We start from the raw sequence: 63,488 nt of genomic DNA, 5'->3' as shown, positions 1-63,488 counted from the left end.
CACAATACTCTAACTAAAACACATGAAATTTATCAAATAAAATGTCAGACCCTATGTTTTCTTTGTAATTTGCATAAAGTTAGTAATAACTTTGGTATGATGTCAATGGCTTGGGTTGTGTGTACATTGGAAGAGGAGGAAAGATTAAATAAAGACTTGCTCTCTATGTTAACCATGTCAGACAAGTCAAGGAAATGGGATGTTACTGGAAAAATACATTTTATTTTTACCCTCTAGTCAAATTTCCAGAATTCTTAGAATGGTGTCACGATTCGAAACAGATTCCTCTGTTGTTAATATGTTTATTTTTGTTTGAGCTGTTCATTTTGGGGAGGGAATATTATTTTGTTCTTTGAGGACTGCGGTTGGGGGAGTGACAGTCAACATTGCCTCTTTTTGCCTTGCCTTTCAGGAGGGAATAGACTGGGGGATCATGGGTAATGTGTTCTGTTCAGTCTTTTTTATTTTATTTATTGTGTTTTTGTTTTGAATGGGATTGGATATTCAACAAAGTGGATTACAATGTACCAGAGGAAACCAATTTAAAACTAGAAGTACATAAAAAAACAATTGTAGTGTAAATCTCTTATTATATTGATGAACATCATGGAAATATATATATATATATATATATATATATATATATATATATATATATATATATATATATATATATATTGGAAAACCAATCATTCTGATGACGTGTGTTTATTGTTCCGAGTTAGAAATTCCCAGCGTGGGTGTGCGTGTGTTTGAAACTAATGATGAAATTAAATAAAATCTATGATAAAATGGGTCCAAATAGATTTGATTTATGTACAACTGTGTTGCAAACCAGATATATTTGTCATATGTCACCAAGACAGGATGGCATATCTCACTTGAATTTGAGGAAGAAAGAGATTAATCACACACCAAAAACATGAACCTAAAATAACTATAAATTGTCTTCACAAAATATTTTAGCAGACAGCCATCGCGTGCGTAGCTTTCATGGAATGTATGAATCATACACATAATCTCTCACCTATTTAGGGTTTCCTCATCCTGGAGAGAAGATGTGGATTATACAATTATATTTAGGCTAGCTAGGGTTACTATGGGAAGGTATCCATCCATGTTAGTCAAGACAACATTTGTTGAGTGTTCAGATCACCAACATTGTGAATCCACTCCAAAAAGCAGGAACCAAAGGCCAAGTCAGAAAGAAGAACACTGTGTGTGAACTGTACACTCAGATGAAGTTGTACGTACAGTTGAAGTCGGAGGTTTACATACACCTTAACCAAATACATTTAAACTCAGCTTTACACAATTCCTGACATTTAATCCTAGTAAAAATTCCCTGTCTTAGGTCAGTTAGGATCCCCACTTTATTTTAAGAATGTGAAATGTCAGAATAATAGTAGAGAGAATGATTTATTTCAGCTTTTATTTCTTTCATCACATCTCAATTAGTATTTGGTAGCATTGCCTTTAAATTGTTTAACTTGGGTCAAACGCTTCGGGTGGCCTTCCACAAGCTTCCCACAATAAGTTGGGTGAATTTTGGCCCATTCCTCCTGACAGAGCTGGTGTAACTGAGTCAGGTTTGTAGGCCTCCTTGCTCGCACATGCTTTTTCAGTTCTGCCCACTAGGCTTGAGGTCAGGGCTTTGTGATGGCCACTTCAATACCTTGACTTTGTTGTCCTTAAGCCATTTTGCCACAACTTTGGAAGTATGCTTGGGGTCATTGTCCTTTTGGAAGACCCATTTGCGACCAAGCTTTAACTTCCTGACTGATGTCTTGAGATGTTGCTTCAATATATCCACATCATTTTCCTACCTCATGATGCCATCTATTTTGTGAAGGGCACCAGTCCCTCCTGCAGCAAAGCACCCCCACAACATGATGCTGCCACCCCCGTGCTTCATGGATGGGATGGTGTTCTTCGGCTTGCCAGCCTCCCCCTTTTTCCTCTGAACATAATGATGGTCATTATGGCCAAACAGTTATATTTTTGTTTCATAAGACCAGAGAACATTTCTCCAAAAAGTACGATCTTTGTCCCCATGTGCAGTTGCAATCCGTAGTCTGGCTTTTTTATGGCAGTTTTGGAGCAGTGGCTTCTTCCTTGCTGAGCGGCCTTTCAGGTTATGTCGATATAGGACTCATTTTACTGTGGATATAGATACTTTTGTACCTGTTTCCTCCAGTATCTTCACAAGGTCCTTTGCTGTTGTTCTGGGATTGATTTGCACTTTTCGCACCAAAGTACGTTCATCTCTAGGAGATAGAAAGCGTCTCCTTCCTGAGCGGTATGACGGCTGCGTGGTCCCATGGTGTTTATACTTGCGTACTATTCTTTGTACAGATGAACGCGGTACCTTCAGGCGTTTGGAAATTGCTCCCAAGGATGAACCAGGCTTGTGTCTACTATATTTTTTCTCAGCTCTTGGCTGATTTCTTTTGATTTTCCCATGATGTCAAGCAAAGAGGCACTGAGTTTGAATGTAGGCCTTGAAATACATCCACAGGTACACCTCCAATTTACTCAAATGATGTCAATGAGCCTATCAGAAGCTTCTAAAGCCATGACATAATTTTCTGGAATTTTCCAAGCTGTTTAAAGGCACAGTCAACTTTGTGTATGTAAACTTCTGACCCACTGGTATTGTGATACAGTGATAAGTGAAATAATCTGTCTGTGTAATGGCTTCCGTCGGTAGAAGGAGAGGAGGACCAAAGCGCAGCGTGGTATGTATCCATATTTATTAGAATACTTTTTCAATAATGAACAAAAGAATAACAGACGAAAACCCAACGAAGCTACAGTCCCGAACTAGAGAACACAAAAACAGATGAACGCAAGAACAGGAACAATCACCCACAAACCAACAGTGAAAACAGGCTACCTTAATATGGTTCTCAATCAGAGACAACGTAAAACCCCTGCCTCTGATTGAGAACCATATCAGGCCAATAAGACAAACCTAAACAAAGAAACACATAACATAGACTACACCCACCCAGCTCACGTCCTGACCAACTAAACAAAGACTAAACAAAGGAAATAAGGTCAGGAACGTGACAGTCTAAACTATTGTTGGAAAAATGACTTGTGTCATGCACAAAGTAGATGTCTTGCCAAAACTATATTTTGTTAACAAGAAATTTGTGGAGTGGTTGAAAAACAAGTTTTAATGACTCCAACCTAAGACTATGTAAACTTCCGACTTCAACTGTAATTGAAATGGGCACAGCACATTCATAGAATTATTATTACACAGATTTCTACACTTTTGCCATAGGAAATATAGGTTTGAGTCAACATTTCATTGGTTTGACATTAGTGTTTATAGGTATATCCCCTCACAATGCCTAGAGATTGCAAATGCAGTCTTGTCAGGAGAAGGCCTCAGCAGGGGTGTATTCATTACGGAAACAGTTTACTGTTCAAGAACCAAATGGAAGCAAACAGAGCAAACAACAGTTTCTATTGGACAAATTCAGGTAGGTCTATCCCTGTTTCATTTCTGTTTGCTTCTGTTCAAAGGTGCAATATGCAGAAATCAGTACACCATTTCCTGTTTGCTAAAATTCAAAAAGTTCGCTTAATTTCAGTTTACGTGACAAAACAAGCAAATGTAGAGAATCAATGTACCATCTAAACCACTGTTTTTTTTCTGCATTTTGTGTAACTTATTTTTTTACTTATTGTGTACATAATGCTGCTGCTACTGTCTCTTATGACCGAAAGAACTTCTGGACATCAGAAAAGCGATTACTCACCGCGAACTGGAAGAAACTTTTTCCTTTAACGAGTCCGATGAGAAGAATATCCTGCTTTCACTGCAACAGGCCCAGATCCACGCCTTTTGCGTAAAAAAAGATGCCAGAAAAGGGGACGCCAATCGGGGATCCTTCTGAGAATCCGGAGGCAAGCGAGCAAACTCCCAATGCCTTCCATTCTTTGTGCTAACGTGCAATCTTTAGAAAATAAAATTGATGACCTATTATTAAGATTATCCTACCAACGGGACATTAAAAACTGTAACATCTGTAACATCATCATATGTTTCACGAGACGTGACTGAATGAAGCAACGGACAATATAGAGCTGGCGGGATTTTCCCATGCACTGGCAGAACAGAGACACTACCCCTGGTAAGACGAGGGGTGGGGGTGTGTGTCTTTTTGTCAATAACAGCTGGTGTGCGATGTCTAATATTAAAGAAGTCTCGAGGTATTGCTCGCCTGAGGTAGAGTACCTAATGATAAGCTGTAGACCACACTATCTACCAAGAGAGTTCTCATCTGCATTACTCGTAGCCGTCTATTTACCACCACAGAGCGAAGTTGGCACTAAGACCATTCTCAACCAACTCTATAAGGTCATAAGCAAAGAAGAATATGCAGAAGCGGTGCTCCTAGTGGCAGGGGACTTTAATGCAGGCAAACTTAAATCAGTTTTACCAAATTTTGTGCAACCAATGAAAAACCAGGGGGGGAAAAAATCCTAGACCACCTTTACTCCACACACAGAGATGCGTACAAAGCTCTCCCCCGCCCTCCATTTGGCAAATCTGAAATCCTCCTGATTCCTGCTTACAAGCAAAAACTAAAGCAGGAAGTACCAGTGACTCGCTCAATACGGAAGTGGTCAGATGACGAGGATGCTACACTACAGGACTGTTTTGCTAGCACAGACTGGAATATGTTCTGGGATTCATCCAGTGGCGTGCCGTGGGCCTGGGGCCTGGGCCTTCAGTGAGGTACTACACAGTCCCACCCGAATTAATCCACCTCATTATGATGCCGTGGCTCTAGAAACTATACATTTAGACAGAAACGCAGTATAACCAGGCGTTGCGTCACCTTGAAATTGACAAATTGACATTTTTGGGTAAACAGTGTTTACCCAAAAACATGACACAATCAATGAGTCTTTTCAATATTTCCCTTCACCTTTTCATTGTGCAGCTCCGTTGCCCTGCGCGTTTGTTCTTTGAGCTGTAGATCCACTCCGGTGTCCCCAAAAGTTTTCAAAAGCACCATTGCTTGTTAGTGCCCAGCCGTACTTTGGTGTCTCGTTGCTGCCTTGGTTAGACAACTCAAGTTTGCAAAGCCAGTGTGGCTCCAAACACCAAATCGATCACTTGCAAATAATAGGCATTCCCAGCAGTACAGTTTGCAGTGCTTCTCGGAGCCAAGGAGCCTGTGAGCCATTGACAGCGCTCGTAGTTGAAACTTTGAAAGTGGCGAGCGAACGAAGCACTTTCCCGCCTGTGACAGGCTTTGTGGCGTCGGGCGACCTCTCCTTACAATGTCTAACTTTTCTTGAAAAGTTCGTCTTGAGAATGGCGTTATAATTATATCCTCGACCAAAACGATATCTTCTCCTCCTTCCGCCATTGTGGGTTGAAAAAACAGCTTAGTAGTACGCGAATTAATTCGTTTATCAAATTCAGTTTCCTAGATCTCCATAGGACCTGCCTCTCAATATTGGTAATCCAATCAAAAGACGTGCACGCACTACGCCTGCTAGCTGGCTCCTGTGTAACACTGGAGCCAGCCAGAAGGCGTACAATAGCCAACTCTAAAGCTGATTGGTTGACACTAAATTTTCATTTCCATTCACTATAAGCTACAAGCGCCCGCACTGTTGATTCTGAAGGCCTGAGGGCAGATTTTAGACCCCTGGCAACACATGATGGCTGAATATGATTGGATAAAAGATCTAACATAAAGACCAGCCCTCAAAATCTCAACCTGGGGCTGGAAGCAGTGCAACCAAGAGGAAAGCTATGAAATGAAGAGTATAACTCTTACTCTGGGGAATAATTTAATACATATTTGTGGGAAAATATATTTAAAAAAAAATTATATTCTGATGATGTTTAGGCCAGCAGAGAAGGCCTTGCAGGCCCTGACGGCCCACCACTGGATTCATCCAATGGCATTGAGGAATACACCACCTCAGTCATCGGTTTCATCAATTAGTGCATCGATGACGTCGTCCCCACAGTGACTGTACGTACATAGCCCAACCAGATGCCATGGATTACAGGCAACATCCGCATCGAGCTAAAGGCTAGAGCTGCTGCTTTCAAGGAGAGGGAGACTAATCCGGAATCTTATAAGAAATCCTGCTATGCCCTCAGACGAACCATCAAACAAGCAAAGCGTCAATACAGGATTAAGATTGAATCCTACTACACTGGCTCTGACGCTCGTCGGATGTGGCAGGGTTTGAAAACTATTACGGACTACAAAGGGAAACCCAGACGCGAGCCTACCAGACGAGCTAAATGCCTTTTATGCTCGCTTCGAGGCAAGCAACACTGAAGCATGCGTGAGAGCACCAGCTGTTCCGGATGACTGTGTGATAACGCTCTCGGTAGCCGATGTGAACAAAACCTTTAAACAGGTCAACATTCACAAACCCGCTGGGCCAGACGGATTACCAGGACGTGTACTCAAAGCATGCGCAGACCAACTGTCAAGTGTCTTCACTGACATTTTCAACCTCTCCCTGACCGAGTCTGTAATACCTACATGTTTCAAGCAGAACACCATAGTCCCTGTGCCCAAGGAAGCGAAGGTAACCTGCCGAAATGATTACCGACCCGTGGCACTCACGTCGGTAGCCATGAAGTGCTTTGAAAGGCTGGTCATGGATCACATCAACAGCATCCTCCCGGACACCCTAGACCCACTCCGATTCGCATACCGCCCCAACAAATCCACAGATGACGCAATCTCAATCTCACTCCACACTGCCCTTTCTCGCCTGGACAAAAGGAACACCTATGTGAGAATGCTGTTCATTGACTACAGCTCAGCGTTCAACACCAGAGTGCCCACGAAGCTCATCACTAAGCTAAGGACTCTGGGACTAAACACCTCTCTCTGCAACTGGATCCTGGACTTCCTGACGGGCCACCCCCAGGTGGTAAGAGACAGCAACAATACGTCTGCCATGCTGATCCTTAACACTGGGGCCCCTCAGGGGTGTGCACTTAGTCCCCTCCTGTATTCCCTGTTCACCCACGACTATGTGACCAAACACGACTCCAACACCATCATTAAGTATGCTGACGACACAACAGTGGTAGGCCTGATCACCGACAACAATGAGATGGCCTATAGGGAGGAGGTTGGAGAACTGGCAGTGTGGTGCCAGGACAACAACCTCTCCCTCAATGTGAGCAAGACAAAGGAGCTGATCGTGGACTACAGGAAAAGGCGGGCCGAACAGGCCCCTATTAACATTGACTGGGCTGTAGTGGAACGGGTCGAGAGTTTCAAGTTCCTTGGTATCCACATCACCAATGAACTATCATGGTCCAAACATACCAAGACAGTCGTGAAGAGGGCACAACAAAACCTTTTCCCCCTCAGGAGACTGAAAAGATTTGGCATGGGTCTCCAGATCCTCAAAAGGTTCTACAGCTGCACCATCGAGAGCATCCTGACCGGTTGCATCACCGCCTGGTATGGCAACTACTCGGCATCTGACCGTAAGGCGCTACAGAGGGTAGTGTGAATGGCTCAGTACATCAGTGGGGCCAAGCTTCCTGCCATCCAGGACATATATAATAGGCAGTGTCAGAGGAAAGCCCATAAAATTGTCAGAGACTCCAGTAACCCAAGTCTTAGACTGTTTCCCTGCTACCACACGGCAAGCGGTACCGGAGTGCTAATTCTAGGACCAAAAGGCTCCTCAACAGCTTCTACCCCCAAGCCATTAGACTGCTGTACAATTCATAAAAATCGCCACCGGACAATTTACATTGACCCCCCTTGTACACTGTTGCTACTCGCTGTTTGTTTGTTACCTCGTCATAGTCACTTCGCCCCAACCTACATGTACAGATTACCTCAACTAGCCTGTACCCCTGAACACTGACTCGGTACCGGTGCCCCCTGTATATAGCCTCGTTATTGTTATTCTTATTCTTATTGTGTTACTTTTTATTGTTACTTTTTATTTGAGCCTACTTGGTAAATATTTTCGTCTTCTTGAACTGCACTGTTGGTTAAGGGCTTGTAAGTCAGCATTTCACGGTAAAGTCTACACGTATTCAGCGCATGTGGCAAATAAAGTTTGATTTGATTTGTTTTGATTTGAAATATATGTCCAATAACCATAAATATTGCATTCAGCTGTTTGAAGCTGGTGTACAAAACCCAAAGGAAAAGATGCAAAAATTAAACTTAAGAATGGGAAGCATAGAAATAGCACACATAGTACATAGTGGGCTCACAAGTGGCGCAGCGGTCTAAGGCACTGCATCTCAGTGCTAAGAGGCATCACTACAGTTGCTGGTTCAAATCCAGGCTGTATCACATCCAGCCAAGATAGGGAGCCCCATAGGGCAGCACACAATTGGCCCAGTGTCATCTGGGTTTGGCTGGGGTAGGCTGTCATTGTAAATAAGAATTTGTTAGTAACTGACTAGTTAAATGAAGGTAAAAAATTAAAAGAACAGATCAACTGTTTCCTAGATGTTGTTTCAATGAGAATGACAGATCTATAACTCAATGCCCCAAAAGTTACATATTGCAGCTTTAAGATTTTTTTTTGCAACAGAATCGGCTGAATGAATACACCCCAGGTAGGCAGGTCCAAACAGTCAGTAGCACCACCCAGTGGATGTTTACCATAACAATTACTTCATTGAATTGTGAATGCATGTCACCCCATGTGTCACCCCCCATAGCTGCACCACATGACACATGTTGTTGGTGTTACTGCCTGAGATTAAATGATATTTCATTGTAATGCCCAAAGGGATATGTAAACAATATAAATAATTAAAATATCATAAGGATCTAGAAACAATTAGAATCTGAAAACAATTAAAGGGGATGGGACTGAATGAATTATGTCTTTTAAAGCTAGAATCTTTATTTGCTACATCAATTTTTGGATTTATAAATGAATGATACCCATTGATTCTTGAAGAATATAAAGTATAAATGCGTCATGAGCTTAGTTCAACTGTCATACCCCATCAGAACCAAATATATGAGCTTGTTTTACTCCAATGTTTATAAACAATGTACATGTAAACAAACACTGTATAACCTCAAAACATGGTTAAAACTATTTTTTGGATTTAATGGATGGTCAGTCCTTGCCTCCATGGCTCTGTCTATGAATTTGAGAGGGGTTATATTTCTCCAGGCCCATCCCACAGCTTTTTACCAAAACAGAGGCAGGGTTTAATACCGTGCTAACGGTTCAATTAAGGACATAACTTTAATAGTAGGCTAGTGTTATCAGTGGGGTGGGGGTTCCTCCTCTGTAGACTTTTGGTGAGGAAATTATTCATGTCTGTGCAAAGGCTTGTCATACTGCTGCAGTAGAATTTGTATGCTCATTTAGTCGGCCTATGGATAACGTCTGGAATTTAGTTAAAATGTGTCCTACCAATTTCCATGCATTGTTTCCTTTATTATTACCTGGTTAGTATGGGGAAACAATTTGATATAAAGAAACCCCTACAATGGTTAACATGCATGTGTTAAGTAAAGTACACAAGGAAAGGATGGGGTGAGGAAATGTCGACAATTCAGAGTATTGACCGAGGCACGTTGCCAACAAACGTTCGAGCATGCTTTTGGAACCGACAGGGCACCGCTGGGACAACGTGATAGAAAAGCATAGCAGAGCCCCGTGCAGTCAGGACACCGCCCTACTCAACCAATGAATGCATTCGCCAGGCCTGGGACACTGCACTAGGGCGGAGTCAGTGTTAGTTGAGGGCCAATCACTGCAACACGTGGGAGCAAACACGTGTTATTTTCCGTGTTCCCTCCCAGTCATATAAAGCGAATGTGCAGTTCGCTACACATTCTGTGTAGTAGTTATAGGCGATTCACATTGAGTTGTTTCGCTAAAGATGTCATTCTAGGTTTCTGCAATTTCAATCATTTTAAGCCTAACTTTACAGAATACATTGTTGAAGACATTAAAACAAAAAATACCACGGAGCGTACTTTTTCTTCATGGAAAAAGGTGAGAATGTCAACTTTGATCAAAACCTTGCTACCTAGCTAGCTAACTGGTAAAAGTAACGCTACTTTGCTAGCTAGATTATTATTAGTACAATAAATAGTTGCTACATAGCTAACTTAGCTAGCAATTATTTTTTATTTTTTTATGATCAAGCTATCTGCAACAGCATTGACATTGGCTAGTGTAGCTAGCATTGTTGTGGCATGCTGGCAAGAGTATTGACACTTTAAAGGATTTATGTTGTATATCAATACACATTTCAATATACGGTCAGATATCGAGGTACAATTTAATGTTGTTTTGGTCATTTCGTGTTCCCTACAAGTGAGACCCATCTTTTGCCAGACTTGTGTCAGGTAGAATAAATGCATGAGCGCCTGCGGGTTGTGCCATAGACAGTCTAGCTGAGGCACGTTGCCTTCGCTGTCGTCAACACAAACATCCCCCACCGGGGTCATCCTGCCCACGTTGTCTTCTGTCGTCAACAATAATATCTCCCAACGGTGTCTTCCTGCTACTTACAGTAAACCCTCAAGACATGCCAGATAATGAAATGGGCTGTAAAGTTAGTTTATTTACCCTATGTCACCTGACATCGGTTAACTGTTCTTCGAAGTGATGTAATGATTTATTATGGTCAATGGAATATATGGAGAGCAAGTTTTTTGAGCCCACCAAAAATGAATGTGAGGTTGTTGGGAAAAGGATAGTTCCCCTAGCTAGCTATATTATTTGAATGTCTTAATAGATTGACATTGGGCTATGTACAACTTTTTGAGTATGTTTGGAGCCTAACATGAATATTTTTGCAATTAGTTAAATCCTTACTTAGAAAGTCCTTACTTGGATGCTCATATGACCTTAGATTATTTAAAATCAAGCCAATTAGTTATGTACATTTGTAGTTTGGGTGAACACTAACTTTTACAGCAGTGTCATTTTATTGATGTTTAATTGCAGATGAGATGTAACACTGTCTTTACACAGATGTATGACTCATGATGTCATGTTACTCACCACTCATAAATTGGGAATTGTTTCTTCCATCAGGTATTCTGTCAAAACCATTTCACACACTGACTGTGCCCATGAGGAAGAGCAAACTGATAAAGGTTTCACCCATCTTCTCTTCAATTGGCTTATCAGATTCATAAGCTTAGTATTTACAAAAAAAATACAATCTCAAGATCAATGAGACATGGTAGTTTATCTTCTGGCTCATTTTTACTTGACCAAACCATGACTCTATCTAAGTCTAGTAGACCCACCTAGTAGCAGTATTAGTGTCACAGTTCTTTGTTTTGACATATAATTTTTGTCAAACAGCAATAGTAAATCACTCATACTGGTTATTATGAGTGATGAGAATGCATACACCACTTCTGGAAATGACACTAGTGGAGTAGGTGTAGAAGAAAATGTGGTGGGACTGAAGGTGGGCTGCCAGTCCCCTGAGTCTGGACTAAGTCAGACTGGCAGCTCTGGTAGCTCCAATGGAAAGAGAACTCGGTCTGGGGGCAAGTCCTCCCCCAAGTCCTCAAACTCCGATGACACAGATGCCCACTCGAGTGGGAACGACTCAGCCGAGAGAGAGGTGGAAGGTCACATGGGACGTGAGACATCAACCTGCAGCAGCTCCCATAACGGGAAGGACTCTGCCATGGAGACAACAGAGAGCAAAAGGTAACACATTTAACAATTCATATTTGAAACACCACAACCATTTTCAGATGGTAGGCGATAGACACCGCTTATAGAACTATGAAAGTGTCTGCTCAGCAGTGGTAATAACGTCATGTTATTTTGCCCCTGTCAGTGCCAACTCCCACAGCCCTTCCCCTCCCAACAGCTCTATGGTCTACAGCCTGCTGAGTGGCAGCTCGGCGCAGGACCACCCGTCCACCAGCGGATGCAGCAGTGACCAGCCAGCCTGGCTACAGACCCAGAGAGAGCTGCTCAAGGCTCTGAAGGAGCTAAAGATCCGCATGCCTGCAGACCACCGGGCGAAAGGCCGCTCCAGCACCCTGGCCTCCCTGCAGTATGCACTCAACTGTGTCAAACAAGTCCGAGGTAAGATGCTGCTTTTTGAGCCTGCCTTTTTCTAGATGTACTGTATACTGTGTGGCTTTAGCATGAAATAGCAAGCTTACTATCTATATACTATTTATACGTGTGTGTTTAGCGAATCAGGAGTATTATCACCAGTGGAGTGTGGAGGAGAGCCACGGTTGCAGTCTGGACCTCTCTGCCTTCACCACAGAGGAACTGGACAACATCACCTCTGAATACACACTCCAGAACACGGTAAGAACTAGAGAACAATCTTCATCTACTAGAACCAGACCAACAGCTCTCAAACAGACTAAAAGCTTTTAAACCCAACAAACCATTGTTCTAACCTCCCTTGTTTATTCTCTCTCCTTTACAGGACACGTTCTCAGTGGGAGTGTCCTTCCTCTCTGGGAAGTTGGTGTACATCTCCCCCCAGGCCTCTCCCATGCTGCGCACTAAGCCCAATCGACTCCAGGGGACACTCTTCTCTGAGCTGTTGGCCCCCCAGGACGTTAGCACTTTCTACAGCAGCACTGCTCCCTGCCGCCTGCCTCCCTGGGCCTCCTGTACTGGCTCCAGTAAGTCTCCTACAGAAGTCCTTTAATTTAGCTCTGAATTCAAATGGAAATGGATGATCACATTTTTGTATGTGATGTTAATGTACCCCCCCCCCCGATCTCGCACAGTGACCTCCCCTGTGGACTGCACCCAGGAGAAATCCATGTTCTGCCGTATCAGTAGTGGGAGGGACAGTGAGGGGGAAGTGCGGTACTACCCCTTCCGTATGACCCCCTACCAGCTAACCCTACGGGACTCCGACATGTCCCAACCACAGCCCTGCTGCCTGCTCATCGCTGAGAAGGTGCACTCAGGATACGAAGCTCCCCGCATCCCAGCGGACAAGAGGATTTTTAACACTAGCCACACCCCCGGCTGTCTCTTTCAGGAAGTAGATGAAAGAGCTGTGCCGTTGCTAGGCTACCTGCCCCAGGACCTGGTTGGGACTCCTGTCCTCATGTACCTCCACCCTGATGACAGGCCTGTCATGGTGGCCATACACAAGAAGAGTGAGTACCCCTGTCCAACAGTCATGCCTTATACATTCTGTAAGGATTTAGAAACCAGCAAATAGATGAATGGTTATGTAGTTATACTCTATCATAGTTTTAACATATTTGGTTCTCCCCTCAGTTCTCCAGTCAGCAGGGCAGCCCTTTGAACACTCGCCCCTGCGTATGTGTGCTCGGAACGGGGAGTATCTCACCATAGATACCAGCTGGTCCTCCTTCGTCAACCCCTGGAGCCGCAAAGTTGCCTTCATCGTGGGTCGACACAAAGTCAGAACGTGAGTAGTCACCCTCTGCTACGTCAATGACCTTCACAAGCTTGCAATAGCCACATTTTAACTGAACTGTAACCTATTTGTGTAGCTATCAAGCAGTACATATTGCATTGTTCTAAACCCCATTCCCTTGTCCTTCTCGCCTCATCTGCAGGAGTCCCCTGAACGAAGATGTGTTCACCCCTAGTATGGAGGTGGAGGTGCGGGCCATGTCTCCAGAGATCCCCAGGCTCAGTGAGCAGATCCACCGTGTGCTGGTGCAGCCCGTCCACAGTGGTGCCTCCCAGGGCTACTGCAGCTCCCACGGATCCCAGTCACACAGGCCCAGCCCGGGCTCCTCAGGCAGCAGCAGCCCCTCCACCAAGGGGATCATCCAGATGAATATCCAGAGACCAGTGAGTACTAATACAATCACAGATGTTTTATGCAGATTTTAGCAAGGTACTTTATAACTTGTAGTTTGTTACTATTTTGTAACCACATTATTTTAATTAATAGAATTGACTCAGAAGAAAGTTGAGGTGTCATCGTCTAACTCTTTACCCTCTTATCTGTCCTACAGCAGCAGATGACATTCCAGCAGATGTGTAAGGACGTCCACATGGTGAAGACCAATGGTCAGCAGGTCTTCATCGAGTCCCGCAACCGCCCACCGCTCCGCAAACACGCCAGCGCTGGTAAACACTTGACTTTGTAGTCATATTTGTAGTAAAATGTCTTATCATGAGGTGCTCTAAAATGTCTGGAACGTTTTCATTACAAAAGTATAACCACAAGGGTCGAGATGAAAAGGAAATTCTAACAGTATTTCCTTTTCCTCTTCTCAGGAGACCTGGTGATGCCAGAGAATTTAAACAAAGACTTGGGACCTATTGGAGCTCTGGGGCCAACTAAAACCCTGGCCTCCGTGCAGTCAAGGAAAGATCCGTCAGCCAACTACTCCTACCAGCAGATCAACTGTCTGGACAGCATCGTACGCTACTTGGAGAGCTGTAACATCCCCAACACAGTGAAGAGGAAATGTGGCTCCTCTTCCTGCACCACATCATCAACGTCAGACGATGACAAGCAGAGGGAGTTGTCTGGAACAGCTAAAGGTATACAATACAGATCCTATTGAAATCCTGTTATGTATTTTTTATGCCTCTTAAGGTCTGCAGGTATTTTGGACCAAATGTCTGTTTCCCTACAGATCTTGAAGGGTCACAGGGTAAGGAAGGGTCTAAAGGGGGGCCACAGATGAGCCCTCTGGCGCTGCACGGCAAGGCTGAGAGTGTTGTCTCTCTCACGTCCCAATGTAGCTTCAGCAGCACCATCGTCCATGTAGGGGACAAGAAGCCCCCAGAGTCAGGTAGGACACATCCCTCTGTTATCTGACTGGCTGTTCTTTACCTCCCTCTGTCTCTTCTCTCTAGTCTCAAATATATTGTCAACCTTATTCCCTGCAGATATTATCATGATGGAGGAGACACCTCCCACCACCACCGCCCCAGCCATTAACAACGCCATCACCACGGCAGTGACCCCCCGTCCCTCGACCTTTCCCAGCCCAGCAACACCCAGCCCTGCCCAGCCTGAGAGGGATAGCCGCAGGTCGGCTGGATGCTCAGGCAGCCTGGGTCTGACCAAGGAGGTGCTGTCTGCCCACACCCTGCAGGAGGAACAGGTGTTCCTGAGCCGGTTCAGGGACCTGGGACAGCTCCGCATGCTGGACCCCGGTCCTCCTCTGAGAGGACACACCACCACACACAAAGGTAAGATGGACACTTCAAGTGGAGATTTAGTTTCTATTATGTCTGTGAAAGATTGTGGATGAGAATCCATTGTTTTTCCATGCAGCTCAACCGTTGTGTGTGTGTGTGTGTGTGTGTGTGTCAGGAGTGCACACCTCGAAGGACTACCCAGCAGGTGGTAACGGACGGAGGAGGGGCCGGGGGGCCAAGAGGCTGAAGCACCAGCAGGAGGGCTCCCAGCACGGGGGCTGCCCCAAGACAGGCTCAGGGATGAACAGAAGTTCCAGAAAGGAAGGGCAGGGGAACCAAGGCCCCATGTTCCCCATGGGTCAACCCCTAATGATGCAGGGACCCCTGACCTCGTCCTCTTCCTGGCCCACCTCTGTGGCCAGCCTCCCTCCTGCCGTGTCCCAGTACCCTCCAGGAGTCCTACCCTTCTTCCCCCTCTACCCCAACGTGCAACAACAACTCCTGGCCCACACCGGGGTGAACCCCAACGCCATGCAGTTGGGTTACCCCAGCCCCCAGCCAGGCTTCCAGTACCCCCTGCATGCCAATCAGATCCCCATGCCAATGGCTCCCCCGATGATGGTTGTTCTGCCCAACTACATGTTCCCTCAACTCAATGGAGGTGTACCACAGCTCAACCAGCTCAATACAGCCATGCCTCAGTATAACACAGCCATGCCTCACCTTAACCCCAGTATCCCTGGTATGGCACAACTTAACCAGGCACTACCGCAGTTCAACCAGGCTATCCCACTACCACAACTCAATCCTGTCTTGGCTCAATTCAACCCTGCTGTGACGCAGATGAATGGCATGCCTCTAGCTCAACACAACCCGTCACACGTCAATCCTGCTTTGTCGATGATCCCACAACATTTTCACAATCCCAACCCAACATTACCTTTCCCAAATCCCATTCCGGTGCCCGGGCTTCCTTGCTTTGCCTTACCCAGGATTGATCCCACTTTTGTCCCACGTGGCAACTCCCGCTCCAGCACCCCTCAGTCCACATGCCAATCCCCCCTGGAAGGGACCAACTCGCCCCTCTTCCAGTCACGATGCTCCTCCCCCCTCAACCTGCTGCAGCTGGAGGAGTTGCCAGGCAACAGGCAGGAGGGCATGTCAACAGGGGCGCAGCAGACCCCACCCCCACCTGGCTCGTCGTCTCAGGTCGGAGGTCAAGGCTCTGTTAACCGCAACAGCAACATGAAGGGTGATGCCAAAGAGTACGATAATGTGGGTTTTAAACTATTTCAACAAAATGTAATTCCGAAAAGGTTTTGAGTCTAGTGAGTTCTTGTCATTAACCACTGTATCTCCTGTGTTCCCTTCCTCCAGGCTGATGTTGATAACCAGGACGCCATGTCCACCTCCAGTGACCTGCTGGACCTGCTGCTGCAAGAGGACGCCTGCTCAGGCACCGGCTCGGCTGCCTCTGGCTCCGGGTCCTCTGGCTCCGGGTCCTCTGGCTCTAATGGATGCAGCACCTCAGGGAGTGACACAAGTGAGTTTAACCTCTACAGGATCGGTCGGTCCACCGCGGGACGGTTGAGCTAACGTAGGCTAATGTGATTAGCATGAGGTTGTAAGTAACAAGAACATTTCCCAGGACATAGACATCTGATATTGTTAGAAAGCTTAAATTCTTGTTAATCTAACTGCACTGTCCAATTTACAGTAGCTATTACAGTGAAAGAATACCATGCTATTGTTTGAGGAGAGTGCACAGTTATGAATTTGAAAATGTACTTATAAACCAATTAGGCACATTTGGGCAGTCTTGATACAACATTTTTAACAGAAATGCAAAGGTTCATTGGATCAGTCTAACACTTTGCACATACACTGCTGCTATCTAGTGGCCAAAATTGAAATTGCGCCTGGGCTGGCATAATACATCATGGCCTTTCTCTTGCATTTTAAAGGTGATGGTACAAATAAAAAAACATGTTTGTTTCTGTGTATTATCTTTTACCAGATCTAATGCGTTATATTCTCCTACATTATTTGAACATTTCCACAAACTTTTAAGTGTTTCCTTTCAAATGGTATCAAGAATATGCATATCCTTACTTCAGGGCCTGAGATACAGGCAGTTAGATTTGGGTATGTAATTTTTGGCGAAAATTGATCCTTAAAGAGGTTTTAACACCGGACAGATTTTTTTTTTTTTTTAGCACTGTGATGGTCATGGATATTTGTATATAATGACTGATAGTTTCAGAACATAACTGAACATGTTTCTTTTTCAACCACAGGAAGCAGCAACACCAGCAAGTACTTTGGCAGCATTGACTCATCAGAGAACGACCATAAGCAGGCAGCAGGCGGGGCTGAAGAGGCCCAGCTCATGAAGTATGTCCTTCAGGACCCTATCTGGCTCCTTATGGCCAACACAGATGACAAGGTTATGATGACCTACCAAATGCCCACCAGGTAAGAAATCGTCATGGTCACTGCACAATTGTAGTCATGGCAATTGTAGTCATAGTTACCGTAACCAGTCATGATTAATAATTAAATAGCTGTAGCATTTATTGTATTTATGATTGATGTGCATGGAATGCAAGTAGTATATTTGTATATTATTTATTAATGCAGACTGAAAAATAGAAGCTCTCCACACACCATTATGCTGCTAATACAACATTTTAGACTATGGCTTATCTATGGACATGTGTATGATTTTACAGGGACAGGGAGACTGTTCTAAGGCAAGATCGTATGGTACTGAGGGCGGTGCAGAAACAGCAGCCACACTTCACTGAGGAGCAGAAGAGAGAGCTGATCCAGGTCCACCCCTGGATGGGCACCGGACGCCTGCCACAGGCCATCAACAACCCTGTAAGTCAGCACACAGACCCACACTGGAGCTAGTAGCTACACCCTGCCTCTCTGACCCCAAAGATTCACAGGAATCAGTATAGATGACAGTGGAGAGTAATACAAAAAATAATGTACTTGTAAAGGATGTGTTTATTCATCTGTTGTCCCTCTGCTTGTGTTTAGACTTGTACCGGGTGCGGTTCTCCTACAGCTACCTCCGCCCCCCGGCCCTTTGATGTGGAGCTGCAGGACATGGATCTGACTGGGGTCCTACAGCTACAGGAAGAGGCTACCGCACACACAGAGACACATGTTACAATGGCAACAGACACTTCCATCTCTCCACCTCAAGCTCCCCAGACAGAGACTAAGGGGGGTGAGGCTGAGAGGCAAGGGGAGCAGGAAGGAGACTGTAAGGACACCAGAGTGAAGGAGTTGGAGGTAACATCCTCATCATCTGTAACAGAGAAAGGGGACTCTGTGGCTGTAAATGGCAACTGAGGACTTCTATATGGCCAATGACTCTAAACCACAATGCATTGGGACAGACGGGGGCCAAGCTCACGGTCTATGTGTTGTGTTGTCTATGTGTTGTGTTGGAACAAAGAAGTGAAAATAAGGAGTCAAAGAATACCTGTTCCTGTCTAAACACATGGAGAATGTAGCTCAATATATATTGCATCTAAGAAGGTGTAAATATTTGATGTATTTCAAATTGTAAACTGGAAAGAGAAGCCCTTGGTAAATATTTTATTGGCATGTTTGGTGCCTGGTCCGCTGGACTGAAGACATGTTCCATTTGTAATTCACTACTTTGGGGTTTTTCTCCCCTGTAGTGACAATTTGGTAGTTTACAAGTTATTGCGTGTATCAACGCAATGTAATTTAATTGTCCAATGTCCATATTGGAAAATTATGTCAAATCAGTCGTAAAAAAAAAAATGAAATCCAAAATTCATGTTGAAAAATATATTTGGTAGAATTATTTTTAATATTTTCAAAGTAATTTCAGTTATTGTACAGTGTATTTATTACAGTATACCAACCAAGAGCAGGCATACTACAGTTTTTTGTGGGCTGTAATGTAATGTTCTGAATGGTTCATTTTATTGTGTAATATAATTTGACACTGCAATGCTTGTAACACGCTTTAAGCATTATTGGGCAAACATCCTGACTATTTTGTCTCCTCCAGAGAAATACACATTTTCTAAAGACCATGTTATTTGTTTGCATCGTTATGGGTATTTCTGTACAAAAAGGTATCTTTGATTTGTCAGGAGTAGAGATGGGTGTTCCCATGGTAACAGACCCGATGGCGCTAGTCTTGCTGATTGGACCATACAGTGATGTGAGAGAGTGGGGAGGAAAGGAGTAGGGCTGACTGAGCTTTACAAGAGCAGGCCTTGATCATACAGAGTTGGTGAAAGCCAATATGTTCTGCTGCCCCTTTTTCCCTTACTTTTTCTCCATTTCATTAGTGTAAATAAAATGATTTGATAGTCACTATTATTACATCTCTTTGGAGGATTTTGTTATGTAATATAAAAAAATGAAATGTATAATTTGGTTCTGGTTTCTTTTTTGTCTCTTGTGGTGTATAGGAGGATGTGAATGTAGCTAAAATCTAGTCATGTGTTCTGCCTTCTCTGCCACTAGAGGGTGTTGTGACAGATTGTTTTAGGCTAATTTCAAGGGCAGCAGCCTGATGGGTGATACAAAATGGACTTTCTGAAGTTGGCCACGGTGGTTGAACTAGGTATTTGAACACATTGCTAGGTATTTGAACACATTGAAGTAATTTAAAGATGCCACCAATATATCCCTAAGAATGCTGTTTTATTGTCCACCGCTTCTTAAATCAAATCGTCTGTATTCTCCCTTTCTGGAATTGCAAAACGAAGTGCAAAGTGTTTCTGAACATTACACTGTCTTTTCCATGTGCAGGAACGGACTGAGAACTGCTGGACACTGGCCCAGTGAGCAAGGAGGCAGAGGGACTTTTCTTATACTGGCACTCTCACCTCCACCCACGGATGGACTCATGGCCAAATGGTTAGGGCATTGTGCCAGTCAACTGTACTTTCAACAGATGCCAGACTGTTCACCATTGGGCTAAAGAACAGAGACTCAAATGATTGTCTATTTTGTTTTTAGCCTAGGAGTAGAGTCCTCTAGAAAACTTTACCTATACGCTAGAATGCACTCATGTTAATCTCTCTCTTGAAAACCATAAATATCAAGCCTTTTATTTTAATATTTGCTTGGTTTGCTATTATCTGTTATGCGGTAGATCAGTGGTGTTCAAACATTTTCAGCGTGGAGCCCTTTTTTTTTCTCCACCAGAAATTCAATCCCCATTTTTTCTTTTTCTTTTTTTTTCTTTTTTTCAAGAATTTCTTGCGATCCCACCCCAAATCTAATGACACAACCTTAAAATCTGTAAATTTAGATTTTTTACGTGAACAAATAACCTTCAATTCATTGCATTTATATCTCTTATCAAAATGAAATTTTATGTATTTATTGATCTTTCAAATTGTCTTTCTCAAAAACAGTTGTACAGTGCCTTCAGAAATGATTCATACCCCTTGAATTATTACACATTTTGTTATAGCCTGAAATCAAAATAGATTAAATAGCTTTTCTCACCCATCTACGCACAATACTCCATAATGTCAAAGTCAAAACATTTTTCTTTTAACTTTTGCAAATTGATTGGAAATTAAATATGGAAATATCACATTTACATAAGTATTCACACCACTATTCAATATTTTGTAGAAGAACCTTTGGCAGCTCTGAGTATTTCTGGGTAAGTCTCTAAGAGCTTTCCACACCTGGATTGTGCAACATTTGCCCATTTTATTATTTTCAAAATTCTTCAAGCTCTATCAAATTGGTTATTAATCATTGCTAGACAACCATTTTCAGGTCACGCCATAGATTTTCAAGTAGGCCACTCGGGAACATTCACTGTTTTCTTGGTAAGCAACTCGTGTAGATTTGGCCTTGTGTTTTAGGTTATCGTTCTGCTAAAAGGTTAATTCATCTCTCAGTGTCTGGTGGAAAGTAGACAGAACCAGGTTTTCCTCTAGGATTTTTCTCTGCTTAGCGCCATTCTTTTTTTTATCCTGAAAAACTCCCCAGTCCTTAACAATTACAAGCATACCCATAACATGATGCAGCCACCACTTTGCTTGAAAATATGGAGAGTAGTACTCAGTAATGTGTTGTATTGTATTTTCCCCCAAAATAACAATGTGTTTATGACAAAAAGTTAATTGTTTTGCAACAGGATCCATGTTGTAGACCAGTGACCAGTGACAAAAAAATATACATTTAATCCATTTGAATTTCAGGCTGTAACAAAACAAAATGTGTTATTCTAAAATTGATTACATAAAAAATGTTCCTCATCAATCTTCACAGAATACCCTATAATGACAAAGCAAAAACAGGTTTTTAGGCATTTTTGCAAATGTATTAAACAGAAATACCTTATTTACATAAGTATTCACACCCTTTGCTATGATAATCGAAATTGAGCTCAGGTGCATCCTGTTTCCATTGATCATCCTTGAGATGTTTCTACAACTGTGGTAAATTCAATTGATTGGGCATAATTTGGAAAGGCACACACCTGTAATAAGGTCCCACAGTTGACAGTGAATGTCAGAGCAAAAACCAATCCATGAAGTCAAAGGAATTGTCCATAGAACTCTGAGACAGGATTGTGTCGAGGCACAGATCTGGGGAAGGGTACCAAAAAATGTCTGCAGCATTGAAGGTCCACAAGAATACAGTAGCCTTCATCATTCTTAAATGGAAGATGTTTGGAACCACCAAGACTCTTCCTAGAGCTGGCCGCCCGGCAAAACTGAGCAATTGGTGGAGAAGGGCCTTGGTCAGGGAGGTGACCAAGAACCTGATGGTCACTGTGACAGAGCTCCCGAGTTCCTCTGTGGAGATAGGAGCACCTTCCAGAAGGACAACCATCTCTGTAGCACTCCACCAATCAGGCTTTTATTGTAGAGTAGCCAGACGGAAGCCACTCCTCAGTAAAAGGGACATGACAGCCCGCTTGGAGTCTGCCAAAAGCACCTAAAGGACTCTCAGACCATGAGAAACAAGATTTTCTGGTCCGAGGAAACAAAGATTGAACTCTGGCCTGAATGCCAAGCGTCACGTCTGGAGGAAAGTGACTGGGTGACTAGTCAAGATCGAGGGAAAGATGAAATGAGCAAAGTACAGACAGATCCTTGATGAAAACCTGCTTTAGAGCACTCAGGACCTCAGACTGGGGAGAAAGTTCACCTTCCAACAGGACAACGACCCTAAGCACACAGCCAAGACAATGCAGGAGTGGCTTCGGGACAAGTCTCTGAATGTCCCAGCCAGAGCCCGGACTTGAACCCCATCGAACATCTCTGGAGAGACCTGAAAATAGCTGTGCATCGACGCTCCCCATACAACCTGACAGAGCTTGAGAGGATCTGCAGAGAAGAATGGGAGAAACTCCCCAAATACAGATGTGCCAAGCTTGTAGTGTCATTGCCAAGCTTGTAGTGTCATACCCAAGAAGACTCGAGGCTGTAATTGCTGCCAAAGGTGCTTCAACAAAGTACTGAGTAAAGGGTCTGAATACTTACGTAAATGTGATATTTCAGTTGTACATTTTTCATACATTTACAAAAAAAAATATTTAAGTATTTTTTGCTTTGTCATTATGGGGTATTGTGTGTAGATTGATGAGAGAAAAAAATAATTTTATATATTTTAGAATAAGGCTGTAATGTAACAAATTGTGGAAAAAGTCAAGGGATCTGAATACTTTCCGAATGCACTTTATATATACAGTTGAAGTCGTAAGTTTACGTACACCTTAGCCAAATACATTTAAACTCAGTTTTTCACAATTCCTGACATTTAATCCTAGTAAAAATTCCCTGTCTTAGGTCAGTTAGGATCACCACTTTATTTTAAGAATGTGAAATGTCAGAATAATAGTAGAGAGAATTATTTATTTCAGCTTTTATTTCTTTTATCACATTCCCAGGGGGTCAGAAGTTTACATACACTCAATTAGTATTTGATAGTATTGCCTTTAAATTGTTTGCCATCTATTTTGTGAAGTGCACCAGTCCCTCCTGCAGCAAAGCACCCCCACAACATGATGCTGCCACTCCCGTGCTTTCATCTCTAGGAGACAGAACACATCTCCTTCCTGAGCGGTATGACGGCTGCGTGGTCCCATGGTGTTTATACTTCTGTACTATTGTTTGTACAGATGAACATGGTACATTCAGGTGTTTAGAAATTGCTCTCAAGGATGAACCAGACTTGTGGAGGTCCACAATTTTTTTTCTGAGGTCTTTCTGATTTCTTTTGATTATCCCATGATGTCAAGCAAAGAGGCACTGAGTTTGAAGGTAGGCCTTGAAATACATCCACAGGTACACCTCCAATTGACTCAAATTATGTAAATTTGCCTATTAAAAACTTCTATTGCCATGACATAATTTTCTGGAATTTTCCAAGCTGTTTAAAGGCACAGTCAACTTAGTGTATGTAAACTTCTGGTCCACTGCAATTGTGATACAGTGAATTATAAGTGAAATAATCTGTCTGTAAACAATTGTTGGAAAAATTACTTGTGTTATGCACAAAGTAGATGTCCTAACCGACTTGCCAAAACTATAGTTTGTTAACAAGGAAGTTGTGGAGTGGTTGAAAAACGAGTTTTAATGACTCCAACCTAAGTGTATGTAAACTTCCGACTTCAACTGTATATATATATTTTACATTTTGAGGTTTGTGACCCCGACTTTGAATACCACTGAAGTAGAGTATGGATTTCCCCATGAGACCTGAGTTGGCTGGAAACAAAAGAATGTGCTGAAGAATGTTGGGCAGAATGGTTGCTAGTTCGAATCCCTGAGCCAACTAGGTGAAAAATCTGTCAATGTGCCCTTGAGCAAAGCACTTAACCCTAATTGCTTTTGGAGAAGAGCGTCTGCTAAAATGTCAATATCTAACCATTTTGTATTAAAAAATTCTGCGTCTCAAGTTCATTGCTCCCTCAGTGTCTATGATTCAAATCTAAACACAATACTTCCCAGAAGACGTGTGGTGACCAGGCCTATTGGCTGTTTATATCCATAATGTTCACCCTCCTTCTCATGATTATGGACACCACACTGTCTAATTTAGTGTCCGTTTACTGTTTCTCTTTGCCTTGGACATTTCTCTGAATAACCTGACGCACCCATTACTCCGTGTGCTTGGATATTTTTACATCTTTATTGCAAGAGTAAATATTTGTGAGGGATTTTATATTCTTTCTGTGTGTGTGCATGTAGTGGACACTGATCTTTTTTAAGTAGGAGCGAATGCTTTCGAGTGAAACCACCAGGAGAGAGAAGAGATTCGGATTTCTTAATTTGTAGCTTTTTTTGTACTTTTTGAATGATGTGTGTGTTATCGTATTGCTAGATATTACTGCACTGTTAGAACTAGAACACAAGTATTTCGCTGCACCTGTGATAACATCTGCAAATATGTGTACATGACCAGTAAACTTTGATTTGATGGTTTATGATTCTTCTGGGAACAGCAGTTGCAGTTTGTCACCCTCCTCACTCATTCTTCATGGAAGGCTGTTGTCACTCCATTTCATGCATCTCTCTCTATCGTTCCTTGACGCATCTCTTATTGAATATCCTTTTTACCCCTAATTAGTTCCAGAGATGTTTTGAGTGTGCAGGGGGGATTGAAATAAACATGACTCAATCTACAGCATAAATACTTGGCACTGTTGAGTATCCCTTGGTTGTAGTGGCACTTAAACTATCTCATTCTCCCACCCCCTTCGTTCCATCGCCTCAGTTCATGTCTTGTTCTCTGCTCCAAGAACCTTCCTTTCCATCCAGCCCTCCCTTCCTCCCCCACCACAGACCCATAATGCCCCATTGCAGGGATGTGTGTCTATCGTGATGGACTGTTTTGGAATCCTGGCAGAAACAGAGGTCTACACCCTTGGACTCCAGCCAGGTGTTAGGGTTACTCATACTCCTACAGTCTAGCAGCCCTTAAACACAGACACCATCCGCCCCCCAAGCGGACTCACTCTGCAAGTCACCACATTCCTGCGCGCTCTGACTCTCAGAGGAGGCTGGTGGGAGGAACTATAGGAGGACGGGCTCATTATAATGGCTTGAATGGGGTAAATGGAATGGTGTCCAACATGTGGTTTCCATATGTTTGATGAGTTTGAGACTGTTCAATTTATTCCATTCCAGCCATTACAATGAGCTCCTCCCACTTGCCTCCACTGCTGCCTCACATGCAGATGTAGTATCTGAATTTGAGCCAGTTTGCATCAGCAGGAAAATAATCCTGCGGCAACAGGAAATTTGAGTTTCTATGTGAATTACAATTAATGGACATTTTTTGTAGGGGTTGATACATTTTTCATTAGGGCAAATCAAGTCTGACATTTTAAAGTGGAAATTACAAACTTTAAAAGCCTTTTTAAACCTTAAATACACTACAAATGAGCATTTCCTGTAGTGCAGGAAAATTCTCAGGAACAAAAGAGGTGTCAAATTGAGCTCCTACATCTGTACAACATTCAGCAGACACTGACTTTGGAGTCCAAGGCAAGCTAACGAGCAGCCGTTCCATAGCATTGTTGATAAGAGGGCACATCATAACATTATAATTACAGAACCATAACAACATTTCAAGCAGACCCCTGACTCTAGCTAGCTTATATAAATCAATCAGTAAGTCATGAATCCATGTTAAAATGAGAGACCATCTGTCTATGACTAGGGGATGTGAATGTATAGACATATGTCAATGCCCCTCCTCTGGATTCCCCTGGGCTTTGATCATGGTTCTACTGCTCTGTCCCCCTGAATGAGGCTGTTTTTATGGTCTGTATGAAACGGCATTCCCTCTACAGGCCCCAGCCGAGCGATGTGGGTTATAGGGCCATCATGGAAAACACTCCCCCAGCATTCTCTGGAGTGTTGTGCCCTTTTTGGTTGCATTGTGGGGGCAGATAAAGCCCCTCTAACTGGGAGTCTGTCTGTATGTGGAGCTCTAGGGGGCTGCAGATACTGGGTGTAGCTTTACATTCTTCCGACTTTGGAATGTTGCTGAGATTAACCTGTTCTAATTGTCAATGATATTCATGAATATCAAAAATGTCATGAGTTTGATAAAGAACCATTGATCTAAATACATCAGTCAAGGTACATTCTTAGAAAAAAAAGTGCTATCTAGAACCTAAAAGGGTTATCTGGCTGTCCCCATAGGAGAACCCTTTGACGAACCCTTTTTGGTTCCAGATAGAACCCTTTTGGTTCCAGGTAGAATCTTTTCCACCGAGGGTTCTACATGGAATCCAAATGGTTCTACCTGGAACCAAAAAGGGTTCCAACTGTAACCCGAAAGGGTTCTCCTATGGGGACAGTGGAAGAACCCTTTTGGAACCATTTTTTCTAAGAGTGTAGTGGTCACTGGTCAGATGGCCGTACTGGAATGTAAAGAGAAGTGACCTTGGTTGTAAAGGTGCAGTTCTTTATGCCTTTGAATGAATCCATTGCACAAACATTTGTCCAGCCATTGTGCGAAGTTAGTCTCTGTTGCTCTCTTTTAGTTTTCTCTTTCCTTTGTGCCCCCCCCCTCTGTTTCATAGAGGCAAATGTTAACATTGAGACAGCATCTGGTTCTAATTAAACACTCCCCTCCCCCTTGCGTTGTCTCCCCCGTCATGACTCCTTCTAGTTCCTTCTACCCTCTTAGCATCTCTCTCTCTCTCTCTCTCTCTCTCTCTCTCTCTCTCTCTCTCTCTCTCTCTCTCTCTCTCTCTCTCTCTCTCTCTCTCTCTCTCTCTCTCTCTCTCTCTCTCTCTCTCTGTCTCTCTCTGTCTCTCTCTGTCTCTCTATGTCTCTCTCTCTCTCCCTCACTCTCTCTCTTCCTGTGGCTCCCTCCCCACGTCCTCCATCTCTCTCCACTCTTTGCTCCCGTCTCTTTCTTCTGGTTTGCCCTCTTACTGTGTCAGCTTTCGGCATTATGAAGTGTGAGGATTGTATCTGGGGTCTTTCTGTTCTCCTGGCTCTCTGTTTAGGATGGGCACAGGGCCAGAGCCAGAGCCAACCAGGGACTAACTACACCAGGTAGGGAATATGGGTGTATGAGGTTGTTGGTGTGTGTGTAATGTCTGTTTGCAAGAGGCTTTACAGTGATGGCTCCATTTGGGCAATATCCACAAGGATGCACTTTACATTATTTATATGGTTCAAAATATACCATAGCCATTTCTAGAGAGTGCACAGAGTACTTTTGTTAGTGTGCCATGTTCAGATTTCACGCAGTGTGCTCGAAACTCCCTATCCGAGCTTCCTGCATGTGTATATTTGCTTGGGGGTATGGCAGTGTTGTTGTGGTTGTGACTGACTGGTCCATGATGTTGATGTGGTTGAGCTCCCCCAGATGTTAATGCTTTGGGGTCTGTCTGTATGTGCCTGTGTGGGGTTGGATCAGGACTGACTGGACATCTAGGCTCTCATCAGCTGGCCTCTCTCTCTGCTGGGGTTCTGCATGTCTGAGCTCCTATAATGTGAACTTTCTCAATGAGCTCCAGATTTAGTCTGTATTGTCTAGAGCCCTGGAAAAGTTCCTCAGGTTGGAATAATGGTAATTGACTGGTTTTCTTAACAAGTGGCCAATGAGAACAACGTTTGTTTCGTTTCTTGTTGAGAATGTCTTTATTTAGCTTTTTTGACACTCCATAAAAGGGATGACTTATTTTGCTTCAGCCCAGTTGACAAGACCCAGCTGTTAGAAGTGCACCCAGCAGCTCTGTCTTCTGTACAGACAGTCTCCAATGTGTCTGTCCCCATGACTTTCTGTGAAGCCTCTGGCATAAAATAATATATTTATCCATGAAAGTATTCTGGCAATAGGCTAGGTTTGGGATTTTTCCGTTGTATAAAGCAAGCTTTGTGTTATTTTGAAAAAGGAGTTTGGATTACATATTGGAGCAGACTTGGACATGCCGGGGTTAGAAACTGGGACAAGCAGAAGGGAGAAATTAAAGCACACATTTAAGGGGAGGTCTCCTTGAGGAAGCTCCAGTCAAGGACACCATAACCCCCACTAACTTAGTCCTCATCCTGTCAACCTCCATCCCCCCAGTCAAGGACACCATAACCCCCACTGTCTTTGTCCAGTCCCCATCCTGTCTATACTCCCCCCCCACACACTCCCAATTCTCATGAAACCAGTGTGCCAAGGGGAGGCATTATCATTGGGGTGCCTTAGGGATTTAGAGATTTTCTGTTGAGGAGGTGAGTCACAATACTTGTACGTCAGGATGTGTGTGTGTGTGTATGATTGTCTGTCTGTGTGTGTGTGTGTGTGTGCGTGCACGTGTGTGTGCATGTGTGTGTGCACATGCACGAGAGTCACAAACTCAAGGTTAATGTATTATATACAGCATATGATAAACGCTGGCTAATGCTTACCACAACACTGGGTTCCCACCCTGCTCTCTCTCAGGCCTGTGTTTCACTGTGGAGGAGACATGGTTGCAGACTCAGGCTTTGTGGGCAGTGAAGGATTTCCAAGCTACTACAAACCCAACAGCAAATGTACCTGGCGTATTACAGTGAGTCACTAGCCCTGCACTACATATCACTCCTCTATTACTCAGAATGTTGCCTACAGACTGACTTAAAGCCTTTTCTGCCCTCTCTGAACTCCAGGTCCCAGAAGGCAATGTGGTCATGCTCTCCTTCCGCATCTTCGACATGGAGGCCGACGCCATGTGTCGTTATGACTACCTGGATGTGTACAACGGCCACTCCAACATGGTGCAGAAACTGGGGAGGTTCTGTGGAACGTTCAGGCCGGGTACTCTCATCTCCACCACCAACACCATGATGCTGGAGATGGTGTCTGACTCTGAGACTGGAGGGAGGGGCTTCCTTGCTTACTTCAATGGAGGAAAACCACATGTGGATGGTGAGCTTTACAGTATAACTTGGGCTCTTTTCTAAGGAACAACACCTTTCTAATTTCCCATGTCCATTAGCTCACTGTAACAAAGGCTAATACCAATGTCAAATCCTGTATTCACTTGATTATTTATTGATCTGTTTATGAATAATTTCAGATCACCAATTCTGTGGAGGCAAGATGACAAAAGCCCAGGGTGAAGTAAAAACACCCAACTGGCCTGAGAAGAATTACCCAGCAGGCATCAGCTGCTCCTGGCTCGTCACAGTAGAGCCTGATCAGGTCATTCCTTACCCACAATGCTCAGATTTTCATGTTCCTTATTCTGCATGGACGTCTGTAAATTATGCTGTCATTGTGTTGCACAAACCACAGAACCAAATGTGCACCTAAATGTATAAATATATTGGAGATTCAAGTGATGTTATTAGTAAGTAACGTATTTGTCATTCTGTTTATTTCTGTCTGTGGGTTAGGTGATTGAGGTGAAGTTTGATAAGTTTGATTTGGAGTCAGACAGTTACTGCCGCTTTGACTATGTGGCCTTCTTCAACGGTGGAGAGAAAGATGACTCTCGACTCATTGGAAAATACTGTGGAGACGTCAGCCCCCAGTGAGTGGTACAAGAATGTACTCTGTTTGTGTGTTTGTCTGACTTCCTGTGTTTACGCTTATATTTATCTGTGGTCTAAGTCTATGATGATATACAGATGTTGGATCTTAATTTGATCACCCTGTTGCAGGAGAACTTTCCTTCAATGCAGTGAATTTGAGGTTTAAAAAGGCTTCTGAAGTTTATAATTTACCCTTTGAAATTTCAGACTTGATTTTAACTTAATTAAGAAAAATGTATCAACCCCTACAAAAAATGTTTATTATTAATTTTAATCCACATAATAATTCACTGTTATTCACTGTAATAATTCACTGTAATCCACTTTCCTGTTATTGCAGGATTATTTTCCTGCTGTAGAAACTGGCTAAAATTAAGATCCTACACCAGTATGTCTGTTTGTTTTTGGAACTTCCTTTAGCTGCGAGCATACATCTCACTGTACTCCACTCTGATCCAATCCTCCCTCTGTATCACTCTCCGCCCACAGAACCATTGTGACCAATGGGAACGTGCTCCTTGTGCAGTTTGTGTCTGACCTCAGCGTGACATCCGATGGCTTCATGGCCAGTTACACCAGCGTCCCCCGTGGATCCAGAACCCCCACAGTAGACAATACAGGATCAGGACCTCGTATAGAGTCAGTCCCCAGAAGGCCTGCAGTCAAACCCATCCTACCTGAGAGAACAGTCATCACAACAACTACTACCACCAAGCCACCCACTACAGACAGATACCAGGCCCCCTCAACCCCACAGCCCAAGGAGCACACTGTCAAACCCAAACCAGTCAAACCAGTCAGGACCCGCCCACCAAATAGGCCAGGCTCAGACAGGACCAGAGTGACTAGACCAGACGGAAAGAGGCCAGGTAAGAGAAGCTGCAGCACTGGTTTAGCAAGAGCTGAGTTTATATAGACATAAGTCTGTGTGTTTGTGTGACCTATGTGTGTTAACAATGTTTGTATTTTCTAGTTCCCCTGAACCCACTGTGTGCAAAGGCATGTAAGAGGGATGGAAACATCAAGAGCAGTTTTTGTGCCAGCGAATTTGGTGAGTTCCACTAGACAGCAGCATCATTGCCAAATAAAAAATATATTTTGTATGATTATTGGATCGAGAGAGGTGAAAGGTAGAAGAGAGAGAGAATGCTGAAAGGGCAGTGGGTCAGATTTGAACCCATGCTGGCAGCAGTACATGGAACATGTGCTCCAGCAGGAGTAGCTTAGACCACTAGACCACTCCAGACCACTGGATAGCCAAATTAATCAAGCTTAACAATCTGTACCATCATTACACAGCAATTCTGAGTTCACAGCAAGTTCACCGCATTTCTTAGGCAATTAAACACAGCAGTCACACCATATACAGTACATAAACACAGCTACACCAGTGCACATCTAATCTATCTATCTCTCTCTTTCAGTGATCACGGGTAAGGTGACAGCGCTGACCCCTGGTCCTCAGGGCAGTGTCTATATCGGTGTGTCTCTCATCAAGGCCTACAAGGCTGGCCGGCTGACCATCACCCAGGCTGGAGAGAACATGTCTGTCAAACTGGTGTCAGCCTGCAAGAAGTGTCCTGTCATCCGCAGAGGTACCCTATTTTTCTTCCCAGTCAATCTGACTAGCATGTACAATATTTTGCATGCACAAATGCGTACATACTGCTGACATTCAATGCTGTTGTGTCATCATAGACAGTATTGTCGGAATGCCTAGTACATTTATTTTTAATCTATTTCTCAGGAATGCCCTACATCTTGATGGGCCATGTGGATGAGGATGGGCGTGGCACAATGGCTCCTGGGGCTTTCACTGCCCTATACAAGGCCCCATATCACAAACTGCTGACCAATATCAACAACCAACCATGCTAACCTCACACCCCAGTCCACCAATCAGGGGCCAGGAAATCCAGTCTCATGCATGGATACCTTGACAACCAAGGTTATGGTGCCAAAAAATGATCTTTATTCCTGAGAAGTCCTTACCGAAACGGAACGGTCTTGTTTTTTCACTTAATGTTTGATGACACTAACTTAATTTCTGAAAACTCCTTTCATGGGTTTCTCACTGCTTCAGATGAAATGACAAGCATCACACAGCAACAGTTTTACCCACCTCATAATAGGGCTATATATGGTATTATTTTTGTAGTTTTATACACATGCAAATGTCAGGCCTTAAATGTGTAATTTATGTTTCTAAATAAAGGATTTATAACACATGGTGTTGGTTGTAAATATTTATTACATTGACTTTATATTTTTTACAGCAACACAATGATGGTTTGCCACCTAGTGGTCAGATTTACAATAGCGTAGACCTTCCAATGACACAACACAGGTGCCACCACCCTCTCAAAGAATTAGTATACACAGTTGCTTGCTACAGTTCACAGTCATTTAGGACTAGATTCAATCAGATCAAGCGTTAACTGACAATAGACACCTCAAAGATGCGGTAAAGAGGTCAATGGAACGCAGACCGTGGGGGATAGAAGAAGGACCTCGAATTGGCGCACATTAAACAGATCTTATCAAACAAAGTGGATATTCGTATAGATTGAAATACACTTATAAACAATAGTCTAATGTAGGCAAATTTTGCTGGGGGGTAATAAGGAGATTCTCCCACGCGTTTCCATGGCAATTCCATTGTTTTGGTCGAGTTCCAAGACCTCTTTACCGCATCTATAACAGATGTTTTGGCTGTGTTTTAGGTGGAACGGCATTGGAGCCTTCAAATCGGTGAGCAGATAATGTAATAATGTATAATGGCGCCGGAGGAGTTGGCTGCTGTTTTACGGGCTCCTAACCAATTGTGTGTGTTTTTTCACGTTATTTGTAACTTATCGTCTCTTATGATCGAAAAGAGCTTCTGGATATCAGAACAGCGATTACTCATCTCGTACTTGACGAAGATTTTTTCTTTAGCGAGTCGGACGCAAAGGATTAACTTCAGACACCGGACAAGGCCCAAATCCCTGTCATTCACATGAAGGAGAGACGAAGATATAGGGGTCGTAGGTCGGGGTGCCTTATAAGAATCCAACGGCGAGTGGGTAACCCGCCTCTACCATCAGTCCTATTAGTCAATATGTAATCATTGCATAATAAACTGGATGAGGTCCGATCTGTGCATCGGCAAAAGATAGAACAGCTGCCTCCGGTAAGACAAGGGGTGGCGGTCTGTGTCTATTTATAAATAACAGCTGGTGCACAAAATCTAATATTAAGGAAGTCTCGAGGTTTTGCTCGCCTGAGGTAGAGTACCTCATGATAAGCTGTAGACCACACTATTTACCAAGAGAGTTTTCATCTATATTTTTTGTAGCTGTCTATTTACCACCACAAACCGATGCTGGCACTAAGACTGCACTCAACGAGCTGTATAAGGTCATAAGCAAACAAGAAAATGCTCATACAGAGGCGGCGCTCTGTGTTCGGGGACTTTAATGCAGAGAAACTTAAATCCGTTTCACCTAATTTCTACCAGCATGTTAAATGTGCAACCAGAGGGAAAAAAAACTCTAGACCACCTTTACTCCACACACAGAGATGCGTACAAAGCTCTCCCTCGCCCTTAATTTGGCAAATCTGACCATAACGCTATCCTCCTTATTCCTGCTTACAAGCAGAAACTAAAGCAGGAAGTACCAGTGACTTGCTCAATACGGAAATGGTCAGATGACGCAGATGCTAAGCTACAGGACTGTTTTGCTAGCACAGACTGGAATATGTTCTGGGATTCTTCCGATTGCATTGAGGAGTACACCACATCAGTCACTGGCTTCATCAATAAGTGCATCGATGATGTCATCCCCATAGTGACCGTACGTACATACCCCAACCAGAAGCCATGGATTACAGGCAACATCCGCACTGAGCTAAAGGGTAGAGCTGCCGCTTACAAGGAGCGGGACTCTAACCCGGACGCTTATAAGAAATCCTGCTATGCCCTCTGACGAACCATCAAACAAGCAAAGTGTCAATACAGGACTAAGATTGACCAACTGGCAAGTGTATGCGCTGACCAACTGGCAAGTGTCTTCACTGATATTTTCAACCTCTCCCTGACCGAGTTTGTAATACCAACATGTTTCAAGCAGACCACCATAGTCCCTGTGCCCAAGAACACCAAGGTAACCTGCCTAAATGACTACCGACCCGTAGCACTCACGTCTGTAGTCATGAAGTGCTTTAAGGCTCACATCAACACCATTATCCCAGAAACCCTAGACCCACTCCAATTTGCAAACCGCACCAACAGAACCACAGATGACGCAATCTGTACGGCACTGCCCTTTCCCACCTGGACAAAATGAACACCTACGTGACAATGCTATTCATTGACTGCAGCTCAGCATTCAACACCATAGTGCCCTCAAAGCTTATCACTAAGCGAAGGACCCTGGGACTAAACACCTCCCTCTGCAACTGGATCCTGGACTTTCTGATGGGCTGCCCCCAGGTGGTCAGGGTAGGTAACAACACATTTGGCATGCTGATCCTCAACACAGGGGCCCCTCAGGGGTGCGTGCTCAGTCCCCTCCTGTACTCCCTGGTCAACCATGACTGCATGGCCAAGCACAACTCCAAAACCATAATTAAGTTTGCAGACAACACAACAGTGATCACCGATGAGATGACAGCCTCTAGGGAGGAGGTCAGAGACCTGGCAGTGTAGTACCAGACAGTAGTGAAGAGGGCACGACAATGCCTCAGGAGAATGAAAATATTTGCCATTGGTCCTCAAATCCTCAAAAAGTTCTACAGCTGCACCATCGAGAGCATCCTGACTGGTATGGCAACTGCTTGGCCTCCGACCGCAAGGCACTACAGAGGGTAGTGCGTATGGCCCAGTACATCACTGGAGCCAAACTTCCTGCCATTCAGGACCTCTATACCAGGCGGTGTCAGAGGAAGGCCCTAAAAATTGCCAAAGACTCGAGCCACCCTAGTCATAGACCCTACTCATAGTTCTCTCTGCTACCACTTGGCAGGCGGTACCGAAGCACCAAGTCTAGGTACAAAAGGCTTCTTAACAGCTTCTACCCCCAAGCCATAAGACTCCTGAACAGCTAACCAAATGGCTACTCAGACTATTTGCAAATTGCTACCCCCCCCCCCCCCCCCATTTTTACGCTGCTGCGACTCTCTGCTTATTATCTATGCATAGTTATCTATGCGTAGTTTACCTCTACCTACACGTACACTACCAGACAAAAGTTTGTTCACATCTACTCATTCCAGGGTTTTTCTTTATTTTTACTATTTTCTACATTGTAGAATAATAGTGAAGACATCAAAACTATGAAATAAAACATATGGAATCATGTGGTAACTAAAAAATTGTTAAACAAATTAAACTATATTTTATATTTGAGATTCTTCAAAGTAGCCACTCTTTGCCTTGATGACAGCTTTGCACACTCTTTCTCTATGGAAAGGTGAGACTCTCAAGAACATGTACATGTTGGTTGTTTTGCTCTAGGCTGCAACCTGGTCTCAGAGCATTTTGTATTATTCTGTACGTAAAGCCGAGACACTCCATTTAGTATGATACTGTATGTTACGTTTCGTATGGTATGTATTAATTTGTGGATGTCCATCATCCATTTCATACAATATGTTCAGAATTTGCAAAACATATTATATGTTACGAATTACGAATTTGTTGTTGCTAACATTAGCTAGGTGGCTAATGTTAGCAAGGCTAGGGGGTTAGGGTTAGGGGTTAGGGTTAAGGTTAGGAGTTAAGTTAAATGGTTACGGTTAGGGTTAGTGTTAGGGGAAGGGTTAGCTAACATGCTAAATAGCTGCGTAGTAGCTAAAAAGTAGTAAGTAGTTGCAAAGTTGCTAATTAGCTAAAATTGTCCGTGATGAGATTCAAACACACAACCTTAGGTTTGCTAGACATTCGCGTTATATGACCAACCACTCTCATTTAATTTTTGCCTTATCATACTAATTTGAGTGTTACGAATATGTTAGGTCTATGAGACCAGGTTGTGCTCTAGGACACCTTCAAGCCTCACAAGACTAGTCTGAAGGTATCCCGGTACCAGTTTAAAAAAAGAATGGAAGTATACTGTATATGGAAGTAGTTTAGTGCCCAAAAATGGCTTAAATATGGGTAAAAAAACTAGAAATAATTTCCTTATCTTTCTTATAGCTCTCAGATATAGGACCTACCCTTTAAAACAAACTTCCTTTTGATTTATTTTTTGACTCTCTATTTATCCATGTATGAAACTCTGTTTCTATGGACTTATACCAGTAAGTCAAATTCAATGTTTCATCCACAAAAAATGTATACCTAAAGCATCCTAAAATCCAAAATCAAATAGCTAAATTATCCTTGGTTGGGCGATTTTGGTTCGGAACATTTTAAGAATTAAAAACCAAGGAGACCAGTCATATTATCCATGGCTGCAGTTACAGTAGACTGCCAACATAATGCTATGATAATGTGTGTTAACATAATGTCTGCGTAATGACATTGCACACATCATAACTGTTATAACCACATTTGAGACAGTTCACATTTACAATTGGGTTGACCGTTTATTTAAACCACTGGTTGCTGTTGTCACGTCTACTCCCGCTCCCCCGCTCCAGCGCTTGACATCGCCGGTCTACTAACCACAGGCCTTGGCAACCCATCATTACGCACACTTGGCAACCATCATTACGCATACCTACGCCCCATCGTTAGGCACACCTGGACTTTGTCACTACCCTGATTACTTCCCCTTTATCTAGCACTCCGTTGTATTACCCATCAGGCAGTATTTCTGTGTTCTTGTTCAGACGCTACTCCTGTTTTGTATTCACTCTATGCTCGTTCAGATTAAACTTGCCGACTACACCTGCTTCCTGACTCCCTGCGTTTTTGTTACAGAATATTGTCTCACAAAATGGAAGCAGCAGCCAACCCGAGACATCTCCAAGATGGTCGACGAACAGGGAGACCTACTTCACTAATAAAACCAAAACCAGCTGGCGCAACCGGCGACTGCGATGGATGAGGTCCTCAGTGTTCCTCAACGTCTAGATCTTCCTCAAGGGCCGTCACCTACAATGAGTGGAGGATCTTCTACCATGAGTCGACCCAGCGAGCCAGTACCTCAGCCCATTCAGCAGTCTGCCCAGGTCAGCGATGCCCGTTTGTTCCTCCCGGACAAATATGACGGGATTCCATCCAAATTCTGTGTCTTCCTCCCCCAGTGCTGCCTCTATTTCACTCAACAGATGGGAGACCCCACTACTGAGAGGTCCAAGGTTGCCACGGTTATTTCCCTGCAGACCGGGCAGGCGTTGTAGTCGGCTACGGCCGTCTGGAAGAGAGGAGAGGAGCTGGGTTCCTATGAGTGGTTCATGGCTCTGTTCAGAGGAGTCTTCGATCATCCACCGGAGGGCAGAGAGGGGGATGAGCGCCTACTCCAACTGCGGCAGGATGGCCAGACTGCTGCGGAGTAGGCCCTCACCTTTCATACAGTGGCAGCATCCAGCAGATGGAATGAGCCGGCGCTCCGCACCTTATTCAGAAGAGGATTGCGTAAAGCGGTCCAGACGTTGGCATGCTGAGACAACACCCTCTCTTTGGTCGCACTCATCGCGATGATCATCCGCCTGGATAACCTTCTTCGGGAGCGTCGGTACCCCCATCACCTCTCTCCCTCCTTCGTTGAACGTTCTGATTCAGAGCCTGAACCCATGGAGTTAGGGGCCACACGCCTCTCCGCCGCTGAGCGATGCCGTCGGAGACAGCTGGGGCTCTGTCAAAGGGTGTTGCAATCTACTGCAAAGATAGCCTGCAGAGTTCTGTCCTACTATCCAGGTCTGTACCCAAACAATTTGAACTTCTACTTTTAAAAATCCACCTCTCTAAAAACAAGTCTTTCACCGTTGCCGCCTGCTATAGACCACCCTCTGCCCCCAGCTGTGCTCTGGACACCATATGTGAACTGATTGCCCCCCATCTATCTTCAGAGCTCGTGCTGCTAGGCGACCTAAACTGGAACATGCTTAACACCCCAGCCATCCTACAATCTAAGCTTGATGCCCTCAATCTCACACACATTATCAATGAACCTACCAGGTACCACCCCAAAGCCGTAAACACGGGCACCCTCATAGATATCATCCTAACAACTTGCCCTCTAAATACACCTCTGCTGTTTTCAACCAAGATCTCAGCGATCACTGCCTCATTGGCTGCATCCGTAATGGGTCAGCGGTCAAACGACCTCCACTCATCACTGTCAAACGCCAGCCACCAGCCACCAGCTGTCAGAGCAGCTCACAGATTACTGCGCCTGTACATAGCCCATCTATAATTTAGCCCAAACAACTACCTCTCCCCCTACTGTATTTATTTATTTATTTTGCTCCTTTGCACCCCATTATTTCTATCTCTACTTTGCACATTCTTCCACTGCAAATCTACCATTCCAGTGTTTTACTTGCTATATTGTATTTACTGTGCCACCATGGCCTTTTTTTGCCTTTACCTCCCTTATCTCACCTCATTTGCTCACATTGTATATAGACTTATTTTTCTACTGTATTATTGACTGTATGTTTGTTTTACTCCATGTGTAACTGTGTTGTTGTATGTGTCAAACTGCTTTGCTTTATCTTGGCCAGGTCGCAATTGTAAATGAGAACTTGTTCTCAACTTGCCTACCTGATTAAATAAAGGTGAAATAAAAATAAATAAAAAAGGAGGGGTACCAGCTTCAACGGTGTCCACTACATCCCAACCCGGGATCCAGTAGAGCAGAGGGACGGCCTCGTGATTATCCGTCTCCTGGGGTAGGCGTGAGTATTCCATCATCATCACTTTCCGCCAAACCCTTTTTAGTACCGATTTCACTAGCTGGCTGTTCCTCGTGTGTTGTTTCTACAGCTCTCGTGGACTCCAGTGCCGAGAGGAATTTCATTGACCAGGCCCTTGCCTCCTCCCTGAACATAACCTCTTACCCGCTCTCCTTTCCGTTTCAAGCGCTGGATAATCAACCACTGACCACACAATCACACACATCCCAGCACCACTCACCATCACCGTGGGACCCCAGCACCAAGAAAGCCTTCCCTTCCTCCTCATCGAGGCACCCGTACACAAAGTCATTCATGGCCTCCCATGGCTACAACGCCATACCCCACCATCTCCTGGTCGAGGATGGAGATTACTGCCTGAGCAGCCAGATGACGGAGGACCTGCTTTCCCTTACCTTATGGTTCCACGTCGGTTGAGAGTCCTGTGGTTGCCCTCCAGACCGACATCCCGGATGTTTACCAGGATCTCTGGGAGTTTTTGTCCAAGACCCGCGCCACCTGTCTCCCTCCTCATTGCCGCTGGAACTGTGCTATCGACCTGCTTTCAGACTCTATGCCTCGGCGTAGTCGCGTCTAACCCTGACATCCTGATCTACAAGGCCACCTTGGAGGATCACATTGCCCACGTCCGGGTAGTTCTGTGATGCCTCCTGGAGAACCATCTCTATGTCAAAGCGGAGAAGTGCCAGTTCCATCAGGCCGCTGTCTCCTTCTTGGGATATCGGATCAGCCCGCAGGGAGTGGTTATGGAGGAAAGGAAGGTCGAGGCAGTCAGATCATGGCCAGTCCCAACCACCATAAAAGGACTACAACGATTTTCTACCACCGCTTCATTAAAAACTTCAGCTCCATCGCCTCTCCTCTCACCTCTCTCCTCAAGGGTGGCCCCTGTCATTTGGTGTGGAGTCCTGCAGCTGATGAGGCCTTCCGCCTACTGAAGGGGCGTTTCACCTATGCTGCCCTTCGTGGTGGAGGTGGACGCCTCAGAAGTGGGGCGTCCGTCCACCGGAGGGTCAATGAGGTAACATACCGATTACAGCTTCCCACTAACTACCGGATCTCACCCTCTTTTCACGTTTCCCTCTTCAGGCCTGTAGTTCCTGGTTCCCTGGCTGATGCCGTCTCCCACGACAACCCTCCGTCTCCCCTGGACATTGAGAGAAGCCCCGCCTATGCCGTCAGATCCCTCCTGGACTCTCGACGTCGTGAGGGTCGGCTCCAGTACCTGGTTGACTGGGAGGGGTATGGTCCAGAGGAGCGCTGTTGGGTTCTTGTGGATGACATTCTAGATCCCAACATCATCCGAGATTTCCACCTTCGCCATCCAAATCGGCCCGCTCCTCGCCCTCGGGGCCGTCCCCCAGGCCGGCATCGTCCTGCGGCCGGAGCCGTGCGTCATGGGGGGTACTGTCACGTCTACTCCCGCTCTGGCGCTCTACGTCGTCGGTCTACTAACCACCTGTCCTGGCAACCCATCATTACACACACCTGGCAACCATCATTAGGCACAGCTGCGCCCCATCATTAGGCACACCTTGACTTCATCACTACCCTTTATCTAGCACTCCGTTGTATTACCCACCAGTCAGTATTGTTATTGTTTTCTTGTTCAGACGCTACTCCTGTTTTTGTATTCACTCTATGCTCCTCAACGACTGCACCTGCTTCCTGACTCCATGCGTCTTCGTTACAGCTGTTATAATTTGCCATGAAGATGAAACAGGTAAATGTATAAAACAGGCAATTGGATCAGAAAGTTATTTGATTTCCATGTTTATTAAGATCTGTAGGCATTAGGACACCTCACAGCTAGTCTGGGTACCAGAGACAGCAACCAGGCTACCTTAGGCTCTGAGACACCTGCTTCATGTTAGTTATGACTATAGTGTTACCAAATATACTAAATAGATGCTTATCTCTAAAGGTTTGATACATACCATGTTACGTGTGTGCCAATTACCATTGCCTATAGTGTGTACCTGTAGCTTTTGTTTTACAGTAGTATTTCTCCAGAGAAGTAACCAAGATCTCCTCTCTTTCTTCTTACCGTTATATCTGATATGCATTACATAACCCTTTGCCATCTCGTATGTAAAACACGTGTCTTGGTGCCAAGTCACTGGTTAAAGTGTTAATCTTTAACCAGTGTTCACAGTCTGTCTGCCATAAAAGCCTGTTTGTTAAGTACATCCCCAGTGTTACCAAAATACACAGTCTTACTCTGAAAACTTTTGAAAGGATGTGATAGGGTAACAGAGATCATGGGCCGAACATTAGAAAGGGTTCCATAATCAAACGGCAAAAACATTTATTTGCAGCTATCCAAAACTATTTAAAAAGTGACTTGTCACATTACTAGTAATGTAGCATTAGTCTTTTGTTGATTATTTCATAGCAACAATACATATAGAATATAAAGTGTCAGTAATCATTGACGGTTATTATTACATTCATCGTATAGCTGTGTATTAGTTATGGCCAGTCTACAACACCAGTTTCTAGATGGGATTTTACAGAAAATGGACCATTACAAAACATGCCCCAAAAAATATGCAAAACCATTAGGTGTATAGCAGACACACGTACACAACTTTGACCCTAGAACAATAAATAAAGTGACAAATGATAAAACGACAGGAAAACAAGAAGAATGCACTTCAAGGTAATAGCGTAGACAAAGTTTCTCAACCCCTATCTAAAAGTGTTTTCTCCCATCTGTCAAAGATGTTCTAATGGCTATCAGACAGTTCTCAGTAGTGCTTCTCAGCCTCCATCTTTAGTCAAGCACCTATCTCAAACCTTCAGCTGAACTAAGCTGAACAAATACAAACAAGAACAGTTTTCTGACCATTTTATGTTTTACCATCATTTTAGTATTCTTCTGTCCAGACACGATCATTGAAGAACTGGGATACTGTCTGTTGTAAGACAAAGATGCTTCTGAGCAGACAGTCTTTGAGGGGTGTTTTTGCAGCAGGGGCTGGAGGTTGGGGGCTCAGTAGGTGGTGTCTATAACGTTGCCCTCCATCCGATGTCTGTAGGCCATTCTTGCCTTGTGGGAAAAGTAGACAACTCCTCCTCCAGCACCATCACTGGCATAGGTTGGCGGGGCAAACTGGGGCTCTGTCTCAATGGATGGAACTGGAAGGGAGGAGAGAGGACATCATTAAAAACCCATTAACTTTACATTAATACTGACATTAATCTATCTTGGTAAGTCACATCCCCATATTGTACTACTACTGATGTTGATGAACTGTCAAAGGGTTTTCAGTCCAACATTACATTCCAAATAACATAGTGTTCCGCTTTTTGAAAATAGTGCCTCTGAAAAAACCTAAATAAACAAGCATCCCACTCCAGCAAAAACTGTAGCTGGTGTTCCTACCCTCTTTAGGGAGGCATTCTCTGCCCTTGCCCTTGTCTTTACACCTCTTGTACCAGGGAAAACACTGGAGAACCTTCACACCCATTGGTGCAGCAGCTAGAGGAGCCAGTCTGAAAAGAGAGAACAAGGATTCTGTTATTTAAAAGAAGCATTAACACTAGGTACACCATAACTCAGCAGGATTTGAACAAGAACTTGAACAATCATATTGCATTATGTGCTCTGTTTCTCACAAAATAAATGACGTGCCTTGTTCAGGGAATGTCCTCCCTATGTCATCCCTCTTCTGAATTGCACCAGCAAAATTGAGTTATTATCCATTTCTAAAACTACACACTCCAAACTTGCCCTAAATGTGTAATTGTGGTTTGGGTGTAGGACTATCATTTTTCTGTTTGAGAGAGAGAGAGACAGTAGCTAAAGGGTATTTTCTTCCTTGTCCTTAATGTTTGGGGCCCTGGAGGCGGTGAACCATTTAGATTATTACTTCCAGGTATGACAGAAGACCAAATAGATGCATGTTAAAAACAGGCACTTCATCAAAGGGAGCTTTTAAATTACATATTCACAATCAGTGACCCAAATCTCTGTCTGGCTTTGTGCTGGAGACACAGGCCCAAAAAGTCCCATCTAACAGACATAATCTATCCAGTGCCTACTTATACAGTCTCATTCTACTTTTCTGTTTACATTATGCAACTATGTTGTGACAGCAAGAAGTCAATGTCACAGAGCAAATATCGAGTTTACGCATCTTCTTATGAAAGTTGATTTGCAATAGTAAAGTTAGTTTGTATCCTAAGCTTCAGGTCTGCTTAGGCCAGTGTTTCTGGTTGTTATAATGCCAGGACGCTTAACATGTCTCTAGGGAATTGTGAGAACAAACCAACAAGCTGATCTAATTATACAGTGGGGCAAAAAAGTATTTAGTCAGCCACCAATTGTGCAAGTTCAAGGCCTGTAATTTTCATCATAGGTACACTTCAACTATGACAGACAAAATGAGAAAAAAAAATCCAGAAAATCACATTGTAGGATTTTTAATGAATTTATTTGCAAATTATGGTGGAAAATAAGTATTTGGTCAATAACAAAAGTTTATCTCAATACTTTGTTATATACCCTTTGTTGGCAATGACAGAGGTCAAACGTTTTCTGTAAGTCTTCACAAGGTTTTCACACACTGTTGCTGGTATTTTGGCCCATTCCTCCATGCAGATCTCCTCTAGAGCAGTGATGTTTTGGGGCTGTTGCTGGGCAACACGGACTTTCAACTCCCTCCAAAGATTTTCTATGGGGTTGAGATCTGGAGACTGGCTAGGCCACTCCAGGACCTTGAAATGCTTCTTACGAAGCCACTCCTTCGTTGCCCGGGCGGTGTGTTTGGGATCATTGTCATGCTGAAAGACCCAGCCACGTTTCATCTTCAATGCCCTTGCTGATGGAAGGAGGTTTTCACTCAAAATCTCACGATACATGGCCCCATTCATTCTTTCCTTTACACGGATCAGTCGTCCTGGTCCCTTTGCAGAAAAACAGCCCCAAAGCATGATGTTTCCACCCCCATGCTTCACAGTAGGTATGGTGTTCTTTGGATGCAACTCAGCATTCTTTGTCCTCCAAACACGACGAGTTGAGTTTTTACCAAAAAGTTATATTTTGGTTTCATCTGACCATATGACATTCTCCCAATCTTCTTCTGGATCATCCAAATGCTCTCTAGCAAACTTCAGACGGGCCTGGACATGTACTGGCTTAAGCAGGGGGACACGTCTGGCACTGCAGGATTTGAGTCCATGGCGGCGTAGTGTGTTACTGATGGTAGGCTTTGTTACTTTGGTCCCAGCTCTCTGCAGGTCATTCACTAGGTCCCCCCGTGTGGTTCTGGGATTTTTGCTCACCGTTCTTGTGATCATTTTGACCCCACGGGGTGAGATCTTGCGTGGAGCCCCAGATCGAGGGAGATTATCAGTGGTCTTGTATGTCTTCCATTTCCTAATAATTGCTCCCACAGTTGATTTCTTCAAACCAAGCTGCTTACCTATTGCAGATTCAGTCTTCCCAGCCTGGTGCAGGTCTACAATTTTGTTTCTGGTGTCCTTTGACAGCTCTTTGGTCTTGGCCATAGTGGAGTTTGGAGTGTGACTGTTTGAGGTTGTGGACAGGTGTCTTTTATACTGATAACAAGTTCAAACAGGTGCCATAATAATACAGGTAACGAGTGGAGGACAGAGGAGCCTCTTAAAGAAGAAGTTACAGGTCTGTGAGAGCCAGAAATCTTGCTTGTTTGTAGGTGACCAAATACTTATTTTCCACCATAATTTGCAAATAAATTCATTAAAAATCCTACAATGTGATTTTCTGGATTTTTTTTCTCATTTTGTCTGTCATAGTTGAAGTGTACCTATGATGAAAATTACAGGCTTCTCTCATCTTTTTAAGTGGGAGAACTTGCACAATTGGTGGCTGACTAAATACTTTTTTGCCCCACTGTAGATCTGTCTCCTTTACAGTATAGGACTTCTATGTCACCTGCTAGGTAAAAGGTAACCCCAGACATGGTAACCCCAGTCATGGTAAACCCAGACATGGTAACTAGAGGTCGACCGATTAATCGGAATGGCCGATTAATTAGGGCCGATTTCAAGTTTTCATAACAATCGGATATCGGTATTTTTGAACGCCGATTTTGCCGATTACATTTTTTATTTATTTTATTTTTTACTATTTTAGGGATTCAATCTTTTTTTTTTTTTTTTACAACTTTAGGGATTCAATCTTGCAAACTTACGGTTAACTAGTCCAACGCTCGGTTAACTGCTCCAACGTGTACCTAACCATAAACATCAATGCCTTTCTTAAAATCAATACACAGAAGTATATATTTTTAAACCTGCATATTTAGCTAAAAGAAAGGTTAGCAGGCAATATTAACCAGGTGAAATTGTGTGACTTCTCTTGCGTTCATTGCACGCAGAGTCAGGGTATGTGCAACAGTTTGGGCCGCCTGGCTCATTGCGAACTAATTTGTCAGAGTTTTACGTAATTATGACATAACATTGAAGATTGTGCAATGTAACAGCAATATTTAGACTTAGGGATGCCATCCGTTAAAATACGGAACGGTTCCATATTTCACTGAAAGAATAAACGTTTTGTTTTCGAAATGATAGTTTCCGGATTCGACCATATTAATGACCTAAGGCTCGTATTTCTGTGTGTTATTATGTTATAATTAAGTCTATGATTTGATAGAGCAGTCTGATTGAGCGATGCTAGGCACCAGCAGGCTTGTAAGCGTTCATTCAAACAGCACTTTCGTGCGTTTTGCCAGCAGCTCTTCGCTGTTTATGACTTCAAGCCTATCAACTCCCGAGATTAGGCTGGTGTAACCGATGTGAAATGGCTAGCTAGTTAGCGGGGTGCGCGCTAATAGCGTTTCAAACGTCACTCGCTCTGAGACTTGGAGTAGTTGTTCCCCTTGCTCGGCATGGGTAACGCTGCTTCGAGGGTGGCTGTTGTTGATGTGTTCCTGGTTCGAGCCCAGGTAGCGGCGAGGAGAGGGATGGAAGCTATACTGTTACACCAATAGTCAAAGGTATATGAAATACAAATCATATAGAGAGAAATAGTCCTATAATTCCTATAATAACTACAACCTCAAACTTCTTACCTGGGAATATTGAAGACTCATGTTAAAAGGAACCACCAGGTTTCATATGTTCTCATGTTCTGAGCAAGGAACTTAAACGTTAGCTTTCTTACATGGCACATATTGCACTTTTACTTTCTTCTCCAACACTTTGTTTTTGCATTATTTAAACCAAATTGAACATGTTTAATTATTAATTTGAGGCTAAATTGATTTTATTGATGTATTATATTAAGTTAAAATAAGTGTTCATTCAGTATTGTTGTAATTGTCATTATTACAAATAAAATGTTTTAAAAAATCGTCCGATTAATCGGTATCGTCTTTTTTTGGTCCTCCAATAATCGGTATCGGTATCGGCGTTGAAAAATCATAATCGGTCGACCTCTAATGGTAACCCCAGTCATGGTAAGCCCAGACATGGTAACCCCAGTCATGGTGACCCATACATGCCCAACTAAGCTGTTATTGCATGTGTAAAAAAGGCCGTCCTGCTCCTCTCCTCACTACCTAACTTCCCCTCACAGTCCCTCCAGTTTCCCTTAAGTCCCGTTAGTTTGGCTGCTCAGTCTACCTAAGATATCACTTACCCATTATAGCCCTGCAATTCCCAACCAATCAGAGTGCTTGGAAATGCGCATCTGGACTCCGCACCCGCCCACTCAGTGTTATTGTCATCAGAAGGGAGAAGACCCATGTTTCTGAGGACTTTTTGTTGTCCACAGTAACACAAATGTCTAAATGTTGTGCGTGCATCGAAATGTAAGTTGCAGGGGGGTTATTGGGGTTTTTACATGCTGTGTAATAATAGGTAATTACCACTAATTACTTGCTGTTACTTTGATAGCGTTTAGACATATGTTCTACAGTATGGCTGTTACTATTCTTTAATGTCAGAGTTGCCAATACTACTTTGCCTATTGTTTATCGTATGTAGTATTATTCCATACTATTAGTGCTATTGCATTGGTTGCACAAGTACTTTTGCAGAAGTGGTTTAATTGTTGTATTGGTAAACAGTCTTTTGCATGCACACGCTACCACAGCGTTTTCCATAGTGGCCTTTATTAAGGTGTGTTATTGCGTTGCCATGGGTGAGCTTATAGAGTCATCTTAGACAGTTCTTGGAGATTGCTCATGCGCAGAATAATTTAGGACCCTGTGGCGCCAGGGCAGAACTGATAAGGTTGCAGATTTGCACACGAGGCTGGAGAGAGGGTGCCATAAATTCTGACCCTTTGTCAATCCAAATAATTGGTTTCTCTCTCTCCAAGAGGGGACTGTTTAAGTTTGTGTTTATATTGATGCTGTCTTTATGGCCCTTTATAGACATGTTATAAGTATAATGCCATTTGCCATTTATTCATGTACATACAGTGCCTTCGGAAAGTATTCAGACCCCTTGACTTTTTCCACATTTTGTTATGTTACAGCTTTATTCTAAAATGGATTAAATCGTTTTTTCTCTCATAAATCTACACACAATACCCCATAATGGCAAAGCAAAAACATGTTTTTAGAAATTCCTGCTAATTTATAATAAAAAAAAAGAAGAAATATCACATTTACATAAGTATTGAGACCCTTTACTCAGTACTTTGTTGAAGCACCTTTGGCAGCGATTACAGCCTCGTGTCTTCTTGGGTATGACGCTACAAGCTTGGCACACCTGTATTTGGGGAGTTTCTCCCATTTTTCTCTGCAGATCCTCTCAAGCTCTGTCAGGTTAGATGGGGAACGTTGCTGCACAGCTATTTTCAGGTCTCTCCAGAGATGTTAGAACGGGTTCAAGTCCGGGCTCTGGCTGTGCCACTCAAGGACATTCAGAGACTTGTCCCGAAGCCACTCCTGCATTGTCTTAGTTGTGTGCTTAGGGTCGTTGTCCTGTTGGAAGATGAACCTTTGTCCCAGTCTGAGGTCCTGAGTGCTATGGAGCAGGTTTTCATCAAGGATCTCTCTGTACTTTGCTCCGTTCATCTTTGCGTCAATCCTGACTAGTCTCCCAGTCCCTGCCGCTGAAAAACATCCCCACAGCATGATGCTGCCACCTCCATGCTTCACTGTAGGGATGGTGCCAGGTTTCCTCCAGACGTGACGCTTGGCATTCAGGCCAAAGAGTTCAATCTTGGTTTCATCAGACCAGAGAATCTTGTTTCTCATGGTCTGAGAGTCTTTAGGTGCCTTTTGGTAAACTCCAAGTGTCATGTGTCTTTTACAGAGGAGTGGCTTCCATCTGGCCACTCTACCATAAAGGCCTGATTGGCAGAGTGCTGCAGAGATGGTTGTCTTTTTGGAATGTTCTCCTATCTCCACAGAGGAACTCTAAAGCTCTGTCAGAGTGACCATCGGGTTCTCGGTCACCTCCCTGACTAAAGCCCTTCTCCCCTGATTGCTCAGTTTGGCCGGGCGGACAGATCTAGGAAGAGTCTCGGTGGCTCCAAACTTTTTCCATTTAAGAATGATGGAGGCTACTTGTTCTTGGGGACCTTCAATGCTGCAGACATTTTTTGGTACCCTTCCCCAGATCGGTGCCTCGACACAATCCTGTCTCGGAGCTCTACGGACATTAGTGTGCCTTTCCAAATCATGTCCAATCAATTGAATTTTCCACAGGTGGAGTCCAATCAAGTTGTAGAAACATCTCAAGGATGATCAATGGAAACAGGATGCACCGGTGCTCAATTTCGAGTCTCATAGCAAAGGGTCTGAATACTTATGTAAGTAAGGTATTTCAGATTTTTTTTAATTTTTATCAATTTGCAAAAATGTCTAAAAACCTGTTTTCGCTTTGTCATTGCAGGATATTGTGTGTTGATTGCTGAGGATTTAATACAAAAAAATCAATTTTAGAATAAGGCTATAAGGTAACAAAATGTGGAAAAAGTCAAGGGGTCTGAATACTTTCCGAAGGCACTAATATGTGTATTGCATAGTTATAACCCTTAAATAATACTGTTTACATGTGTGCATATCTTTGTCTTATAGAACCACAACAATAAGATTCCAAGTAAATCACATTACCAGAATCATATAAACATCTTCAAAGGAAACAGCTGTGTCTGTGAGTGGTGGTGACTATCAAAAGTACAGTGATAGGTCTCAACATCATGTTCTAACTGGACAGCACTATAGAGGACAGAACCAAACCAATCAGTTATACAGTGGCTTCCGAAAGTATTCACCCCCCTTGGCATTTTTCCTATTTTGTTGCCTTACAACCAGGAATTAAAATAGATTTTTGGGGGGTTTGTATCATTTGATTTACACAACATGCCTACCACTTTGAAGATGCAAAATATTTTTTATTGTGAAACAAGCAAAAAATAAGACAGAAAAGCAGAAAACTTGAGCGTGCATAACTATTCACCCCCAAAGTCAATACTTTGTTGAGCCACCTTTTGCAGCAATTACACCTGCCAGTCTCTTGGGGTATGTCTCTATAAGCTTGGCACATCTAGCCACTGGGATTTTTGCCCATTCTTCAAGGCAAAACTGCTCCAGCTCATTCAAGTTGGATGGGTTCCACTGGTGTACAGCAATCTTTAAGTCATCCCACAGATTCTCAATTGGATTGAAGTGTGGGCTTTGACTAGGCCATTCCAAGACATTTAAATGTTTCCCCTTAAACCACTCGAGTGTTGCTTTAGCAGTATGCTTAGGGTCATTGTCCTGCTGGAAGGTGAACCTCTGTCCCAGTCTCAAATCTCTGGAAGACTGAAACAGGATTCCCTCAAGAATTTCCCTGTATTTAGCGCCATCCATCATTCCTTCAATTCTGACCAGTTTCCCAGTCCCTGCCAATGAAAAACATCCCACAGCATGATCCTGCGACCACCATGCTTCACTGTGGGGATGGTGGTGTTCTCGGGGTGATGAGAGGTGTTGGGTTTGCGCCAGACATAGCGTTTTCCTTAATGGCCAAAAAGCTACATTTTAGTTTAATCTGACCAGAGTACCTTCTTCCATATGTTTGGGGAGTCTCCCACATGCCTTTTGGCGAACACCAAACATGTTTGCTTATTTTTTTTTTTAAGCAATGGCTTTTCCTGGTCACTCTTCCGTAAAGCTCAGCTCTGTGGAGTGTACGGCTTAAAGTGGTCCTATGGAAAGATACTCCAATCTTCGCTGTGGAGCTTTGCAGCTCCTTCAGGGTTATCTTTGGTCTCTTTGTTGCCTCTCTGATTAATGACTTCCTTGCCTGGTCCGTGAGTTTTTGTGGGCTGCCCTCACTTGGCAGGTTTGCTGTGGTGCCATATTCTTTCCATTTTTAAATAATGGATTTAATGGTGCTCCGTAGGATGTTCAAAGTTTCTGATATTTTTTTATAACCGAACCCTGATCTGTACTTCTCCACAACTTTGTCCCTGACCTGTTGGAGAGCTCCTTGGTCTTCATGGTACCGCTTACGTGGTGGTGCCCCTTGCTTAGTGGTGTTGCAGACTCTGGGGCCTTTCAGAACAGGTGTATATATACTGAGATCATGTGACAGATCATATGACACTTAGATTGCACACATGTGGACTTTATTTAACTAATTATGTGACTTCTGAAGGTAATTTGTTGCACCAGATCTTATTACATGAATTACATAAAATCCCAAACGTGAAATCCATTACATGAAATCCATTCAAATTGCAGGTTGTAAAGCAACAAAATAGAAAAAACGCCAAGGGAGATTAATACTTTTGCAAGGCACTGTAAGTATATAGCGGGTGAGGGCATCCACAGCCAACAGCTCAGGCGGGAGAGGGCAAACGAGCCAACCGTTTTTACGTGGTCCTTTTAGCCGGATTTAGTGACCAACAGGGTATCATGGTCCTTCATTTCTCCGGATTTAGCGACCAATAGTTTTTACAGCGTGTGTGTTTGCCTACATCCATTTCAGTTTGTGCCCTCAATTCTGACATAATTTTGGCCTAATGAGGCTACAAAGTGGGTTCCATATCAACGACTTCACATAGGCCAATCAATACAAAACGTTATAACAACACAATACTAAATGTGAAAACTAAATATTGAAAACGCCATGGACGTCTTGGTGCTATTGAATAGTAAAAGTGCTTATAACTCACCTGGAAATCAAAGATCAAAACGGTATGAATTTATATTGTAGTGAGTTTGTTTCCTTAGAATTCTCCTAGAAATTGTATAATTGCTTCCGGTTTGATGTCTCGAGGAAGTCAGAGCTCATTCCCCTGACAAATGATGGTGTATAAGCAACCTGCCTTGTTGCGCGTCTGTCACTCTCCCTTTGATACAGCAAGAGCATGGAAATTTTCCACTGTCGACTCCGCGTCTTTAAATAGCTAATCCTTCAGCGTGTGGCCACAACACAAAACATGCCTCCCTTGCCCTCTGACTCCGCCCCTGCATTTACTGTATGCGTGTGTTGGCAACTTGGCATGGAAGTTAATAGATTTCCAGTGAATTGTTGCTGTGTTCTCTTACAGTGTTGGTGTATGGAAAGCCGATTTAACATATATTCGTTGAATATTTGATATCAATAGTTGTATTTTTTTATACCAATACTTGCATTTTTATATGAATAATTTGAATTGTTGATATACGAAATTCTTGCCTACTTCACCCATATTTTTTTTGATTTGAGCAAAAAAGAATAGTGTGTAGTTCCAGTAGTCCTAGTTAGCTACACCACTACATGTAATTCACTACTGAAAACACTACCAAGATTTTAGTTTAGTTCTACCACCAACAACAAGCTACTGCAAAATGTAGTTAAAAATTTAAATACATGTATTTCACTACTCCCCAACACTGTTCCCTTATTAACTGTTAAACAAGGACATGGTGATCCAATTGGCAAGGGATGCAATGTTAGTCAGTCAAGATGATGTGTTTACCCACACTATGTAAAACATTTTATTATGCATCTTGTACCTCCACATGGTAAAATATTACATCAATTGCTTTTATTAAAGGTTGTGTATGCTATTATTATCCTGTCAACCATCAACACAAGGTGACAATAGATGTAACCAACACAATAGTCAACCATAGTTGATCAGTTTTGAAACGTGGCCTTACCTAATCTGACACCCAGTCCAACCTAATTTGACTGATGGGCAGAACACTGACTTTTTGTGACCTTGAGCAGTGAACTTTCAGTAGCGTAAATATTTGTTTTGATTTTCAAACAGCTGACTTAGAGCACAACAGCGGGCAGGGAGAAAATAAGTTGTTTTGTAGTTTATATGAAACTGACATTGCTTTAATAAAAAAAAATCTGTTTTGGATTTTCCATTCAATACTATTCTATTGCTATAATGGGCAGTTAGGATGCCTGGAATATATTCAAAATATTCACAATTACATTACAACAGCTGCTTATTCACAGGTCATGACTATAAACATGACAGAAGTAGATTGTTTTATCTTACTTTAAATGTTTTAATTAGCAAGTTACTCATGTATTTATTACTTTATGACAACTGTTTTTGTTATCCACAAAATATGATTATAGGTTATCAACAGTTTTCTAAGAATGTCATCATTCTATTCAAGCAAGACAAGTGAATACAAGCAAAGTGTCAGAGACGTGTGTATAGGTGGCAGGGAAGTCAGGCGCAGGAGAGTCAAACGGAGTGTAAAATGGAGTCTTTTAATAAATGTCCAAGTAACATGCTCTATAACACTCATAAGAAAATGAATAATAAACAAATATGGGTACGAAGACCCGACGCGCACCTATACAAAATAAACACTACACTGACAACAATCTCTGACAAAGACATGAGGGGAAACAGAGGGTTAAATACACAACAGGTAATGGATGGGATTGAAAACAGGTGTGTGGGAAGACAAGACAAAACCAATGGAAAATGAAAAATGGATCGATGATGGCTAGAAGACCGGTGACGTCGACCGCCGAGCACCGCCCGAACAAGGAGAGGCAACGACTTCGGCAGAAGTCGTGACACAAAGCCTTCCAGTTACTGAGTGAAGTGATGCTATAAAAGTGTTTTGATTCTGTATAACATATTTCTATGATGTTCTTACTTGGAATTAATATGTCATTAAAACTTTGATGAAAGAGTCAACATTTGACAGCTGCCATATGGCATCAGAGATAGTAGCCTTGGTAACCCACATTGTTTGTGAGGTGATGTAATGGCAGTTGGAATCTCGTGCTCCACTAGAGGGAGATGTTGTCATTTCATGCCAGACAGAAACTGATTCACTTGTAGTTATTTCTATAAGACAAAACACCTTTTCTGATATAATGGAAATATTTTATTCTAAACAAACATAATTTAATAATAGTACAGGATAATTCAACATAAAAAACAAACATAATAACAAATAATTGCAGTGTAGTTACAGTGGTATTTGATAGTACTTCATGTAGCATACTTGTGTTTTTACAGCTTCACCTTTGCTCTCTGCAATCTACAAACCAGTGTATTGTAAGATCCACCTCCACACCACCCCCACCAAAAGACTCATAGGCATATTATAACTGTGTCCATAAACATCATCTCCACGAGTCCACACCTCAACTTTCCCTACTACCCTCATGCCCTGTTTTCTCCCTTCCTTCACATTCCTTCCCTCCCTGCTCAAGGTAGAAGTTGCCTCTATCTACAGATCTAGGATCAGATTACTTGATCCCCAATCCTAACCTTAACCTTAAGAGGCAAGAAAATGTTATCTGACTCTGCATCAGTGGTTAGGGTCAACATATCCCTCCCCTCACACCCACACACTGCCTTTGCCCTCCCCCTCTGAGGCCCCCTGCTGGCCACAGCAGCCTCCTCCACGTTGGCGCGAGGCAGGCAGGTTCTTGTAGACGGCCCTGCTGTAGGGGATGAAACAGAGGCCCAGTTGGAGGTGGCGGGCCAGGCGGCAGTAAGCAGCCAGAGCCAGGACCAGGAGAGGGGTGACCAGGATGAAGCCCACCACCAGCAGGGCCACACAGCCACCGTCATCCAGCAGGTCTGAACAGTACAGGGACGTGCCATTGGGTTGCACCTGGGGACGACAGGGAGGAGAGGGAGGAGAAATGGTTAATGGTGTGCAACCAACACAAACACACACACACACACACACACACACACACACACACACACACACACACACACACACACACACACACACACACACACACACACACACACACACACACACACACACACACACACACACACACACACACACATTTTAAAACTACTTATCATGTGTTACACAGCAATGCTCAGGTCAGGACTCATGCTCTCTCTCCCTGTATGTCTCTGACTCTCCCCTCTCTGTCTCTATCTTTTTCTGATACACACAGACTTTCTTCCTGGATGTCAGTCTTACCGTAGAGTGACATAGGAAGCCAAACACGACCATGACCAGCGCTGGGGTCATGATGGTGCCGAACACAATACTGACCAGCGTACTGTTGACCAGGGCAATGATCAGGTTCTGAGTCGTCACCAGTACTGAGCACGCCCAGCAGTCCAGAGAGCCTCTCAGCTCCAGAGTGGCGTCCGTAGCCCCCGCCACGCTGCCCGCTACTGAGTACGGGGGTGGCACCACCACCCCTGACCCCCCCGTTGGCGACCCTGGCACAGAGGTCACAGAGCCTGTGTGCTGGAGGTGGAACTGCAGTGAAGACAGAGGTTCCCCATTGTTAATGTGATGCAGCTTGGTGATGCCGTTCTCCAGGGTCTGGTTCCTCGGCAGACTCATCCTCCCTAGGCCTTCGGGAAACAAAATGATTAGTGTTATTAATTCAGTAATTTATGTGTCTGTCATACAATTTCATAATCATCATTACTAGTGGTAGTGCAGTTAATAATGGGCCAAGTGGTATAGCGCAGGCCTGTTACTGCTCTTCTGTTCGGGAGCCTTATAGGGCTTGCAGTTACAGTGCCTTCAGAAAGAACTCACACCCCTTGACTTTTTCCACATTTTGTTGTTTTACAAAGTGGGATTCAAATGGATTTAATTGTCATCTTTTGTCAATGATTGTCACGCCCTGACCATAGAGAGACTTTTTATTCTCTATTTTGGTTAGGTCGGGGTGTGACTAGGGTGGGTGATCTAGTGCATTTATTTCTATGTTGGCCTGGTATGGTTCCCAATCAGAGGCAGCTGTTTATACCCCACTGGTTTTTGTGGGATCTTTTTTTCGTGTTGATGCCTGTGAGCTCTACAGAACGTCACATTTCGTTGCTCTTTATTGTGTTTGTTAGTTTCAAATAATAAACATGTGGAACTCTACGTACGCTCCGCCTTGGTCCGAGTATGATTAACACGACGATCGTGACAGAAGATCCCACCACAACAGGACCAAGCAGCGTGCCCGGGAAGGAGGCTTGGGAGGAGATAAAGGAGGAGAAGACATCCTGGACTTGGGAGGAAATTATGGCTGGAGACAAAAGCTTTCCATGGAAGCAGACGCAGGGAGAGAAGGGAGGACAGCGACAATGCCGGGGTTCGCGGCCACAGAATAAGCCCAAAAGACAGCCCAATTTTTTGGGGGGAGGGGGCACACGGGGTGGTCGGTGCAGCCGAGGAATGAGCCAGAGACCGTCAGGGAGTCGAAGGAGGAACTCGACGAAAGATTCCGGAGAGAGGTGGTGGCGATGAGAGTGCTGCAGAGCGGGCGTGCTGAGGAGTGTGACACCAGTCCGGTGTCATCTGCACCAGTTTCACGCATCTGGCCTCCAGTGCGCCTCCCCAGTCCGGTACGTCCTGTGTCTCCTCCACGCACTCGCCCTGAAGTGTGTGTCACCGTTCCGGTACAACTTGTGCTGGTTCTACGCACCAGGTCTCCAGTGCGCATACACAGCCCAGTACGTCCTGTGCCAGTTCCCCGCACTCGCTGTGCGAAGTGTGTCATTGTTCCGGTACAATTTGTGCCGGTTCTACGCACCAGGTCTCCAGTGCACCTCCACAGCCCAGTACGTCCTGTGTTAGCTCCCCGCACTCACCGTGCGGAGTGTGTCATCGTTCCGGCACCATCTCTGCCGGTTCTACGCACCAGGTCTTCAGTGTGCCTCCACAGCCCAGTACGTCCTGTGCCTCCTCCTCGCACTCTCCCTGAAGTGCGTGTCCCCAGTCCGGTACGTCCTGTGCCTGCTCCTCGCACTCTCCCTCAAGTGCGCCTTCCCAGTCAGGTATGTCCTGTGCCTGCTCTCCGCACTCGCCCTGAAGTGCGTGTCACCAGTCCGGTGCCACCTGTACCGGCCCCACGCATCAGGCCTCCAGTGCGCCTCCCCAGTCCGGTACGTCCTGTGCCTGCTCCTCGCGCTCGCCCTGAGGTGCATGTCACCAGTCCAGTACCACCAGTGCCGGCCCCACACACCAGGCTTCCTGCGACGATCCCCAGTCCAGAGCTTCCGGCGACAGTTCCCAGTCCAGAGCTTCCGGCGACGGTTCCCAGTCCAGAGTTTCCGGCGACAGTTCCCAGTCCAGAGCTTCCGGCGACGGTTCCCAGTCCAGAGCTTCCGGCGTCAGTTTCCAGTCCAGAGCTTCCGGTGACGGTCCCCAGTCCAGAGCTTCCGGCGACGATTCCCAGTCCAAAGCTTCCGGCGACGGTTCACAGTTCAGCACTTCCGGCGACGTTTCACAGTCCGGAACCCCCAACGACGGTCCACGGTCCGGAACCTCCTGCGACGGTCCACGGTCCGGAACCTCCTGCGACGGTCAGCGGTCCGGAATCTCCAGCTCCAGGGCAGGAGCCTACCTCTGCAACGATGCCCAGTCCAGGCACAGCGTCCAGTCCCACTCCATGGCAGGAGCCTTCCTCTGCGCCGATGTCCAGTCCAGGCACGGCGTCCAGTCCCGCTCCAAGGCCGGAGTCTTCCTCTGCGCCGGTGCCCAGTCCAGGCACGGTGGTCAACTCAGCTCCATGGCCGGAGCCTTCTTCGGCGCCGGTGCCCAGTCCGGGTGCGGCGTACAACCCAGCTCCATGGTCGGGGCCCTTCTCTGCGCCGATGCCCAATCCGGGCATGGCGTTCTACCTGGCTCCATGGCCAGACCCGTGGTCTGGGTGGGGGCAAAGTACTCAGTGATGTGTTATGTTTAGGGCAAATCCAACAGGGTATTCAGGGCATAAAGTTCCTTTCTTTGCCACATTTTTTTGCAGTTTTACTTTAATGCCTTATTGCAAACAGGATGCATGTTTTATTCTGTACAGGCTTCCTTCTTTTCACTCTGTCAATTAGGTTAGTATTGTGGAGTAACTACAATGTTGTTGATCCATCCTGAGTTTTTTCCTATCACAGCCATTAAACTCTGCAACTGTTTTAAAGTCAACATTGACGTCATGGTGAAATCGTTGAGAGGTTTCCATCCTCTCCGGCAACTGAGTTAGGTAGGCCACCTGTATCTTTGTAGTGACTGGGTGTATTGATACACCATCCAAAGTTTAATTAATAACTTCATCATGCTCAAACGGATATTCAATGTCTGCTTTTTTTAAACCCATCTACCAATAGGTGCCCTTCTTTGTGAGGCATTGGAAAACCTCCCTGGTCTTTGTGGTTGAATCTGTGTTTGAAATTCAGTGTTCAACTGAGGGACCTTACAGATAATTAAATGTGTGGGGTACAGAGATGAGGAGGTCATTCAAAAATCATGTTAAACACTATTATTGCACACAGAGTGAGTCCATGCAACTTTGTATATGACTTGTTAAGCACATTTTTACTCCTGAACTAATTTAGGCTTGCCATAACAAAGGGGATGAACACTTATTGACTCAAGACATTTCAGCTTTACATTTTTAATTCATTTGTAAAAATGTTTAAAAACACAATTCCACTTTGACATTATGGGGTATTGTGTGTAGGCCATTGAATCAATTTTAAATTCAGGCTGTAACACAACAAAATGTGGAAAAAGTCAAAGGGTATGAATACTTTCTGAAGGCACTGTACAGTTGTGGCCAAAAGTTTTGAGAGTGACACAAATATTAATTTTCACAAAGTCTGCTGCCTCAGTTTGTATGATGGAAATTTGCATATACTCCAGAATGTTATGAAGAGTGATCAGATGAATTGCAATTAATTTCAAAGTCCCTCTTTGCCATGCAAATGAACTGAATCCCCCAAAAACATTTCCACTGCATTTCAGCCCTGCCACAAAAGGACCAGCAGACATCATGTCAGTGATTCTCTCGTTAACACAGGTGTGAGTGTTGACAAGGACAAGGTTGGAGATCACTCTGTCATGCTGAATGAGTTCAAATAACAGACTGGAAGCTTCAAAAGGAGGGTGGTGCTTGGAATCATTGTTCTTCCTCTGTCAACCATGGTTACCTGCAAGGAAACACGTGCCGTCATCATTGCTTTGCACAAAAAGGGCTTCACAGGCAAGGATATTGCTGCCAGTAAGATTGCACCTAAATCAACCATTTATCGGATCATTAAGAACTTCAAGGAGAGCAGTTCAATTGTTGTGAAGAAGGCTTCAGGGCGCCCAAGAAAGTCCAGCAAGCGCCAGGACCGTCTCCTAAAGTTGATTCAGCTGCGGGATCGGGGCACCACCAGTACAGAGCTTGCTCAGGAATGGCAGCAGGCAGGTGTGAGTGCATCTGCACGCACAGTGAGGCGAAGACTTGTGGAGGATGGCCTGGTGTCAAGAAGGGCAGCAAAGAAGTCACTTCTCTCCATGAAAAACATCAGAAAAACGGATATTCTGCAAAAGGTACAGGGGTTGGACTGCTGAGGACTGGGGTAAAGTCATTTTCTCTGATGAATCCCCTTTCCAATTGTTTGGGGCATCCGGGAAAAAAGCTTGTCAGGAGAAGACAAGGTGAGCTCTACCATCAGTCCTGTGTCATGCCAACAGTAAAGCATCCTGAAACCATTCATGTGTGGGGTTGCTTCTCAGCCAAGGGAGTGGGCTCACTCACAATTTTGCCTAAGAACACAGCCACAAATAAAGAATGGTACCAACACATCCTCCGTGAGCAACTTCTTCCAACCACCCAGGAACAGTTTGGTGACGAACAATGCCTTTTCCAGCATGATGGAGCACCTTGCCATAAGGCAAAAGTGATAACTAAGTGGCTCGGGGAACAAAACATTGATATTTTGGGTCCATGGCCAGGAAACTCCCCAGACCTTAATCCCATTGAGAACTAGTGGTCAATCCTCAAGAGGCGAGCGGACAAACAAAAACCCACAAATTCTGACAAACTCCAAGCATTGATTATGCAAGAATGGGCTGCCATCAGTCAGGATGTGGCCCAGAAGTTAATTGATAGCATGCCAGGGCGGATTGCAGAGGTCTTGAAAAAGAAGTGTCAACACTGCAAATTTTGACTCTTTGCATCAACTTCATGTAATTGTCAATAAAAGCCTTTGACACTTATGAAATGCTTGTAATTATACTTCAGAATTCCATAGTAACATCTGACAAAAATATCTAAAGACACTGAAGCAGCAAACTTTGTGAAAATTAATATTTGTGTCATTCTCAAAACTTTTGGCCACGACTGTAGATAGATGGGGAGGCTGATAATGGATCCCCTTTACACACAGGAATCTGTTTGGCATGCCCCTATTTCAATAGTAGATTGAAAAAAAGCCTATGAATGTCATTGCATTAAAGTGAGGGTAGCTAAGTTTCCTAAAGTACAGTGGTGAGAGGTGCAGACAGTAAACACAGATAACTACATAACTCTGGGCGGGAGGAAATGGACTTCCCTTGGCCCCACCCCCAGTCTCCTGGATGACTAAAGACCCAGAACAATGAGATCCCCCCCCAACCCCACCCTCTTCAAAACCCCATTCTAAGAAACCTTCTTCCACTAATTTTAAACGTCAACAACCTTTTGTTGATTGGATTTTAACTGAAAACTGATCATTGTAATGGGTTATTTAATTTATTTCACCAAACTTTCATCAATGTTCAGTTGACTTTAGCAGTGGGGTGGGACCTCAGGCACAATGTGTCATATTCACATGTCCTCAGATCACATCTGATACTATAACTGTTGGTATTAAGATGAAGGTAGCATGTGCAGGTATGACCAGCATGTATAACCTCTCATAGAACATCATGGGAAAAAGGGTTCATGGATTGAAATAGTTACTTTTCCATTCAGTCTTCATATGAACCAAGCAAAGAAGGGGGTGGATTAAAAACCTTCCAATAAAGTATTTTAATTTTATTTATTTAATTAGGCAAGTCAGTTAACAACAAATTCTTATTAACAATGATGGCCTACCCCGGCCAAACCCTAACTCAGACGACGCTGGGCCAATTGTGCGCCGCCCTATGGGACTCCCAATCACAACCTGTTGTGCTACAGCCTGGAATTGAACCAGGGTCTGTAGTGATGCCTCTAGCACTGAGGTGCCGTGCCTTAGACTGCTGCGCCACTCAGGAGACCAAAAGATTATTAAACGGTCTTGGTAATACAATACAAAATGCTAAACTTCTCATCACACCCAAACTTCAATTGAACATGCTCTAGAAGCATAAACCCTATGAGCTGGAAAAAAGTTGACTATGATCTTTGTTAGGATGTTTAGTTTGAGTTTCCATGTCCCTCCATCCCTGGATTCCCATAATGATTACAATGAGATGTGTTTACTCACTGTGTGATTGGTGGAGCAGTTCTGAGGATTTGTCTCTCTGTCGCTCGCCTCTCACAGTAGCAGTAAGAGAAGATGTGAATACACTCTATTCTTTAACCTGTCTTCCTTCTCTGAGAATGCGCGTCGAGAGAAGAAGAGGTAGGTCTCCACGACATGAACATCCAGATCCTGAGGTCAGACTGATGACATTGACCAGGTGGAGGTTTATACCCTGATGATGAGAGTTTAGACCTTTGTCATTCTCTGATATATCCTGTTGTTTCTGAAACTCCAGGTATTCAGCAGATGCTTTGTGTCTGCAAAGGTCTCAGTCGGTGTCACTCTCTTTCCCCTTTGCTTTGTGTTAAATTCTACGCTCTGCACAGTTAAGGCAAATATTGCTTTTCTGCTTGGCTCTGACTCTTCCTTTCCTGCCGTGCTGTTTCCTCACTTTCATTCCAGTTTGGTTAGTCACTGAGTCTCCCCTCTGTCTCCTGTCTGTCTCCTGTCTGTCTCCCCTCTGTTTCCTATCTGTCTCCTCTCTGCTGGGTGTGTGTCTGTGGGCTGCTGTGGTGCTGGTGGGTACAGAGAGGCAGCTGGGGAGTGTTAGACGTTGGTGATGGTATTTGGAAAGGGCGGGGACACAGGAGGGATTACACTGATAACCCTTGGACCCAGTGGGGAGCGAAGGGGTAGGGAGGGGAGGGAAGGGGGGAGCGAGGGGGTAGGGAGGGGAGAGAAGGGGGAGCGAGGGGGTAGGGAGGGAAGAGAGGGAAGGGAGGAGAGAGGGGGAGAAAGTGTTTATCTGAATAGATAAGGAGACGGGTGAGAGTTGCCAAAACTCTTGCAGTCACTACAACCCCTAACCACTACCTTCTGCTGCAGTTACTACAACCACTACCTCCTGCTGCAGTCACTACAACCACTAACCACAACCTTCTGCTGCAGTCACTACAACCGTTAACCACAACCTTCTGCTGCAGTCACTACAACCACTAACCACTACCTTCTGCTGCAGTTACTACAACCACCAGCTACCTTCTGCTGTAGTCACTACAACCACTAACCACTACCTTCTGCTGCAGTTACTACAACCACCAGCTACCTTCTGCTGTAGTCACTACAACCACTAACCACTACCTTCTGCTGCAGTTACTACAACCACCAGCTACCTTCTGCTGTAGTCACTACAACCACTAACCACTACCTTCTGCTGCAGTCACTACAACCGTTAACCACTACCTTCTGCTGTAGTCACTACAACCACTAGCCACTACCTTCTGTTGCAGTCACTACAACCACTAACCACTACCATCTGCTGCAGTTACTACAACCGCTAACCACTACATTCTGCTGCAGTTACTACAACCACCAGCTACCTTCTGCTGCAGTCACTACAACCACTAACCACTACCTTCTGCTGCAGTTACTACAACCACTAACCACTACCTTCTGCTGTAGTCACTACAACCACTAACCACTTCCTTCTGCTGCAGTCACTACAACCACCAGCTACCTTCTGCTGCAGTCACTACAACCAGTAACCACTACCTTCTTCTGCAGTCACTACAACCACTAGCCACTACCTTCTGCTGCAGTCACTACAACCACTAACCACTACCTCCTGCTGCAGTTACTACAACCGCTAACCACTACATTCTGCCGCAGTCACTACAACCACTAACCACTACCTTCTGCTGTAGTCACTACAACCACTAACCACTACCTCCTGCTGCAGTTACTACAACCACCAGCTACCTTCTGCTGCAGTCACTACAACCAGTAACCACTACCTTCTTCTGCAGTCACTACAACCACTAACCACTACCTTCTGCTGCAGTCACTACAACCACTAGCTACTATCTTCTGCTGCAGTTACTACAACCACTACCTTCTACTGTAGTCACTACAACCACTAACCACAACCTTCTGCTGCAGTCACTACAACCACTAACCACTACCTTCTGCTGCAGTTACTACAACCACCAGCTACCTTCTGCTGTAGTCACTACAACCACTAACCACTACCTTCTGCTGCAGTCACTACAACCGCTAACCACTACCTTCTGCTGTAGTCACTACAACCACGAACCACTACCTTCTGCTGTAGTTACTACAACCACCAGCTACCTTCTGCTGTAGTCACTACAACCACTAACCACTACCTTCTGCTGTAGTCACTACAACCACTAACCACTACCTTCTGCTGCAGTTACTACAACCACCAGCTACCTTCTGCTGTAGTCACTACAACCACTAACCACTACCTTCTGCTGTAGTCACTACAACCACGAACCACTACCTTCTGCTGTAGTCACTACAACCACTAACCACTGCCTTCTGCTGCAGTTACTACAACCACCAGCTACCTTCTGCTGCAGTCACTACAACCAGTAACCACTACCTTCTTCTGCAGTCACTACAACCACTAACCACTACCTTCTGCTGCAGACACTACAACCACTAGCTACTATCTTCTGCTGCAGTTACTACAACCACTACCTTCTGCTGTAGTCACTACAACCACTAACCACAACCTTCTGCTGCAGTCACTACAACCGCTAACCACTACCTTCTGCTGTAGTCACTATAACCACTAACCACTACCTTCTGCTGTAGTCACTACAACCGCTAACCACTACCTTCTGCTGTAGTCACTATAACCACTAACCACTACCTTCTGCTGTAGTCACTACAACCACGAACCACTACCTTCTGCTGAAGTCACTACAACCACTAACCACTACCTCCTGCTGCAGTCACTACAACCACTAACCACTACCTTCTGCTGTAGTCACTACAACCACTAACCACTACCTTCTGCTGTAGTCACTACAACCACTAACCACTACCTTCTGCTGTAGTCACTACAACCGCTAACCACTACCTTCTGCTGCAGTCACTACAACCACTGACCACAACCTTCTGCTGCAGTCACTACAACCACTAACCACTACCTTCTGCTGTAGTCACTACAACCACTAACCACTACCTTCTGCTGTAGTCACTACAACCGCTAACCACTACCTTCTGCAGTAGTCACTACAACCGCTAACCACTACCTTCTGCTGTAGTCACTACAACCACTGACCACTACCTTCTGCAGTAGTCACTACAACCACTAACCACTACCTTCTGCTGTAGTCACTACAACCGCTAACCACTACCTTCTGCTGTAGTCACTACAACCACGAACCACTACCTTCTGCAGTAGTCACTACAACCACGAACCACTACCTTCTGCAGTAGTCACTACAACCGCTAACCACTACCTTCTGCTGCAGTCACTACAACCACTGACCACAACCTTCTGCTGCAGTCACTACAACCACTGACCACTGCCTTCTGCTGCAGTCACTACAACCACTAACCACTAGCTTCTGCTGCAGTCACTACAAATCAAATCAAATCAAATCAAGTTTATTTTATATAGCCCTTCGTACATC

General features: G+C 44.2%; 3 protein-coding genes and 1 long non-coding RNA gene across 5 annotated transcripts; 2 read left to right on the top strand and 2 right to left on the bottom strand.

Annotated features, from left to right (window-relative positions):
* Positions 1–9,862: 9,862 nt before the first annotated feature.
* LOC120021338 (period circadian protein homolog 1-like) lies at positions 9,863–18,912 on the top strand. 2 transcript variants are annotated; one of them, XM_038965049.1, is made up of 17 exons: positions 9,863–10,008; positions 11,059–11,691; positions 11,825–12,078; positions 12,191–12,312; positions 12,437–12,638; positions 12,747–13,127; positions 13,252–13,405; positions 13,557–13,797; positions 13,965–14,079; positions 14,230–14,499; positions 14,595–14,753; positions 14,851–15,156; positions 15,281–16,380; positions 16,483–16,648; positions 17,403–17,580; positions 17,838–17,988; positions 18,154–18,912. In XM_038965049.1, the coding sequence occupies exons 2-17, from the start codon at positions 11,363–11,365 to the stop codon at positions 18,469–18,471; spliced, it is 4,446 nt and encodes a 1,481-aa protein (XP_038820977.1). In that variant the 5' UTR covers positions 9,863–10,008; positions 11,059–11,362; the 3' UTR covers positions 18,472–18,912. The 2 variants fall into 2 exon arrangements, 1 of the variants encoding a protein (XP_038820977.1); XR_005472499.1 differs by lacking the exon at positions 18,154–18,912 and having other exon boundaries at positions 15,281–16,370; positions 17,838–17,950.
* An 8,064-nt stretch (positions 18,913–26,976) lies between these two features.
* LOC120021406 (procollagen C-endopeptidase enhancer 2-like) lies at positions 26,977–31,846 on the top strand. Its single transcript, XM_038965163.1, has 9 exons — positions 26,977–27,158; positions 28,543–28,651; positions 28,749–29,007; positions 29,159–29,283; positions 29,478–29,614; positions 30,105–30,484; positions 30,589–30,666; positions 31,040–31,210; positions 31,363–31,846. The coding sequence occupies exons 1-9, from the start codon at positions 27,055–27,057 to the stop codon at positions 31,491–31,493; spliced, it is 1,494 nt and encodes a 497-aa protein (XP_038821091.1). The 5' UTR covers positions 26,977–27,054; the 3' UTR covers positions 31,494–31,846.
* Positions 31,847–40,219: 8,373 nt separating this feature from the next.
* LOC120021324 lies at positions 40,220–50,797 on the bottom strand. Its single transcript, XR_005472497.1, has 3 exons — positions 50,575–50,797; positions 41,851–41,960; positions 40,220–41,603 (listed from the first exon to the last, which is right to left on the bottom strand). It is a non-coding gene; the product is annotated as an uncharacterized LOC120021324 (long non-coding RNA).
* A 1,575-nt stretch (positions 50,798–52,372) lies between these two features.
* On the bottom strand, positions 52,373–60,578 carry LOC120021635 (transmembrane protein 88-like). Its single transcript, XM_038965441.1, has 3 exons — positions 60,064–60,578; positions 53,822–54,207; positions 52,373–53,491 (listed from the first exon to the last, which is right to left on the bottom strand). The coding sequence occupies exons 2-3, from the start codon at positions 54,194–54,196 to the stop codon at positions 53,213–53,215; spliced, it is 654 nt and encodes a 217-aa protein (XP_038821369.1). The 5' UTR covers positions 54,197–54,207; positions 60,064–60,578; the 3' UTR covers positions 52,373–53,212.
* Between the last annotated feature and the right edge of the window lie 2,910 nt (positions 60,579–63,488).

This window comes from Salvelinus namaycush, chromosome 26 (assembly GCF_016432855.1).
Source record: "Salvelinus namaycush isolate Seneca chromosome 26, SaNama_1.0, whole genome shotgun sequence".
Taxonomy (NCBI): domain Eukaryota; kingdom Metazoa; phylum Chordata; class Actinopteri; order Salmoniformes; family Salmonidae; genus Salvelinus; species Salvelinus namaycush.
Note: the sequence above shows the minus strand (reverse complement) of the source record. Positions and strands in the feature narration are given on the sequence as shown.

Coding starts and splice junctions, on each gene's coding strand:
- LOC120021338 (XM_038965049.1), top strand. CDS start 11,363: ATGAGTGATGAGAATGCATACACCACTTCTGGAAATGACACTAGTGGA. Junction 14,500..14,594: donor GTTGTCTGGAACAGCTAAAG/GTATACAATACA, acceptor GTTTCCCTACAG/ATCTTGAAGGGTCACAGGGT. Junction 15,157..15,280: donor ACACACCACCACACACAAAG/GTAAGATGGACA, acceptor TGTGTGTGTCAG/GAGTGCACACCTCGAAGGAC.
- LOC120021406 (XM_038965163.1), top strand. CDS start 27,055: ATGAAGTGTGAGGATTGTATCTGGGGTCTTTCTGTTCTCCTGGCTCTC. Junction 29,008..29,158: donor AGGAAAACCACATGTGGATG/GTGAGCTTTACA, acceptor GAATAATTTCAG/ATCACCAATTCTGTGGAGGC. Junction 30,667..31,039: donor TTTTTGTGCCAGCGAATTTG/GTGAGTTCCACT, acceptor TCTCTCTTTCAG/TGATCACGGGTAAGGTGACA.
- LOC120021635 (XM_038965441.1), bottom strand. CDS start 54,196: ATGAGTCTGCCGAGGAACCAGACCCTGGAGAACGGCATCACCAAGCTG. Junction 53,492..53,821: donor GCTTCCTATGTCACTCTACG/GTAAGACTGACA, acceptor TGTCGTCCCCAG/GTGCAACCCAATGGCACGTC.